Source organism: Scyliorhinus canicula, chromosome 11 (assembly GCF_902713615.1).
Source record: "Scyliorhinus canicula chromosome 11, sScyCan1.1, whole genome shotgun sequence".
NCBI lineage: Eukaryota > Metazoa > Chordata > Chondrichthyes > Carcharhiniformes > Scyliorhinidae > Scyliorhinus > Scyliorhinus canicula.
In genome coordinates, this window is record NC_052156.1 from 33,106,951 (window position 1) to 33,179,039 (window position 72,089).

General features: G+C 43.7%; 1 protein-coding gene across 1 annotated transcript; it reads right to left on the reverse strand.

Moving 5' to 3' along the window:
* Positions 1-23,343: 23,343 nt before the first annotated feature.
* Positions 23,344-49,052, reverse strand: wnt7aa (wingless-type MMTV integration site family, member 7Aa). Its single transcript, XM_038812727.1, has 4 exons — positions 48,828-49,052; positions 47,027-47,253; positions 44,576-44,847; positions 23,344-27,667 (listed from the first exon to the last, which is right to left on the reverse strand). Exons 1-4 carry the CDS (start codon positions 48,896-48,898, stop codon positions 27,188-27,190), a joined length of 1,050 nt encoding a protein of 349 aa, XP_038668655.1. The 5' UTR covers positions 48,899-49,052; the 3' UTR covers positions 23,344-27,187.
* Between the last annotated feature and the right edge of the window lie 23,037 nt (positions 49,053-72,089).

Consider the following 72,089-nt stretch of genomic DNA (forward strand, 5'->3'; position numbering starts at 1 on the left):
TTACACCTATAATGAGCCTCTTGTAAGATTATGGTGAAATTAATAATTTGAGTATATATGTTCATTTAGCATTACTTAGCACAAACTTAGAATCTATCCTATTGGTGAATATATAAACAATTCCTTTATAAATTATATATTGGTAAATGCATACTTGTTCTGCAACTGATATGAAACTCAATGGCCACTTGCTGTCTGACATAATTCCAAACAATTAAATTCTCCGCAGTAGCCACTTGTGCATTTGGACAGCTTTAGATAGCTAATCAGTGGGGGTTATTTATGCAGCTAAGCAGGAACTATTGAATTATTCAGTTATGTAACCTAGGAAACTGCTATAAATATTTTATGAGGCCTGCCTCTGTTCTAATTAATGTGCAAAGACATTAGCAGGAGTTTCAAGTAACTTCTTACAGTTCATGAAGTAACTTTTTCACACTTTTGGAGTTGTGTATCACCATGCTCTTCTCAATTCAAGTTATTTAAGACAGTTGCGGGTTGCACAATGATTAAAGGGATTAACTTTAGGCATCTTGGAAGTGCAGTTAAATGCTAACTAAATGACCCCTCAATATTCCTGCAGCTAATTTTTCTTCGTGTATTTGATTGACATTTGGAAAAAATAGGCATATTGCTTAGTTTCAGTCAAGCTGAAGCCAAGAGGATATAGAAAGAAAATTAAATGTAATAGTTGAGACAGGGTCCAAGGGAAATATTTTACACAAATAAGTGTGGCACTATGGAATACAGTGGGTGGAATTTTTCCCATTTTTTGGCAGTGTGGTGCAGTGAGCAGGAAAAGCCACTGGCCCCAACAGAAGCTTTCTCCACCAAATTGTCAGGGAATTGTTGAAAAAGTTGGGGGGGGGGGGGGTTCCCAGGTATTAATGTTGCCGGGACGGGCCCTGATTAAAATGGCACCCCAATACAAAAAATTAAAAATAGAACCTCTCCCCACCAAACACCCCCCAACAACAAGCCCCCAAAGTGGCAGTGCCAAGGAGCAGTGCCAAGAAACAGTGCCTAGACATGACCTTTTCCTCCCAATTGATTTTTTAAAAATTAATTTACGGGATGTGGGCATCGCTGGCTAGGTCAGCATTTGTTGCCCATCCCTAATTGCCCTCAGAAGCTGGTAGTGAACTGCTTCTTCAACCACTGCCGTCCCTGAGGTGTAGGTTAGAGAGTGCAGTTAGGAACAGAGTTCCAGGATTTTGATCCAGCGATAGTGAAGAAACGACAATATATTTCCAAGTTGGAGTGGTGAGTGACTTGGAGAGGAACCTCCAGGTGGTGGAGTTCCCAGGTATCTGCTGCTTTTATCCTTCCATATGGTAGTGGTCGTGGGTTTGGAAGATGCTGCCGAAGGAACCTTGGCAGGTTACTGCAGTCATCTTCTAAAAGGTACACACAGTTGCCACTGTTCGCCGGTGGTGGATGGATTGAATGCTTGTGGAAGGGGGAGCAGTCAAGCAGACTGCTTTGTGGAGTGTTCTTGAGTGTTCTTGGAGCTGCATTTAGCCAGGAAAGTGGAGAATATTCCATTACACTCCTGATTTGTGACTTGTAGATGATGGACAGGGTTTGGGGGTCAGGACGTGAGTTACCTAACGTAGGATTCCTATGTCTTTGACCTGCTGTGGTAGCCACAATATTAATATGGCTAGTCCAGTTTAGTTGCTGATCAATGGTAGCCCCCCGGATTTTAATTGTAGGGATTCAGCGATGGTAATGCCACTGACTATCCAGGGGCGATGGTTAGATCCTCTCTTGTAGGAGATGGTCATTGCCAGGTACATGTGTGGCATGAATGTAACTTGTCAGCCCAAGCCTTGACATTGTCCAGATCTTGTTGCATTTGGAGATGAACTGTTTCACTATCTGAGGAGTCGGGAACGATGCTGAACATTGTGCAGTCATCTGCGAAAATTCCAACTTCTGACCTTATGATGGAAGGGAGGTCATTGATGGAGCAGCTGAAGATGGTTGGGCCTAGGATACTAACCTAAGGAACTCCTGCAGTGATGTCCTGGATTTGAGATGGTGAACTTCCAATCACCGCAATCATCTTCCTTTGTGCCAGGTATGACTCCAAACAGCGGAGAAATCTCCTCCTGATTCCCATTGACTCCAGTTTTGATGTGGCTCCTTGATGCCATACTCGGTCAAATGCTGCATTGATGTCATGGACAGTCACTCTCACCTCAGCTCTGGCATTCAGCGCTTTTGAACCAAGGCTGTAATGAGGTCAGAAGCTGAGTGACCCTGGCGGGATCCAAACTGGGCATCTGTGAGCAGGTTATTGCTGAGTAAGTGCCGCTGGATAGCACTGTTGATGACTCCTTCCATCACTTTGCTGATGATGGAGAGTAGACTGATGGGGTGGTAATTTGCTGAGTTGGATTTGTTCTGCTTCTTGTGTGAAGGACACACCTGGGCACTTTTCCACATTTCTGGGTAGATGCCAGTGTTGTAGTTGTCCTGGAACAGCTTGGCTAGGGGTGCGGCAAGTTCTGGAGCACAAGTCTTCAGTACTATTGCTGGAATATTGTCAGGGCCCATAGCCTTTGTAGTATCCAATATCTTCAGCCGTTTCTTGATATCATGTGGAGTGAATTGTATTGGCTAAAGATTGACATCTGTGATGTTGGGGATCTCCAGAGGAGACCAAGATAGATCATCCACTCAACACGTCTGACTGAAGATTGTTACGAATGTTTCAGCCTTGTCTTTTGCACAGATGTGCTGGGCTCCTCCAATCATTGAGGATGGGGATATTTGTGGAGCCTCCTCCTCCAGTGAGTTGTTTAATTGTCTACCACCATTCACGGCTGGATGTGGCAGGACTGCAGAGCTCAGATCTGATGCGTTGGTTGTGGAATCACTTAGCTCCATCTATTTCTTGCTCTTTATGCTGTTTGGCACACAAGTATTCCTGTGTTGTAGCTTCACCAGGTTGACACCTCATTTTTATGTATGCCTGGCATTGCTCCTGGCTCTCCTGCACTCTTCATTGAACCAATGTTGATCCCCTGACTTGATGATAATGATAGAGTGGGGGCTATGCCAGGCCATGAGTTGGAGATTGCAGTTGAGTACAATTCTGCTGCTGCTGATAGCCCACAGCACCTCATTGATGCCCAGTCTTGACTTGTTAGATCTGTTCAAATTCTATTCCATTTAGCACAGTGGTAGTGCCACACAACGCGATGGAGGGTATCCTCAATGTGAAGCCGGGACTGTGCGGTGGTCACTTCTACCGATACTGTCATGGTGGGGATGAGGTCAAATTTGTTTTTCACTTTGGTTTGTTCCCTCACCACCTGCTGCAATCCCAGTCTTGCAGCTCTGTCCTTTAGGACCCAGCCAGCTCGGTCTGTGATGGTTCTACTGAGGCACTCTTGGCTATGGACATTGAAATCCGCACCCTCAGTGCTTCCTCCAAGTGGTGTAAAATATGGAGGAGGACTGATTCATTAGCTGATGGTGGACAGTATGTGGTATTCATCAGGAGGTTTTCTTGCCCATGTTTAACCTTAACTAAAGAGGCTTCTTGAGGTCCAGAGACGGTGTTGAGGACTCCCAGGGCAACTCCCTCCCGACTGTATACCACTGTGCTGCCTGCCACCTCTGCTGGGCCTGTCCTGCCGGTGAGACTGGAATCGTGATTGTGGTATTGGGGACATTGGCTGTAGTGTATGATTCTTTGAGTATAACTATGTCAGGCTGTTGCTTGACTAGTCTGTGAGACTAGATGTTAATAAAGAGGACTTTGCAGGATCAACAGGGCGGAGTTGCTGGAGTACTTTCCGGTGCCAAGGTCGATGCTGGGTGGTCTGTCTGGTTTAATTCCTTTTTTTCTATTTACGTATCGGTTGAATAAAACTGAGTATCTTGCCAGGCCATTTCAGAGGGCATTTAAGAGCTAACTACATTGCTGTGGGTCTGCAGTCACATGTAGGCCAAATCGGGTAAAATGATATATTTCCTTCCCCAAAGGACAGCAACGAACCAGATGGGGTTTTCCGACAATCGAAAATGCTCATCATTAGACTTTTAATTCCAGATATTTTGTTGAATTTAAACTCCACCATCTGCCGTGGTGGGATTTGAACCCGGGTGCCTATATCATCACCCTGGGTCTCTGGATTACTAGCCCAGCGACAATACACGATGCCACCGCCTCCCCAGAACCTGAACCCCTTTGGAAGATTCTGCTCGCCTGGTACACGCCATGGGAAACCTGCCCTGATGCAAGAAAACTTCCTGATGAATACCACATACTATCCACCATCAGCTAATGAATCAGTCCTCCTCCATATTTTACATCACTTGGAGGAAGCACTGAGGGTGCGGACTTTGCGTTGGGCAGCCCTCACGCTGATGTGAATAGATAATGTAATAGGGGCAGATTATGAGATGTAGTGACCTTAATGATCTCATGTAAATGCATTCTAATTGGGATGCCAACATTACATCATTGGCAGGAGATGGGGACAATCACACCAGCGCAAATCATGTTTTGGGCCTCATGTGGGATTTGCTACTCCAACCGCCGATCCCACCCGCTGAAAACGGGAGTGGAAAACACCCCCCCACCCCAGTGAGTGGACTGAATGAGCGAAATAGAAACCATGAGAGAGAAATTGAACGATATTGTGCCCGTCATTTATGCGAATAGTTAAAGTTGGGAGGGTCAATTGTCAAGTCTACTTTTGTGCATCCAATGGCAGAAATTACAGTCAGGTCCCAAGATATTCCTCTCTGCGATTGAAGAATGCTGGATTTTAACATAATGATGTGCCAGCAGCTGATTGGGTGATGGTATGATGGAGAGCTGTGGATGGGCCTGGTAATGTACAGGAAACCTGGAAGTTTGTGACGCGTGGCTATCGATAGTTTTTCAACACAGTAACCGTCTTAACCTATTTCTCTATTCTTTTGTGGGATGTAGGCATCGTTGGCAAGGCCAGTACTTGTAGCCCATCCCTAATTGCCCTTTAACTGAGTGACTTGCTGATCCTTTTCAGAGGGCAGTTAAGAGTCAACCACGTTGCATGGGCCCAAAGTCTCATGTCGGCCAGACCAGGTAAGGAGGGCAGGTTTCCCTCCCTAAAGGGCATTAGACAATCAGATGGGTTTTTATGACAACCTGCAATGGTTTCATGGTCACCATTAGCCTTTTGATTCCAGATTTTCATTGGATTCAAATTTCACCATCTGCCGTGCTGGAATTTGTGCTCAGGTCCCAGAGTACTACCCTGGTTTCTGGATTAGTAATCCAATGATTTCCAGACTTCCCAACCAATGAGAATCAGCGGACATGTTGACGACATGCCTGGCATAATTTCACCCACTATTTAGAGGAACACTTCAATCACGCAAGCTGAAGCATTTGAAAGTACAGAGGAGAGAGAAGAAAATGTTACCATAGAAGAGGTCAAAGACTGCACTGTGCTTCAGCCACGCCTCCCTGGATGTGCTGCTGGGGGCTGAAAGGGGTCTTTGGGAGATAATCTTACCAACTGAGGAGATGAACAGAACTGTAGGTGACACAAAGATGTCATGGTTGGAGGTTGCCATGGAGATCAGCAGCAGAGATCATGCCATGCAGAAAGGGGTTTAACGACCTTAGCAGGATAGGGAAGGTGTGTGTGCTGCTACATTCACCTACATCCTGATGTCTGTATAACCTTAACCTTCTCACTCTTGCCTTCTCAAGTCTATTCCAGCACATCAATCATCACACCAACTTGCCTTGCAGGCACACCTATCGCTCTCTGACTATGTACTTACTCATCCCAATCTATTAATCCACCACCGTCATGTCATGCCATGTTTTCATTGTCACTCTCGACGTCACACTCTAGAAACTCTCTCCACTCATCCTTTTAACACATCATTATTGACACTCATGGATCTCTCCTTTCTTTCATTCAGGAACAGAGGGCAGAGAAAAACGGAGAGGCAGAGAACCAGAGTCCAGTCATTTATTAGTTAAATAGCGGGGGCATTGGGAATCATGGGAATCTCAGTGTGTTTGCCTTTCAGAAATGAGGAGATGGAGGCCTGCCAGCTACCTCATGACAGCGTTAAATACGAGCCAGCCACATGATATTCAAAACACAGTCATGTTGACTTGGTGTCATTCATCACTGAAGTATGTGCATAATGTTGACTTCAAACATTTTTACCTTCATAGGACTCATTATCATCTTTCATCCCCCATAATTTTTAATAATCTTTATTGTTACAAGTAGGCTTACATTGACACTGCAATGAAGTTACTGTGAAAAGCCCCTAATCCCCACATTCCGGCGCCTGTACGGGTAAACGGAAGGAGAATTCAGAATGTCCAAATTACCTAACAGCACATCTTTCGGGACTTGTGGGAGGAAACCAGATCACCCGGAGGAAACCCACGCAGACACGGGGAGAACGTGAAGACTCCACGCAGACAGTGACCAAAGCCGGGAATCGAACCTGAGACCCTGGCGCTGTGAAACAACAGTGCTAACCACTGCGCTACCGGATCCAGCAAGAGGTAGCCCCAGTTTCCCATGACAATGATAACTCCTCAGAAGAGCTTGCTTCCTCTGACGGTGCACCGTCACATGTTTTTTCCAGATCCTTCGCATATGCTCGCACTTTCACTGAAGAACTTAGAGAGATTCCTCTTGGTGACTGACACTTCCCAGGTGAGCAACACAGATGGTGGAGTCAGGGATAGCAAAGGAGTGTCCATGTCAGATGGCACAGGACTCTCCCATATCCGCTCAGCAGGATGTAGGTGCTGTCGCTTTGGATGGGGGGATGAGTAGGATGTTTCTGGAACAGCAGTCGTGAATGTGTGACAGATGTTTTCGCTTCTGTAAGGGTGAGAGAGATTGCAGCAATCCATCTCAAACATGTGGAATTATGTCGCAGGATTTTGTGATGATGTCATCATCCATGGAAAGAGTGGCCAACTGCAAGCAGCATCAAGCACAGAAATCACAAACTTTTGTTTAAAATGCATTTTTACAGGATACAGGCATCACTGGCTTGGCCAGCATTTGTTGCCCAACCCTAATTGCTCTTGCGAAGGTGGTGGTGAGCTACCTTCTTGAACCGCTTCAGCAGTCCGCGTGGTGTAAGTACGCCCACTGTGTTATTAGGGAGGGAGTTCCAGGATTTTGACCCAACGGCAGTGAAGTGACGGTGATAAATTTCCAAGTCAGGATGGTGGGCGGAGGGGAACTTCCTGGTGGTGTTCCCATGTATCTGCTGCCCTTGTCCTTTTAGATGCTAGTGGTCATGGGTTTGGAAGGTTCTACTTCAGGAACCTTGCTGAGTTCCTGCAGTGCATCCTGTAAACGGTACACATTGCCGCCACTGTTCGTCAGTGGATGGAGAAAGTAAATGTTTGTGGAAGGGGTTTGTGGAATGTTTGTCAATGCAGGACTTCACCAATGACCTTTTCACTATGAAAGCCACCTAAAGAAGGATGAATGATATCCAAGCCTTGCTTTTTTCATAACCATGATGCTCCAATGTATTACCAGAAAGGGAGTGTGGCCAGGCATTGAGCAGGAGGAGGTGAAAGGGAACAGGGAAGTGGGGACATGGCTCTATCCCTCCTCCCCACCCCAGCCCCCACAAAGTTAGTAGCCCACATTTGACCACGTATGTCAGTGATCAAGTATGCCCTTGCAGACAGAACAATCATAGGCAGGGCCCTTGTGGACTACATGACTCAGGAGTTAGAGCAGGGGACTGAGAAACCTGTCAACTCTATTCAAGTGCTCAAGCCACAGGTAGAAATGAAGAGGAAGAGTAAAGAATCATACTTGCACAAGGGTGGGAACATGGATGTTTTAGGGAATGCTAGAGTCTTAAGTCATGGTTTTATATTTGAGTGACAGAAATAGTATTATTTTTGCACCATTTTACCCATTTTGCCCTGTTCTGGTTGCAGGCTGACAAATAGCCTTTTCAGTTGTGTGATGATGGCTGGGAAGATACGAGGCGGCACTGAGAAATGGAGTCTGTGAAAGGGAGGACTGTGGAACCTTAGCGAACAATAATAGGGGCCTTCCAGGCAGAAATGTGCACCACTAGTGGCACATTTCCTCCTTCTCCTCAATCCCCTCCCCAGAACTGTCTGAAGAGGCTCTGTGTTCTGTGCGTTATTCCTCTTGCAGGTCTAAACCTTACTGCTGTGCGATATTGTGCAGAGCACAGCACACCAAGATCATCCTGAAAATCCAGGGTTCTGCATATTGAAGAGTGTCCCCAGATCTATCCAGGCACCTGAAGCCAATGTCTTCTTCGATAACACATCTGATGGTCTTGTGGCATTCATTGTATTTCTCCTGAGCCGCAATGTTTGGATTTCGAGAAGTATTGCCAACTATGCCTTCACCCCTGTGGGAAGCTTGTCTTTGAGCAGCAGCCAGTAACACTGCTTTGAGGTGTAAAGTGATCAGGTAAGGTGGGCGGCCTGCAGGAAAATTGCGCACACCTGCATGAGGTTCTTTTGTGGGGTTTTTTATCAGTCTTCCTGGTTTTCCCAGAGTCAGGGAGTCATCAGTTAAACCCGTTTTATCACTCAACCCTCTCTGGACAGTGCTATGCCCTACTTCAGGGGTGGGCAAACTACGGCCCGCCAAAGGTCTTTATGCAGCCCACCAAGATCAAGTCATAAAAAAATAAAAAATAAAAATTTCTTTTTAAAAAAAATTTTAATTAAAAAAATTTTTTTTTTTTTTTAAATAAGGTTAATGGGGGGGGGGCTGTTGGGTTACTGGTATAGGGTGGATACGTTGACTTGAGTAGGGTGATCATTTCTCGGCACAACATCGAGGGCCGAAGGGCCTGTTCTGTGCTGTACTGTTCTATGTTCTATATGAGGCGCCCAGAATCATAACCGGGTGAAGCGCCATTTTTGAAAAGTAGAGAAAAAGAGGGCTAAAGGCAGGATGCCGCCGGGGGAAGCGCTGAGGTATATGCCGCACGCTAATTGGTTACAACCGGGACTATTAATTACTATACTATGCGGCCCTTTAAAATTGTGAATTTCTGAATGTGGCCCTTGCACGGAAAAGTTTGCCCACCCCTGCCCTACTTGAACCAAAGAAGATACTATTCCTTCGGTATCCAGCTGGAATACAATTACCAGTGAAGAACTTTCCCAGGATCTCTCTGATGGATTTGTTTATTGTCACATGTACCAAGGTACAGTGAAAAGTATTTTTCTGCGAGCAGTTCAACAGATCATTAAGTACATGAAAAGAAAAGGAAATAAAAGAAAATACATAATAGGGCAACACAAGGTACACAATGTAAATACATAGACACCGGCATCGGGTGAAGCATACAGGGGTGTAGTGTTAATGAGGTCAGTCCATAAGAGGGTCCTTTAGGAGTCTGGTAACAGCGGGGACGAAGCTGTTTTTGAGTCTGTTTGTGCGTGTTCTCTGACTTTTGTATCTCGTGCCCAATGGAAAAAGTTGGAAGAGTGAGTAAGCCGGGTGGGAGGGATCCTTGATTATGCTGCCCGCTTTCAACAGGCAGGGGGAGGTGCAGATGGAGTCAATGAATGGGAGGCAGGTCCGTGTGGTGGACTGGGCTGTGTTCACGACTCTCTGAAGTTTCTTGCGGTCTTGGGCTGAGCAGTTGCCATACCAGGCTGTGATGCTTTCTATGGTGCATTTATAAAAGTTGGTAACAGTTAATGTGGACATGCCTAATTTCCTTAGTTTCCTGAGGAAGTATAAGTGCTGTTGTGCTTTCCTGGTGGTAGCGTCGACGTGGGTGGACCAGGACAGATTTTTGGAGATGTGTACTCCAAGGAATTTGAAACTGCTAACCATCTCCACCTCGGCCCCATTGATGCTGACAGGGGTGTGTACAGTACTTTGCTTTCTGAAGTCAATGACCAGCTCTTTAGTTTTGCTGGCATTGAGGGATAGATTGTTGTCGCTGCACCACTCCACTAGGTTCTCAATCTCCCTCCTGTATTCTAACTCGTCGTTATTCGAGATCCGGCCCACTATGGTCGTATCGTCAGAACACTTGTTGCCTCCTATTAAGCAAATGGTATCCTTAATTGAAGAGATATCAAGGCTAGTTTCTGTAGCCATGTATCATCACAACACCCCCTAACACCAAAAGTAGCGGAAACAAAAAGCAAGCTGAATGAATGAAATTAATTTTAAACACAGCAGTGGACCTTGGAGACGAGCATCAGATGTTCCAGCCAAAGGTGGCTCAAAATAAAAGCCACGAGGTGTCATGGATAACCTTACTCCACACAGTAACCTCGCCTAGCAGCTGAAGAACAGGATAGAATAGGTGTGGCAGCAAACTGAAAATGATCGCAGGAAACATCTGTAATACATATAATTCAAGCTGCAATCCATCGACTAGGATTCTCACCTTCGAGGTGGGTAAATTGAGTCAGGAACTTTCCCACCTTGGCACAGCCGGTTCAGAAAAAAGTGCTCTGAGTGACATGATTTCTGTTGCAGGGTGGGGGATGGGATGTAGTACAGAGTCACTCCCAGGCTCGTCTCTCCCAGACACAGGTCGGAGGCAGCAAGAGGGGCTGTCAAGGCAGGTTAGTTGAAAGGCCTACCTCGGTTGTACGGCACTTCGGACCAATTGTTTTGTTAGATATTAGGCCCTCGAGCACTCCCCCCCCCTCCTCCACCCCAACCAGTCCCCTGTTCCATCCATGCCAACCCGTGCCAAATCATTTCCCATCCATGCTAACCCATGCCAACATGCCTGCCTACCGCCCCCCCCAATGATCTCTTATACATTGCATGATAACTCATGCTTCCCACTTACCCCCATTTCCCCCTCATACTTTGTATGCCAACCCAGGACCATGCCTATTCTCAGTAGCCCTCGTATCCTCCACGCTTAACCTTTGGAAGTTATCTTTCATAGTATTTCCACATCCAGACTATGGTTCACGACACGTCTGAGGGTCCGAGAACCATGAGACATGGAGAATCTGGCCCGACCCCCCAAAATTTGCAGGGAGGCTAGGAGAGGCCTACACCCGCGACTAAGATGGAAATATTGGGAATGCAGTGAGCCTGCAGCCTTATGCCATATCAGCTAAAATTGGGAATGCCAGGAATGGGGGCGGGAATCGAGGAATTGGGTCCCATTGGTCATTTTCAAAGCTCTACGGAATGGCACCATCTTCTTGAAAATCAGGCCTCATAACTGCAAAGGTACTGTGCCCAAATAATCTTTGTCAACATTTCCTGAATAGTTCTTTAATTTAGGTTTTCTTGCCAGCCTAGTGATAGCAGTCTTATCACTGAGTGAGAGATTCATGGATAGAATCACCTTTCCAGACATATGAGCACATAAACTGGGCTCATAATTCGGTGTAGTAATATGAGAGCGCCATGAGGAAGTTGTATTTCAGGAATGGTGATAAATTGAGGTTGACCACCTGGTGGATGTAAAAGATCCTTTCAAACCATTTGATAAAGAGCAGGTAAGTTTTCTCATGTTCTTGTCAACAAGAATCCCTCAGTCAACATTCCTACATCCCACCACGTCAAAACTAATCTATGGCCTGGGATTAACTTTGTGACCTTTTAGGATGTGAAAAGCAATATATAAAAGGAAAATTACTTTTATTTTAACAAAGCACAAGGTGTCCAATTCAAATGTGGTGCATTTATTTCATAAAATTACATCGAATTTACAGCAAAGGAACTGGGCAATCAGTCCAACCAGTTCAGGCCAGCCTTGATTCCCTAATAGATTCTCCTCCCAGCTTTCCTTATCTAATTCTATCAACGTAAAAGCCTTTATTCTCTTTTCCTTCACATGCTTATCTATACACTTCTTCACACGGCCCCCGCCCACCTTAAATGCATTTACAATCTTTGCCGCGTTCACTCCCACTGGAAGTGAGTTCCACATTCTCGTCACTCTCTAGGTAAAGTAGTTTCTTCTAAATTCCCTAAAATTTCCTGTATTGTGTGGTGTGTCAATGTGGTTAGCATCATTTACCACAGTGCCGCCCCTGTGGTTTACTTCAGGTGGGTGATGCAGAAGATTATCAAAGTGATTACTTTCTCAGTAACCACTCCCACACAATAGATTAAAATGAGCACAACTATTTGGCCACAAGTGCATTGATTCAGCTGATGATTTTCTTTATGCTCCTCTTCAGATCTTGAAAGGTGTTTGGCATTGGCAAAATCTGACCTTTACCGACAATCCTACTCCGATCTGATCCATGGCTGCAAACAGGCCTTGTCTGCTCTGAATTCTGAGGTGTTGCAGTGGGGGTCAGAACCATGCTGCTAAGCATAACCGGCTTTCAACAGCCACCACAAGTTGCTCCCCCTCACCCACGCATTGTCTCTCATCTTATACCACCTTCTGCACCTCGAATGTCTGCTTTGACGTGTTGGTGCCTGTCGGAGATTGAGAACCAGGTCCTGACCCCAGCATGAACTGTGCCATTCTCGCCATCCTATTGTTAAATGTGAATGCCCCAATTGGCAGAAGTCCAGCTCAACATGTATTTAGAGGTATCAAGTACTCCCAGATGTGGGGGCTTCCGGTGTGCACCATGGAGTAAGTGGTCACACACAAGGCAGCTCCTGCCCAAGGTTACAGGAAAGAACTACTTTTTTAAGCAATACCGGGTGGAATTTTGATGAAAAGGCGTAGGTGAATGTTGGAGGAGTACTTTCCCCCAGGAATGGTATGTTTCTTGGTTACCAGACCTGCAGAAACAGTGAAATATTTGGCTGAAGCTGTAGCAGAGACAAAAGCCTCTTCAAGGATGCAGGCGGGGGAAAGGCGAGCTTAAAGGCCTCAAGCTGACCTGAGGGCCTTTTTGAAAGCTGAATTCTAGCAGCAGAGGGAACAACTGTGAAAAGATCTCACCAAGGCTATTGAAGAAGCGGTGACGGCTGACTTCCAGTGACGGCGGGCGAGAGGCAGCCGCGCGTTGGAGGGCTCCTGTTCGGGAACGGCATTGTCGAGGATTGACACCCAGTCCTAGGGGCAGCGAAGGCGGTGAAGGCCAGGAGAAAGTACAGGGAAGGGATATGTCGAGGTCCAGTAAGAAAACGGCTGTGAAAACAGCTGAAAGTTCGTCGGAGAGTAGAAAGGTCACCGCGGGGTCACCAAGGAAAATGGAGGCTGGAACATCGGGGGAGGCCGCATTGCTTACGGCTGAAGAAATAACTAAGGTGATGGCTGCGGAATTCGAAAGGCAGTTTACAAAATACATGGAGACAATGAGGAAGGAGATGAGGGAGGTTTTGAGTGTGCTGGTGGAGGAGGCGATTTCCCCGGTGATGACGGCAGTGGAGAGCGCAGTGGCGGAGGTGCGGGAGCAAGGGGAGGCACTGAAGCAAGTGGAGGAGACATTATTGCAGCACGGTGATCAACTTACCTCGATGGGGAAGGAGATGCGGAAGGTTATGGAGATTAATAAGGATGTGCAAGGAAAAATGGAAGACCTGGAAAACAGATCCAGGCAACAGAATTTGAGGATTGTGGGGCTGCCCGAAGGAGTTGAAGGGCCGAGACCGACTGAGTATTTTGCCGCGATGCTGGCGGAACTATTGGAGGAGGGGGAGGATCCCTCCCGATATGACCTGGATCGGGATCATCGGTCGCGGAGGCCTGTACCAAAGGCGAGTGAGCTGCCATGGGTAGTGACTCTGTGCTTCCGTAGGTACAGTGTGAAGGAGAAGGTCCTGTGTTGGGCCAAGCAGAAGCGGGTGGTGCAGTGGGCTGGAGCTGGTATACGTGTATACCAGGACTTTACGGTGGAGCTGGCGAGGAGGCGGGCTGCTTTCAACCGAGTGAAGAGGGCACTGTACATTAGCAAGGTGCAGTGCGGCATTGTATATCCAGCGAAGCTGAGGGTGACTTACAAGCTCAAGGACTTTTATTTTGGAACGGTGGAGGCAGCAGAGGAGTTTGCGAAGGCAGAAGGACTGTGGCAGAACTGAGAAATTGAGAAATGGCCATGTGCCGATGTAACCTCAGGACTGTATTTTCTTTTTTTTTTGTTTGTTTCACTGCGTGCGGGTGAATGGGCTAAAGGAGCCAATGTTGTATATATTTGGACAAGGGAAGTGATGGGACTCTCACTCGAAGTGAGGGCTCTTTGGGGTGTAGGTGGATATGCGGGGTTTGTGCGCTAAAATGGGGATTCTTGGGCTTTCCTAGGGTTGGGCAAGGGGGAAAGGGACCAGGGCGGGGGCCTCCATGCTGGCTGGTCTATGCCTGCCAGTGAACGGGAGTGAGGTGGGAGGAGGGGCTGCGGCCATCGGAGCCTGGCACAACAGGGTCCGAGTGCTCTAGCCGGGGTGGAAAGTTGGAGGGGAAGGAACCGAGGTTGGGGGAAGGAGTTTTACAAGAGGTAGTGGACGGGAGGAGTTGGGGAGGAGTGGGGGGGGGGCGGCGGGGGGGATTTACAACTCTTGGGTATCATGTACGGCACTCTTTCAGAGGTTGGACGGCGTTGAGTGTGTGTGTGGGGGGTGGGGGGGGGGGGGGGGGGGGGGGGGGGGAGTGGACTCTGTGGTGACCATGGGCGGTCCCGGACTTCTTTTTTCTTTTTCTCCTTTGCTTTTTGTTTCCACCGTGGGAGGGTTTGTTTTATTGGATGCATATATTGACAGATGGGCTGTTGTTTGGGGTGGTGGGAGGATGGGATCGTTGTTGTTGTTGGGGGGATTGATTTTGTATTTGTTACCGTTTACTGTTTGTGGGTGGGGTGTAAATTTTGGAGGAAAATGTGAAAATGGAGAATAAAAACATTTATAAAAAAAAGTACTCCCAGAGGTGGATGCTGTCTACTTGCACCAGTGGCAAAGGGCAGGCGATGGCCATGTTGGGAATTACCACCAACTTGCTGAAAAAAACAGGCAGCTCCTAGCTCTTACGTTCTCATGTTTTATGTTCTTATGGATTTCGTCAAAAGAAGGGATCCATCACCATAATGGTGGAAGGAAATTGGAAGAAAAAATACAAATTCTCAAGGTAAGTAGCAGATGTAGAAAATCTTAAAAAACAAAAGAGACCGAAAAGTAATGGGGACTCCTTATGAATTAAACAATGGAGTTCAGAAGAGAAGGCTAAAAGTCAAAAATAAACCGACTAATTAAGAAGCACCATGGATGAATAAAGAACTAAATTGAAATTGTATCTCAATATAAAGGCATATAAGAAGCATTTTGACCCTAAAAGAAAGGAGGATATAAGTGAACATGAACAAACAGATAGAATAGAACTCCAACTTCAGGGAGAACAACTTTGGGGATAAGTTAGAAAAAGATCAAGAAAGCAACGAGAAACTGAAAAATCAAGTTATCATGGGATATAAAGAGAAATAGTCAAGTTTTTGATTGGCAAATAAATGACAATAGGGAAATTAAAGTAGAGATAGAACCATTAAAGGATTAGTAAGATGAATTCACTGGTAACAACAGAGAATTTGCAGTAATATTAAATAACTTATTTGCCTCAGTTTTTACCAACAAGGATAGCAAAATATTTCATTGAAAATGAACCTAAAGGCACTGTTAATTCAGTTGGGGCAGCAAGGGAGAAAATAATTGACAAACCAGTAAAACTCAAAAAGGATAAGAGCCCAGGCCAAGATCATAGGCACCCATGCATTTTCAAAGGAACTAAGGAACAGATATCAGAGGCAAAGGTGAATGTGCATTCTGGTTCCACAGAAGAGGGAATAGGGCCAGAGGACTGACAGACAGGTTAATGTTGTTCCTCTACACAAAAAGGATATAGAACAAAATATAGAAATATAGTGATAAAAAAATATTGGAATCTATATTGAAAGAAGTGATAGACGAACCAGATAGGCACAAAAAAAATATGAAAAAAATTGTCGGTATGAATTGCAAAAGTCTAACTCATGCTTAACTCAGCTGAGGTAACAGAAGGGTAGACAAGGGCAATGTTGTAGATGTCATATATCAGGCTGTGTCTATTTGCTCTTGAAAATATGAAGCTAAGAGGTGACCTAATGGAGGTATTTAAAATTATGAAAGATTTTGATAGAGTACACTTGGAGGGGAAATGTAATGCCTTCCCCTGAGGTATGTTTGTTGGCAGGGGCATTTAATCAGGCAGCAAGATGCCAGGTTACCTTCCTGCTTCCAGCCCAATTAAGTCCCTGGTGAGAAAGCTTGGGATTGGCCTTCCTGCCCCACTGCTAATTGAAGCCCTATTCATGCCCACTGAAGCATCTCAACTCCCCCCCCCCCCCCCTATCAGACAGCAGCAGGCAGGGAGGTTGCCAACCAGGAAGCCCTAAAAGCAAGAGCTGGTGAGTTTTTTTGCGGGCTTCCAGGGCGAGGACCCTCATTCAAAGGCAACTAATGGCTGAGGAAGGGATCTGGCAGTGGGAAGGAGGCCCCCTGAGTGTCAGCCCTCTGGCCCTTGCTGGCCTGCATGCCTGACCGGCATTTAATGCAGTGTGCCTTCCCAAAAAGAGGCAAAGATGGGTCCTCACCAGATCTCCAGCCAGCAGGCAAGACCCCCATCACCTACATTAAATTCTGCCCAGAGAGTATATTTCTATTTGTGGAGAAGAGCAAAGCTAGAGGCCAACATCATATGATAGTCAGTAAGAAAATAAGTAGGGAATTCAGAAGTAACATCCTTACCCAGAAAGTGGTGAGAATGTGGAACTTACTATCACAGGGAGTAGTTGAAGCAATTGATAGAAATGTAGTTATAGGAGGCTGGGTAAGCATTTGAGGGAACAATGAATAGAGAGTTATGCTGATAGATCATAAGAACATAAGAAATATGAGCTGGAGTAGAACATATGACCTCTTGAGTATGGTTGCCATTCAATACGATCATGGCTGATCTTTTGTCTTAACTTCACTTTCCCACCCATTCCCCACATCCAGTGATTCCCGAGAGACAGAAAATCCACCTTGACTATATCTGCTTGGATAGATATCCACAATCCCCAAGTTAGAGAATTCCAAATATTCACAGACTCTGAATTAAGAAATGTCTCCTCATCTCAGTCCTAAATGATCAGCCCCTTATCCTGAGGCTGTGCTCCATAATTTAGATTCCCCAGCCAGGAGAGGTAACCTCTCAGTGTCTATCTTGTCAACCCCCTTCAGAATCTTGTATATCTCAATGAGATCACTTCTCATTTTTCTAAACTTCAGAGAACATCATTTAATCAGCATCTCAGCACAGGAGAACCCTCTCATCCGAAGAATCTGTACAATAGTGAACCTTCAAGTTGGATCTGTAAGGATGGATGAAGTTAGACTGCAGTATAAATGCCAACATGGACTATTTGGGCTGACAGACAGGTTTCTGCGCTTTATATTTTATGTAATTGAATGTTTGAAGAGAGGTCTTTTCATGAATGCAGTATTACATTTGTAAAGGTCTGACCCTTCGTGATATGTTGCGAAGTGGGAGTTACACACAACATTCACCTTCTCTGCCACCTCCTCAGCTAATTTGTGCTTGTGATAGGCTAGAGGGAGAATGTCCATCAATCCTTAAAAATGTCCTCTCCACTGCCTGTACCTTTCTTCTGGAGCTCTTAAGGCCAGGTCAGTAAAGTTCTTAATTCGGAATTTGGCAATACTCTTTCTTCTGCAACATTGATCGATAAATGACCGCTCTATTCTCTGCGGTGTAATTGCAACTGTTTAAATATCTCATAATTTAATTTTGTGGCTCATTTTATGGGATTAATACTTATGCTGCTAAAATAGATGGGTAACCGGCTGGGAATGAAAGCACCCATTTTATCATAGCTCCACTAAACAGTAAAATGGATGTTACATGAGCAGGACCTAATAACTTTTTTAAAAATGAGGGTAATGCTCAATTAACCGCCAATGGACAGTAAATCATAAATTGGCATTCTCTTTTGCACAAATTAGTACAATCTGTTGTTTTAAGATTGTGGTTTACTGGATTTGAATTATTCCTCATAGATGGCCAGCTAAATGAATTATAGTTTATGAATTATAGTGCGAGACTTTGAAAGACATTCATAAATTTGGTCTGTATCAGATTAAAGATTGATGACTAACTTTCTCACTTTGCAAAATTTGGATCAAGACTGCATTCATTTTAATTTAAAATGTCACCCCATAACCACTGCGATTTAGCCTTTGTGAACTGTTCTTAAAGACGTTTACGCATTGTTGTTGATATCTTGAAACAGACGTTACATAGAATATTTCAAAGAGTCACAAATCATTTCTCAACTTGCATTCTAATTTTTAATAGGCCATAATTATTCAATCAAAATTCATGTATGGGGGCTGCACAGTGGCACAGTGGTTAGCAATGCTGCCTCACAGCACCAGAGACCCGGGTTCAATTCCAGACTTGGGTGACTGTCTGTGTGGAGTTTGCACATTCTCCCCGTGACTGAGTGGGTTTCCTCCGCGTGCTCCAATTTTCTCCCACAGTCCAAAGATGTGCAGGTTAGGTTGATTGGCCATGCTAAATTGCCCCTTAGTGTCCAGGGATGTGCAGGTTTGGTGGGGTAATGGAAGTACGGGGATGGGGCAGGAGAGTAGGCCGAGGTTGGGTGCTCTTTCAGAGGGTCGGTGCAGGATTGATGGGCTGAATGGTCTCCTTCTGTACTGTAGGGATTCTATGATTCATAATAAGGTCCATAAATAGTCTATATTTGCATGTAGAGATATGGACTTAAGGAATTTTTATCAAACTAGCCAAAACTTGACAAGATTTTCTCTCTTCTGCTCTGGGATTACTGCATTAGCAAGAACTCCCCACAGTTCTGGGTTCTGCCAGAACAAAATCTCAACCAAGTAGTAAGATAATAGGAGCTCTGTCAGATTCTCAAAGTAGAGGATAAGGAGGTAAAAGGTAGACCTCGTGGTGTCCATTTTACAATAAAGGACAGATTTAGGCACAAATGCCTTGTGCTCCAAGAGCCCTTAAAAGCCACACTACAAAATGCAGGGGTAGACCGTTTTTCAGCGCTCACTCGTGTGCACCTATGAGATTGGTTAAGGCTCCTTACATGTGTAACTGAGGAATCTAAGGTCTATTTTAGGCCCCTTTGCGGAATTCTTCAGCTGCTGCTCCAATTATAAGCAGCAAGGGTAAGTTATAATTTACAAAAACATTGCTTTGGAGACAGGAGGAGCAGGAACTCTCCTCCATATCCCTAATTTCTCCATTATTCCATCCAATTCCCACAGCTTATCTCAGCGTCACAGCCAGTAAGGTAAGTGGCCTGATATTTATCTATGTAAAATGGGTGAGCTGCCTGTGTAACCATCCCAGCCCCAATGTCAGCTCACCTTGAAGTCCAACGTATGCTGATGGGCTGCATCCTAAAGTCAGATATAACCAATTTTTAGTCCCAGGTGTATTGTATAGAAGGAGATGAAGTGTCAATCTCAAGAAGTTGACAGTTTGTGGTCTGAAAGAGATGGAGTTATTTGAATTATCAATATGGGATCATTTCAGGTCCTGACTTCGTCAGGATAAGTAGGAACTGGTCGCTGAACTATGTTTTAACACAAAAGAACCTAACTCCTGAAGGTATTAATGGTGAAAAGCAAATATGTGCAAGAGAGGAATTGAGGCTTGGATGCCTCAGCACATTGTCTTCTGGTGGCATGTCAGTGAAAGAGGTTGAACATCTAATTGAGTTTATGGGTTAGGTTCACTCAATTAAAACCTAACCTTTGCTAGTAGACATCCTATTCAGTTGTAGTTCTGCATTTGCAATGGAAATGCAATTATTTTGTGTAAAACATTGCAAAGGGTCATAATTGCATCTGCGATGTTACACGGTTGATACAATACATTTTTAAAAATCAGCAAAGAATTGCAACTTGCTTCTGTGGTAAGTTGGATTGATTGATCTGAAACAGGACCGTGCAGTAACAGACACTGAGACATGGCAAATCTCCAGCAAAGCAGTTCATGAGTGTTCACCATAAATCATGTACACGGTCTCATTCCAGGTGTACACAGGTGTTATGAGAAATACGTGATAAAATTTATGTTTGTAAATACAACTCCATCAAAAATCTCACAGCTTCAGGTCTTTTTCCAGGCATGCAAAAGCCAGGTTTGGTTCAGATGATTGGTTTAATCAAACTGAAAATCCTGGGGGTAAAAGATCCACCTCTGCACTCACTGTCCAGGATTTTGCTTCTATTGTCCCTTCAGACAAAACTTTCAAAATTCTTTCCTATTTCGAAATCGATGAAGTGCAAATTTATCACTTGCACAAAGTGCTTTGTGGTTTTTATTGTTTCCTCTGAGTCCAAAGATTGTGAGTTCAAGTTGAGCACATGATCTAGGCTGACGCCATGGTGCAGTAGTGAGGGAGTGCTGCATTGTTAGAAGATGTAGGCTTTCAGATGAAACGTTCAACGACGCCCTGTCTTCCCTCGGAGATGGAAGTAAAGATCCCATTGCAATATTGCAAAGAGGAGCAGAGGGGTTCTCCCCAGTGTCCTGGTCAATATGTATTCTTCATTTAATACCTAAAGGTAGATGTCTGGTCATTTACATCAATGCTTTTTGTGGGGCTTCTGTGTGTCCTATATTACAACAGTGGCTACACTGCAAAGATATTTAATTGGCTATAAAGTGCTTTGGGATGCTCTGGTGTCATAAAAGTAACTATATAAATGTAAGTCTTTTACTTTTTACTTTGCTTTTACTGTACACCATTTTAATTGGGCTATTCCTACAATCTTCCCTTTTTATCAGATTGATATTCTGTTTGTTATTTGTTATTGTAATGCTTTAACAGCAGCTTTTTTTCTAGAAGTGTATGGAATTTTAAGGGTGCTAGGACTGTACAGTTCCCCACTTTCTCAGAATAATGTTCAAAGCCAAGTTTGTCCAGTCATATCTTCCAATAGCTAGGTGTGATGCTAACTGTACAGCCAACTGCAGTTATCTGCGCTGGATTATTCAATTATGCTCAGATGATTGAGTGAAGGAAATTTTGTTTAAAAGGACACTGGAAGATTCACCCTGGTAAGGCAGGGAGAAGAGATTCCGCTAAAAATGGGGGAGCTTGAGTTCAGGATAACGTATAAATGGGATTTTAAGCTCAATTAAGAAGTGAAGATTTAATATCTTTTCTGTAGCTTAGTGTATTAGTTGCCGACTAAGTCTTAGTTCATTTTAGTGTGTTTGTACAGTAAAAGTCTTATAACATGAAATCTTGCCATGTGATCCTTTGAGTTGGTCACTGGAAATACATGTCTTTTTTCAGGTTATCAGTCTCAATGGGGATTCTAACATGTGCCATTTTAGTCTATCAGCAACAACATCAGTGTAATAGAATGATGGTACTTTGTACTTGTGTAACCTGATCAAATGATCATAAGAGGAGTACATCTCTCTATCAGGCACCTCTGTTTCTTCTAAAAACTTAAGCAGGTAAATTATATTGGAACTGTTGGAAATATTAAAGTTAATGCTCGACATTATTGCACTAAAGTTGTGCTGCAGATATTATCGTACTAAAGTTGTGCTGCATCTGCTGATGATGTCGTATATACAACTTATTCACCATCACTGCTTATCAACTGCTCAATATAGTTCTCAGTCCAGGCGAGAAAACTACTGATAAAATTATGTAACAACAAAAGAAATGTTGTGGAATCTGTAGAATTGACAATGGCCATCAGCCAAGCATTCAAATCTGATGTGTCTGGCTACAGCTAACTGCTAGTTAACTGGTAACTTGTGTTACCAGTTGATGGCAAAATCTCATAATTGAACGCCTTTTGCATTTTCATAATGGAAAGATAATTATTTGAACTGTCACTCACAAATAGATGGCGAGACAAGCATACTATTAGTGCTTAAAAAAACTGTATTTTCCTTAGGCTGTAGGACAAGTGGAAAAAAGATCAAGTTTCAGTCATTTTTCACAAAATTATACACCAACCTTTATAAAAATGCATGTCCTCTAGTGAACACATTAGCAACAGCTAAAATAATTTTTTTAATTTGAATGAATTTTCATATACCCATTAATTCATTCATTATAAAATGAATTTTGATTTTAATTGGAGCAAAAACCATAAATGTAATTGAAGGTTGAAGGGGTATGAGGTAAACTGCTGAAAAACATGATGCTGCAGCACCTTTAAAAAAATTAATTTACAGGATTTGGGCGTCGCTGGTTAGGCCAACACTTGTTGCCTATCCCTAGTTGCCCTTCAGACAGTGGCAGTGAGGTGCTTTCTTGAACTGCTGCAGGCCCCGCGGTGTAGGTACATCCACTGTGCTGTTAGGGAGGGAGTTCCAGGATTTTGTCCCAGCGACAGTGAAGGAACGCCGATGTATTTCCAAGTCAGGGTGGTGAGTGACTTGGAGGAGAATCTCCAGGTGCTGGGTTTTCCAGGAATCTGGTGCTCTTGTTCCATGCTATTCCCTTTAGTGCCACCTGACAAAATCCCTGGTATAGTTTTCTTTATAGTTTAGGGTGGCACAGTGGTTTGCACTGCTGCCTCACAGTGCCAGGAACCCAGGTTCAATTCCGGTCTCGGGTGATTGCCTGTGTGGATTTTGCGCTTTCTCCCCGTGTCTGCGTGGGATTCCTCCGGGTGCTCCAGTTTCCTCCCACAGTCCAAAGATGTGGATTGGCCATGACAAATTGTCCCTTAGTGTCCAAAGATGTGCAGGTTAGGTGGGATTAAGGGAATAGGGTGGGGAAGTGGGCTTGGCAAGGTGGTATTTCAGATGGTTGGTGCAGACACGATGGGTCGAATGGCCTCCTTCTGCACAGTAGGGATTCTATGTTCTATGTCTACTTCTGGCAAAATAAAATTTAATATGATTTTAATAGTTTTTAAGCACATCTGTCATTTGGCTTGTAAGATTTTTTTTCACTTTGGATAATTCTAAAGCGCTCGCCACTTAACCAGGAGACCATATTTCTGGAATGAAATGGATGCTCAGACTCCTTCAAGAGACTGTACTTGTCAAAATAAGAAGGCCATCTGCAGAGATAGGGGTTTTACTCCTTCTGCATCAATTAAATACTCTTCTCGAAGGACATAAATAGACGTAAAAATTATGTCATCTGTGCATTATACCATCCAAAACCCTTTGATTAAAGAGTCTAATTTGAATGCTGCAATTAAGGGGAGGGATAAATAAACTGTTCGCCTTCTGTCAAATCAATGATTTTAAAATGTTTGCAATTGATGAACCAGAATTTTTTTACATGTTGATTGTTGATTTTGATCTTTGACCATTCTCGGTAAAGTGTTGGAGTAGGTAAATTTAAATAAGCTTCAAAATAAATGTACAGCTAGTCCATAGTCGTGGAAATGCTTTCATTTTATTTTTAGTATTTTCTTACATGTGAAGATGTGTCTGTCAGCCACTGTTGGCTGTACTTCGACCCTAGAATGTGAAAAATGATTTAGGTTCTGGATTCAACCATTTTCAATCATTTGTATAACGTGCAACTCTGAACATTTTGGGAATGTTGTCTGTGAAGTTTCAGTTGAAGTGCTGATGTCTTCCTTGGAAGATGGAGTGGCAAATCTGAGGAAATAATGTTACTATCACGCAGTACTAAAAGCATCCTGCAATGCATTACATCACATTTACGACAGAAACGTGCAAAGCTGGGATGATCTGGTCAAGGGAGGCTGAACTGTCCACTAGTGATCTATACGGTTTGCTTTTCAGTGGTAATTAGGTAACTCTCAGGAAAATAGTTTCACAACTCCTTTGCCCTTGTGCATTTGTTAGAAGCAAACAGGAGCCAGAAACAGGGACGTGACAATCATTTGCTGTGCGCCCCCCCCCCCCCCCCCCACCAATCATTACATTACCTTTGGTTTTTGGACAAAGGATTACCAAATGTTACTTAGGTTTGCATAGTTAACATTTCGGTAATGGGTAGCCAGGATTCTCTCAGCAACTATAAAGCATTTTCTAAAGCAATCTGCCGTTGTTGTAGCAACTTGTGGTAGAGCTCTGAATAAAACAGATGTCACTGTTGCAGACTGATGCAAGAACAATCTATCACTGCGTTGTTACCACTCCTCCTGTCCAAGAAAGTCATCAGAATGGCAGATTTAGCTGCATAATCATCAGCATAAGCTATTAGCAATGTCTTCCCTCATCCTGTTATTAAAAGGTGAGATGTTATGTTAGTCTTCGTGCTCTGTTTGGTTGAGGAGCTGATAAACTAATGAAGCACTGACCACTTACTAATTATTGTTTGGCTTAAGTCTTATTTGACTGAACAAACACATTTGTATCTTATTGAAATATTCTCGGGTCACCAATTAGAGATAGGTGGCATATGGATTTCATCCAATGATCTCTGGGTGGATTTTACTTGGAAATACAGAAGAATTTGGAAAATATGTTGACAGGGTTAGATTGATGTGCGATTTAAAAATATGCAGACAGATGTGATTCTGCATGGCAGTAAAGGGAAAAATTCAGATGTGAGTGGATTAAAGAAGAAAGGAGCATTAAATAAATGTAAAAAGTTGAGAAAACGTACAACCTTTACAGTATTACATTCAATTTATACCCATTATTTAATTTGTGGATCACAAAGGATTGCGACCCATGAAATTGTATAATCTTCTAATCCTGTACAAACAGGGTCAGTAAAACTATTAAATGCTGCAGTATTGGGATTATATGCAACAGTTGGTAGAGCAGTACTTTAGTTTCTTACAAATATTCAGAATAAAATGTTACTGTATATTTTTAATATTGCTTCTGAGCAAGATTGTGAAATGGCAGAATTTGCATTATCTGTGTTAGAAATCCAGATGAGAGCTTCTAGCAAGTAACCTGCCTTATCATGGCCAAGACTAAGGAATAAAGTCTGTATGCTAAAGGACTCCTGTGTGTATTTTCTATACATGTCGAAGCAAGTAGATCATACATCTGAGAACCCGTTTTTTTTTTTTAAACTGTTAATTTTTTCAATGGCACCTGGTTTTGGATTTTCCTTTCCGTGGTAGAAAGACAACTCTCAAAAGTGAATGTTCAGCTTTAGTGAGATAATTGTATGATAATATGTGTATCTAAAGCAAACTCCCTGGGAAATAGTGTCAAAATTAAATACGAAAATGCATTGCATTTTCAGAGGGTAGAAATCAGAGGGTATGTAGTTTAGTATATATTGGTCCATGAAAGTTTGTTACTTTAATGCAGTCTGATTTTATTAACCAGATAAAAACTTCAAATTCTGAAAGGATTTTAATCTGGGTGCCTTGTAGCTAGCACAAACTACAATTTTTTTGTATTCTCTTGATCTTATATAATACTGTAGACTCTTAAATTTGAATAGTTTTGGTACACTTGAAAGTAAAATACGTACGAGATTTACCTGTGCTGCAATTGCTAAACAGTCATTGTGTTCTTGCTAGTGAAACCTTCTTGAATTCTCAGCATTCTTTATGAAAGAAATAGACCACTTTTCATTGTTGTTTAGATAACAGCTCTGTCTGTTATCTGTGTGAATCAGACAGTGTGTATAGTGCTAGTTTGTACAGTCACAGTCTGAAGCATGGCAGTGACGAAATCAATCTGACACTTTCACAATATGGAGCTTTATCTCAAAGCACACACAGCACATTTGCTAGTCATAACCCCACATTTTAATGACTGACGCATGCGGGAAGCAATTTCAATTTTTTTCTGGAAGGGATAAATGAGTATCCAGTTAATACCAATCATGAATTCAAGCCAACTAACAAAATTGATGCTACATACCCTGTTCTTGTTTTGCATGTTCTGCAGTTTGAAATGCAATAATGAGCCAATTTGTACACACACATCCGGATAGAGCTAATCTAAGAAAGTTCATTGTGCATTTTTGACGCATCTACCATTTGAATCTGAATTTATCCAGCTTGCTGCTGTTCTGTCCTTAAACTAATCAGTCTTAATGCTGTTAAATTCCCTCAGATCTATTACAAATAATCACAGCTTTTATGCCTGTTTTAAGAAAAGTACTGGTTATAGAGTTATACAAGCAGAAACAGTATAAATAAAATATTCATATAAAAATAGTCTCTTACAAAATATATTCTCTTAACCTATGGTTCCTTTTTCCACATGATGGGATTTGTCTGGAGTATCAAATTTGATAATCTTTAGTTCAAATGGTTTATAATTAGTTGACATCTCAAAATGAAAAATAATCAAGTGTTTACAGTAGTTTAAATGATCACAACCAGTTTGATTTTCCAGACAACGAGCAGCAAAACAGCAGAAGATTTACAAAAGATGCCTGCTTTTGTCAGTAAAAGCCTGATGTTGCAGGACACAGAACGTTCCTGCAAACAGCTGTTAGAAATATACGAGCAAAACCTAATATGTACAGCCAAACAAATCAAATTCTTGCTGCATCTAAAGAAATTATTCCACAAAGGAAGTAAGGCTCTCTTTCTTTGTAGAATTATCCCACGGAAAGTTCTTTTAAAATAAATTAATATTAGTTTCTTTTTCTCTAAATATATTGTTAAATATTGTCGTTACTATTTACTTAATGTTGCTGGTATAGTCAGTCATTATGCCCAAGTGCCCCAGTCCACCATGGTTTTCTTAATGGCTGTGAAAAAATGTGGTAGGAAAGAAAAAGCTGATAAGTCAGTGTCTATGGGAAACTGAAAACAGTGATACTTGCTGTAGCCAATCCTGTGAGATCCAGACAGGCAAGACAAGCAGAAGCTTTTCACAAATGCAGAAACCTAAATCTGCATAATCCACACTCAAAGCAGAAATTCTCACAGGGGCATTGTCAACCCTGTCCTGTTTATAGTCCATATTTAAAGGGTGTTTTTTTTTCAAGCAAAGTTACTGCTGAACTTCACTATGGCTCTTTCAACCTTGTGCCATTTTCTGTTCAGACCTGGATTTATTTCAATGCACTAATTGAAATAGGCTTTACGTATTTGAATTCTGTGTGGTATATTTATGGAAATGGAAACAGGTGCTTCTCTTTGTAATCCAGCTGGGCTCATCAATCTGGCAACATTATCAGACAGGGATCCTCAAGCTTTTGCATTCTATAGGAAAGCGAGACATTATTTGCAAACTCACAGCCACTAGATTGAGATCATGTGCAAATTTAGGAATATTTTCTTTGGAGGGTATGACTCTCCTCCCTATAAAAGATTCAATATCATTTACATGTATAAACTTCTGTTCTTTCGCTACAAGTGTTGCACTTGACATAACAGCACCAATGGAATTTGCAGTTGCACTGCCAGACTCTGGAATACTGGTGAGTGTTGTATCCCCGTCCACAACACATCAAATCACAACTGTTGTTTTGTGAGGATGTCTTGTTACACATTCTTCCCTGTGTCCCAACACTCCCGGTGATTGGATCCTCCTCGCAGTAGTTAGGAGATTTCTCAATGTACACCAAGTCTGTAACCATCGGTTTACGATATGAAAGTGGCTTTTTAATCTTCAAGAAGACTGGTCGCTTGTTTCGATGCGTCCTTACTGGTTCAACCTGAACTGCTTCATTGTATTTTTCTTTCAGGATGTAGCCCAGTTCTCTGAATTTGGGTAGCATGGTCCAGCATGTTTTAGTGGTACACGATCCAGACACTCCATGACATTTGCATTCCAATTTCATATTTTCTCCAAGGATCTAGAAAAAAATAAATGCAACACATGTAACCAAACCCACGATAAAGCAGCCAGCCTATGTTGCATTTGCACCATTTGAGAATTCGAAATGTATTATAACACTGACTGAATGGGTACTAATGAGATGAAAAAGCAGTGCAGATAAATAAGATTCAGCCAACCAGACTAAGAATCAAGGATTCATTTCTGACCACAATTCAACTTAAATATCAGAATCATAGAATTTACAGTGTAGGAGGAGACCATTCAGCCCATCGAGTCTGCACCAGCCTCCGGAAAGAGCACCCTACTTAAGCCCACACCTCCACCCTATCCCCGTAACCCAGTAACCCCACCCAAACGTTTTGGGCACTAAGGGCAATTCATCATGGCCAATCAACCCAACCTGCACATCTTTGGACAGTGGGAGGAAACCGGAGTGTGCGGAGGAAACTCACGCAGACACGGGAGAACGTGCAGACTCCGCACAGACAGTGACCCAAGCCGGAAATCGAACCTGGGACCCTGGAGCTGTGAAGCAACTGTGCTAACGTGCTGCCCACTTAAGTCATGATCAAAAATTGTGGTTACTGTAGTCTATTAGAAATCTAATAGAAGTTACAAACAGACTGTTAATAGAGCCTTCTGAGAAATGGTAGTGTTAAATATGGGTGACACAGTAGCACAGTTGCTTGACAGTGCCAGGGTCCCAGGTTCAATTCCTGCTTGGGTCACTGTCTGTGCGGAGTCTGCATGTTCTCCCCGTGCCTGTGTGCGTTTCCTCCAAGTGCTCTGGTTTCCTCCCACAAGTCCCGAAAGACATGCTTTTTAGGTGAATTGGACATTCTGAATTCTCCCTCAGTGTACCCGAACAGGTGGCGGATTCTGGGGACTAGGGGATTTTCACAGTAACTTTGTGTAACCTACTTGTGACAATCATTAAAATTATAATTAAAAACATTTTTAAAGTTGTTTTTCCTGATATCATCACTTTGGCTGTCTGCCAGCAATGCTGATCTTTGATTTGATCCTTTCTCCTGTTAAAGATTAACTGAATGACTAAATCAGGTAACCACTGCCCCCCCCCTCCCCCCCCCCCCAAGGTGAAAGCACATTTTGGGGAACTGAATAGTACAGTAAGAACTTGTACTCTTTCTTTTATTTATTCTTTCATGGGTATGGACCAGCATATATTGCCCATTAATAATTGTTCTCAAGAAGGCGGAGGCAAATTGTCTTCTTGAACCGTTGCAGTCCATGAGTTGTAGCTATAGCCACAGTTCGGGAGGAAATTCCAGGATTTTGACCCAATGACAGTGAAGGAACAGTAACATATTTCCAAGTCATGATGGTGTGTAGTTTGGAGGGGAGGTTGGAGGTGATGGTGTTCCCCTGTATCTGTTACGCTGGTCTTTTGAGATGGCAAAGGTCATGGGTTTGGAACGCGCTAGCAAAAGAGCACTGATGAGTTGTTGTGCTCCTGGTTAATGGTACACAACACTGCCACTGTGCATTGTTGATGGAGAGAGTGAATATTTAAGGTGGTGGATGGGGTATCAATCAAATGGACTGCTTGACCTGGATGGTGGCAAGCTTCTCGAGTGTTGTTGGAGCTGTACGCATCCAGGCAAGCAGAATCACACTCCTGATATGTGCCCTGTAGATGGTGGACAAGCTTTGGGGAGTTAGAAGGTGAGTTGTTCACTGTAAAATTTCCAGCCTCTGACCTCTCCCAGTGTTTAAATGACTGGTCCAGTTGAGTTTCTGGTCAATAATAACTGCTAGGATGTTGATGGTGGGGATTCAAAATGTTAATGCTAATAAATGTCAAAGGGCAATGGTTAGATTCTGTCTTGTTGGAGATTGAGATTACCTGGTATTTTTGTGGCATGAATGTTATTTGCCACTTGTCAGACAAGCCTGGGTATTGCCCACACAAACTGCTTCAGTATCTGAGGAGCCACAAATGGTCCTGGACATTGTGCAATCACATGCAATCACAAGCAAACATCGCCGCTTCTGGTCTTAGGATGGAGTGAAGGTCACTGATGAAACAACCAAAGCCTGGGATACTACCCTGAGGAATTCCTGCAGAAACGTCCTGTGACTTCAATAATTGTATTCCAACAACCACAGCCATTTTCCTTTGCGCTAGGTATGACTCCAACCCGTGGAGAATTTTCACCCGATTCCCATTGACTCCAGTTTTGCTAGGCTCCTTGAGCCACTTGATATCAAGGGCAGTCAGTCAATCTCACCTCACCTCTTGAATTCAGTTATTTTGACTATGCATGGAGCAAGGCTGTAATGAGGTCAAAGGGCCCTGGTGGAACCCAAACTGAGATTCAGTGAGTATGTTAGTAAGTGTCGCTTGATGACGCTATCGATGGTCCCTTCCATGACTTTCCTGATGATTGGCAGTAGAATGTTGGGATGGTAATTGGCCCGGTTGGAATTTCCCTGTTTTTTGTGTACAGGACATTACTGGGCAATTTTCAACATTGCTGGGGACATGTCAGCTTTGTAATTGCAGGAATAACTTGGATAGGGACCAATGCCGGAATGTTGTCAGGGTACACGGCCTTTGCAGTGCCCTGTGTGCCTTTGGTCGTTTCTTGATTTCATGTGGAGTGAATCAAATTGGCTAAAGATTGATTTTCAAGATGCTGAGGACCTCCAGGGGCGGCTGAGATGGATATCCACTTTTTGGATCCTGATTTTGAACACAGTCCAGATGAGAAGAAAGTAACTTCCTTCTGCACAACATCAAACTGCACCGTACTATGCAATAATGGACAGTCAAGAAACTAGATGTGGAAAATGGAATGATTACCTTAGGTGGGGTTAAGTTATATTAAAATGCAAGGGGTGGGTTCTTCCGAAACAGCGGCTTAAACACCGGAGCGTTTCACGCCGGCATCAATGGATCCCTTGGCCCAGCGATTCACTTACCTGAAGGGGGCCAGCAGGGCGCCGGAGTGTTCCGCACAACTCCGGCTGCCTATACAGGGCCCTGCACTTCCGGCCGCGGGTTCGCGCAACACGTTGGACCCACACAGCAAGCCGGCCCCGAGAATATAGGCCCCCCCAGATCACATGCGCTCGCTGATCGGTGGCCCCTGATCGGAATACTGGCCGTCCTGGAGGACCCCCCCGGGGATGGATTCCCCTGCCCCCCACCAGGGCGGCCGCGGCAGCCGCCACTCCGAGTGTCCGCCAGATAGAACCACATTAGAACCACGCCGGCGGGAACTCAGCCAGCTGTCGGCGGAGAATTGCCGCGGGGGCCTCTTTCAATGGCCCCTGACTGGCGGCGATTCTCCGTTTCGCGTTCCCGATCTTTCTTCTTTTCCTTTCTTCCTGTTCTTTCGGAAGATTCCATAAATTGGAATATTTAGCTCTCGGGCATGCCCAGTTTAGAGCCAGATCTCTGACTTGGCTACAACTGCATATCCTTTAAGAATATGTGCTTTATACTCATGATCTTTATTACTAATGACACATGCATTTGGACACTGAAATCTAGTGGATAACTGTCCCTATTGAAATGAAAATTGCTTATTGTCACAAGTATGCTTGAAATGAAGTTACTGTGAAAAGCCCCTGGTCGCCACATTCCGGCGCCTGTTCGGGGAGGCTGGTACAGGAATTGAACCGTGCTGCTGGCCTGCCTTGGTCTGCTTTAAAAGCCAGCTCTTTAGCCCTGTGCTAAACCTGCTCTTGTGACCTGATAGTGTATTTCTCACATGTTTTCACCTATCACACTAGGTGGCCGATGTGATGCACATTGCTACACAAGGAATTTAATAAGTTTATATCTTTCATCGCTCCCACATTATTTTTAACAGCTATTTTCTTATTACTTTTTCTATTCCCAGGGTATTTACATTATCTTTATCCATTTGTGTACTCTCATCTCCTCTTTATTTTCTCTTTATCTATTATTTACCAGCCAAAGCTTCTTTAGGTGCATCCACATCAGCAGTATAACTCCCTCATGCCCAAGTTCTGATGCTAGTATCCCATGAGAAGTAACCTCTACTTTACACACTAGTCTTTTACAGATATATTGGCTGTCCCTGATCAGTTTATTCCCCCCCCCCCCCCGGTAATAATCTGGAGATTACCACCTTTGAGGTCTTGCTTTTAATTTTACGCCTTGTTTCATTTTTTTTTTACTTTTAAAAATTTATTCTCAGGATATCATTAATTTATTGTCCCTCCTGAGTTACCACACTTGCTACAGCACTTCAGATACTGTGATGTTCATTTGAGACTGGAGTCACGTGGAAGCCAAACTTGGTCAGAACAGGCGGTTCCATTCCCGAAAAAACATTTACGGCTTCATGATCACATTTACTGAATCCAGTTTTCTATTTTCAGAATTTGTTTCTTCCAATTGAACTCAAATATTCAAACTCCCCAGGCAGGATTTGAAGTCACATTCCCAAAGATTATTAGTCTAGTCCTTTGGATTGCAAATCCACAAATATAAGCCTCTTACTTGCTCAGCATGAACTCCTCTTTGTTGTTTCCTATGCGCTGCTTCCAATAGGGATGACAACAACTGGTCATTCCACCTTCTCAGGTTATTCATGAACCTTCTCAACCTTGCCCCTTCGCCCGAGGTGTGGTGATGCTCAGTTTAAATCATCACCAGTCAGCTCTCCCCCTCAAAGGGGAAGGCAGCCTGTGGCCATCTGGGACTATGGGGACTTTACTTTATTTATTCCTCTTCCATTTCCAAGTTCCCTTCGAACCACTTAGAGATCCCCCTTTACCCTGCAGGAACAACTTTTTGATTCAGAAGCAAGAGAGCTCTGCTTTGAGTCATTAGGCCCTTAGAACAACTATATTATTCGGCTCTGTTAGAGCATATTTTTTGCTTTATCTTGCATTTTCTACAGACCAGAATAGTTACCATCTTAAAATCAATATCTGAGAATCTTACAAATATCAATAAGTCATTGACCAGAAACTTAACTGGACCAGCACGTAAATACTGTGGCTACAAGAGCAGGCCAGAGGCTGGGTGTTCTCAGTGAGTAATTCACCCCCTGACCCTTTCCACCATCTACAAGGCACAAGTCAGAAGTATTATTGAATGCTGTCTACTTGCAAGAGTGAGAATGTAACAACTATTCCCCATTTCCAATTCCCTTGTGGAGAAGCCTATGCCTTCATTTGACAACTTTACACAACAGCTGTAGAGCGCAATGGAATCTGGTGAATATTGAATATACACCTTCCACTGCGATGTTATCAAAGCAGCGCTACCGGATACTACACTTTGGCACAATACCTCGTAATGCCTTGTATAAAGCTGTATTGAGAACCCTTGCATAAAGCTGTATTGAGAACCCTTGTATAAAGCTGTATTGAGAACCCTTGTATAAAGCTGTATTGAGAACCCTTGTATAAAGCAGTACTGAGAATAACTCTAATAAACTAAGGCGCTGCCCTTTCTTCTTTGGGACCTGCGATTGCACCTCAGGTCATGTCTAAAACACATTATAGGGATGGAGTAGAAGAAACGTCATTCAGCGACTAGCCTGTGGTGTACCTGACCAAGGGATTGTAGATTCTGACACTGGAGGGTAAATCTCTTGCAGAAAACTCACCTGCCGCCAGTACATAGTGGAAGACCACAGTGGCAGCACTGGTAATAGCTACTTAAAAACTATCTCTTAAACAAAGGTGTTCAAATCCCCAACGTCACCTTAAAATACTCCCCAGGTGGACCAGCACCTATAAAAAGTAGGGAACTCGGTTTTAATTCCACTTATACTCCAGTTCCCCATAAAGATCAAAGGGCATATTTCTCAGTTGCTACACTTGGACATATTAGATTGCCATAGCAAAACATAGGGGAAGACATGGCTGAAAGGACCACATTTTGACTTTTCCAATCAAATATAAGTTTGAAGTAGGAGGTTTTCAGGGTGAGTGATCTTTCGCGTTCAATATTTCTCTGTCCTGTACCCAAGTGATCCAACATACCTAATCTGAGTGGCAGTGAAATGAATCCCATGCATCATTAATCTCAGATGGTTTACTTGTCAGAGCAACAGAGAAGGGCTGGAGCAATCCTTTACTGTACACTGAGGAATGAGCAAGTAGTTTCAATGCATTGATGCCTTGTTTTACATCTTGCTCCATTTATCATGACTAACGATAAATGCTACTAACATGAGAAATGGCAGCAGGAGTGGACCATACAGCACCTCAAATCTGCTCCACCATTTAATAGAATCACAGTTGATCCTCCATCTCAACTCTAACTCCTGCTGGATCCTGACAGCATCAATTTGAAGAGCAGATGACTATAGGTGACAAGAATATACCATTCCACTGTCTAAATGTTGCTCTTCAAATGCTTATTATCAACTGGAGATTTGTTGTCAATATATTTACATCCATGTCTTCGCAGCTACTAATTACTGAGCACTAATATCATTTCTGAACAAGTGCGCAAATTCCAAAAGTTTATGACACCTTCCACTTTGAAAAACAATACACAGTGAAATGACACAATGCTCAGGAACTTTTCAGTGTGTGTACAAAATTTAAAAACTCATATAAGCATTTTTTCTGTGATTGCGTTTTGCAGGATAGAAGTAGCTAAAGTGAGCATTGTCCCCTTAGAGGGTGAGGCAGGGAATTAATAATAGGGGTCGAGGACGGCACAGTGGGTGGCACAATGGCACAAGTGGTTAGCACTGCTGCTTCATGATGCCAGTGACCCGGGCTCAACTCTGACCTTGGTGACTGTCTGTGTGGAGTTTACACATTCTCTCAGTGTCTGCATGGGTTTCCTCCGGGTGCTCCAGTTTCTTCATACAGTCCAAAGATGTGCAGGTTAGATGGATTGGCCATGATAAATTGCCCCTTAGTGTCCAAACGGTTAGGCAGGGTTACGGGGATAGGGCAGGGGCATGGGCCTACCAAAGCTGCTCTTTCAGAGGTTCGTCACAGACTCAATGGGCCGAATGACATTATTTACAATGCTCTATCATTTATTGAAGTTTTACTTTTATTTACTGTGCCTTGCGCTTTTGCCTTTTATTAACATTTACTGCACTTTTACAATCATTTACTCTGCCTCTATTGCCTTTTATTGCTTTACTATCGTTGATTGCATTTTAACTGAGTCATAATTACGAAGAAAATGGATTTTACATCGTAGAAATGAGGTTCTCAAAATGAGTTAGGGAAGAATCTTGTATTTGAAGCAGACACTATCTTTGGTAAAGCATGAGCTCAGCATCCACTTTAGGTAACTGGCTTCTCCAGCTTAATTCTTGAGAGGGCAAAAGAGTAATGAAGGCTCATAGCCTTCATATTGCATCAGTTTGCTCTCACCTATCTGCACCCGATGGACCGGTATATGTTTCAGCCTTATACCTCGTACCTGTCACCCACTTGACATCTTGCCACCATCAATTATTTCACATACCTACGCCTTTATCCCTTCTTTGCCATTTCCAACTATACACTACCATCTCTCACATTCTCTGCCACAAGATCCTATAGCTTTTCCTGCTTCATGGCCACCACTTTCACCTCCATCCTACTTCATGCCTCCACTACTGTGACTCCATCTCAAGCACTTTCTCCCTGTCCTGATTCCTCTTCTCATCTATCGATGCAGTGTCCATGCTAAAATGGTAAAATGGCAGCGAATAACTTGAAACCAGTTGCTGGGTCACAGCCGAGTGCGCACCTCCACCACTTTTCTCGATTGCATCTCACGTGGCCTCTTCCATTAATTTATTTTCTCAATATTCAGAGGACCAACAGTATACCGTTTTCCCAGTATATCAATACTCCACCATCATCATCCCAATGCTCCCGCATCCCAAATCCCTTCTCCCATTGGTGCCACACCTGGCACTTCTAACATGTTACTTCCAGACCCCAGAGCCCTCCACCAGCATTCCACTATCCAAGGACCACCCCACTCCACCTCCCATATATTTTCCCAATTAGCAGAGTAATTTTATAAAGTAAAATTGTTTTTTATGTAGCGATATAACTTTGATTTATCCAAGATGACTGAGCAATGAATGGGCGTCTTCAAACAATCAGTGGGCATTATTTTTATCCCACACCTCTCCCGTCTTCATATCCCTTACCTTCTGCTCTGGATTCCTTTAGACCATCCTACTAAAGCTGCTGAAACTATATTACCTGCCCCAACCTTGAGTACTTCCACATTTCCCCTACCTATGTACAATCTGGAGCATCTTTTCTGCCATATCCCTCTGGATCCCTGGTGCTTTTTCAAAGTCAAGCATCAAATTCATTACATAGCTAAATAAATAATAATCAATCAACTTCAAACCTGATTAAAAATAGGACACAATTACATCACATAATTACAGCACAAAGCACTGCTAATATTCCTGTAATGTATGGTGATGATTAGCATGTTAATTTATTCAATCACTGGAAAGCATTGTCCTTGATAATACATCGTATGTTACGCAGCAAAAAGCAGAAATGCCCTCTGCCTCACTGCAATATCATGAGTGATCGGTTAGCATATTTGTGTTTGTCAAACTTAAAATGCCATATTTCAAAGTGCCACATGTGTGTAAATTAAAGAAGAAAACAATCAGTAATTTCATGTTGATTTCAGAAATTAATGGGAATGGGTCGAATGTGATGGTCCCATCATAGCGTGGCCAGGGTGCAAAATGCAGCAGCCGTTCAAAGGTCCACAAACTTCGGTGGGACTGTAAGATCCTTCCAGCGGGAATGGCCGTGAATTTCCGCCCAATAAGTACACCCACAATCTGCAAAACTTCCCCAGGGGTAGGGCTGGGAGGTCACTCATCCCTCACCTCTCCACTGTATTGTGTGAAGACTAAAAATTAATTTAAAAGAAAATCCTTTCTGTATCTCAATATATAAATAATTATCCATCCCTTTATGTATGTACAGATACAGTGCCAAAAAGATGAATCTATTTTCTGTCTCTTCCAGATGCTGTCCATCCACATTCGGACTCAATAATTCAGGGGCCTCAATATTTTTTTAATTACTATGGAATGACAAGAAGTCCAAGGATACAACTAAAGCAACTGTAGTCTCTCAGCGAGAACAACACTCTGATCCAGACATCGATCATCCCCAGCATTATTCCCCTTGCCAAAAAACCTTCCTATGCAGTCACTGGGGATGTTTCACCTGTTTTTTTTCACCTCCTCCCTACCTATCATTCAGGGCTCCAAACACTTCTTCCAGGTGAAACCTGCGTTTAATTGTACCTCTTTCCATTTAGTGTACCGCATTCACTGCTTACGGTGTGGCCTCGTCGTAGAATTGGAAGACCAAAAACAGATCAGGCGACCCTTTTGTGGAACAGCGCCAGTTAGGCAGCAAGTGCAATTCTTCACCAGCCATTTTAATTCTCAACGCCAATCTCACTCTGGCCTTGGCCACTACACTGCACAAACATAGGTCAACAGAGGCTTGAGGGGCAGCACCACACCTTTTTATTAGACACTTTACAACCTTCCCAACTCAACATGGACTTCAACTATTTTAAATTATAAACACTGCTCACGTTTTTCCTCAGATGGAAGCTGCTGGCAATGATTCTCTTTTTGCAATTTACACCTTCTCTGGACTAAGCTTTTGATCTTTACTTGTTCAATTACCCTCTCCTTTTGCCTTACACCATTGTCCCTTTTGTCATTTGATTCCTCCTATCTCCATCCTATCACAGACCTTCTCTTTTGTTCTTTCTCCCCCCCCCCCCCCCCCCCCCCCCCAAACACCTCCCTCCCCCCGCCACACAGCCTTCCTCTACCTCTGTACTGGCTTGAATCCTGTTACATCCCTAGCTTTTTCCAGTTCTGATGGTAGGTTGTCGAGATGAAACTTTAACCTGGTTTCTCTTTTCACCAATGGTGCCTGACCAGCATTTTGGGTTTTCTTTTTCGAATTTCAGATTACCAGCATTTGCTGCCTTTTGCTTTTACACATATATGGCACCTTTAGTCAAGAAAGAAAAAACAAAGGCACTCCATAGAAGGCAAAAATTGAACACAAAGGCAAAGAAGGATGAATTAGTAGGAATAACTAAAGCTCAGTCAAAGAGAAATCTTAAAGGAGGAGGGCTGAGGGCTGGGGGAGAGAATTCCAGTCCGGTATCTTGATAACCAAGGCATAGTTAGCAATGGTGCGACAAAGAGAGGTGGCATACATAACAAGCAGGAAACAAGGCTGGAGAAATAAGGAGCATTATACTACTGGACAAGTCTACTAGGCAATGAGGTTTAAGGCTATGGAAGGATTTAAACACGATTAGCATTTTTGATTTGAGGCGCTAGGAGACTGGAAACCAATGTACAGTATAGATGGATGTTTTCAGCTAATGTGTGGAAATGGTCAAGGGTAAGCATGTAAACAAGGAAAAGAAAAGGACTAAGGATAGATGCTAGGAGGACTCCGAAGGTTATTGTGCACGGATTAGAAGTGAAGTCATTGCTTTGGCAACCATTACATCGATAAGGGGAACCAAGAAAGATTGAACTGACCAAGCAGAACAACAGATGAGCAATATTGGAGGAGGATGTTGCAGTGTACATTGTCACTGGTTAGAAATGGGCAGAGGGCAATTAATTATGGTCACGGTTGCTGAGAATATCATTCATAACTTTAATACAGACCAGTTAATTTTTGTGGAGGAGTGGAAACCTGATGGGAGTTAAATGAAAGGAGTTGCAGGAACAGTGGAAATGGATCCGTGAGGCAGAAACATATTTAAGGATAATAACCAGGAAAGGGAGATTGGTGACGGGCCAATATTTTGTAAGGACACATGCTCCACAATAAGAGAAGATTTGATAAAAGTGTTCAAAATCTTGCAGGGAGTAGACTGAGTAGGTAGAGAGAAACTTCTCCCTTTGGAAGAAGGTTCAAAAACCAGAGGACACGGACTTAAGGTGATTAGCAAATGAAGAACGGAAAGATAGGAATTCTGTGCAGTGGGTGTTTAGGAGATGGAACACACTGCCTGAGAGTTCGCTGCAGACAAATTTGATTGCAGCTTCAAAAGGAAATTAGATGAATTCATGAAAAGACACAAGTTGTAGGGTAACAGGAAGAGGGAGTGGGATTAACTGAGTTGCTCTTGCAGCGAGCAGCCATGGACGTGACAAACTGAATGGCCTCCTTCTGTGTTGATCTAGCAACATGTCTAGCAGAGAGTTAGATAGTCCCCAAGGAGAAGACACTATTTATAATATCAGCAAGTGTGGGAGCTGGGAAGAGGAGTTGGTTTGTCAGTGGTTTCTTTGGAATTACGAACCCTGAGCTTCCTAAACATTAGCCACTATCATTCGGAAGAAATCTGGGAAAATGTTGACTCAGACTTAAAATACGAACACATCATTTGCGTAAACAATCCATTTTTCATAGGCATTCAGGAAAGATTATCCAGGTTCAAAATGATCGCATAGCCCTTCTTGGGCTCACACTGAAAAGAGGCTTACACTTCACTGAACCTTCCTCTTGTCTATATTTGCACTCTTTCTCCTGTTTAGTTGTTGGCTACCTCTCAACTAGCTACAACATGTAGCACAAAACGGACATCACTGAAATAAGCCTGGTATCTCAAAAAGCTTCAGGTCATCAGGGTTCTGCAGCTGTTTCACAAATTCCACATCACTCAATGTAACATATTCCACTACTTTCTAATCTACTGCTACCTCTAACACACAAAGGTGTGCCCCAAGCTCCTTACAACTATGTCTCCAAAGTCTAAAAATCTCTGACAGACAGATCTCCTCCTTCTGTTTAATATCCATCTTCACATCAACCAAGAACACAAAAAACAGAATGGCCAGAGGCTGCCACATAATGAGAGGAATGGATAGGTTATTAAAGCTGTTCCTCGATAATCAAATGCAGCAGAATCCACAGGTAGTAAACTAAAATCATGCATGTAACACAATACAATCCCAATGATTTCTGTAATTGTGGGAATTGCTATAGATACACACTTGTTATTGACATTTTGAATGCTTACAACGCACAAGGACCGGAGCCAGTGCCCAGTCTCACGTCTTGCATTGCATTGTGTTGTGTGATGTCCAGAAAATGTGACATATGAGCAGTGTTTTTTGTTCTTTGTTGGTTACATTATTAATAGCTGTGATAGATTACGCTCATATTCTTCTCTCCCCAGCAAACCAACTTAAAATACTTGTGCGATACATTGCAATCTAGGCAATTAACATATGGTTGGAACTGAGAACGCACAAAAAACATCTGGGGACTCATCCATAACTTATCTTAAGGTCTTGAGCTCCATCATATATGCAGATTTTGCAGGTGATCAGGAACGTTTGGAGCATTATATAGATTTAGTGCTATTAATTTCTTTGACACAAGGCAGTGTCTGATAGCATTGAATGATACTGGGACCTGGTATATATAATGTAACAGAGGAATGGATTGCATGAGGAAGAATACAATACCTCCCTACGGCAACAACACAACATTTTGGTTTCTCATGTCAGCTGTCGTTGTGATCTCAATGAGGAAAATTAGGATACGTGTTTGCCAAATTAGCCGTGGAATATTTTGCTGTAAATAGAGTTGGGCCGGAATTTTGTGCTCTCTGGTGGTGAGCTTAGAGACGGGAAGGGCATTTATTGGGTGGGATGGTGGCATCTTGAAACCCTGCTATCTTTCCACCTCTGTCAGAATTAAGTTCTGGGCAGGAAAGCCCATGGTTAACCTTCCTGTCCCGCCGCCAATTGAGGCCTTAAGTGGTCAATTAATGACCACTGAAGAGTCTCATCCCACTGCTGCTGGTATTAACCCAGATGCAGAAAGGTCTGTTGCCATCAGGCGTGCGCTACAGGTAATATTGTCAGCTTGTCACCTATTCAGTGGGTGGGGGGTTCCGTCGACAATAGACACATTGCCTGATCAAGGGATTGGACATCGGGAAGGCGGGTTCCTGTTGAGAGTCATCCTCCTGCCCTTGCTGTCAACCTCCCTGCACCCTTCTCCCCGCCATATTACCCAGCTGTGACCTGGCTCTGTCTGTAATCCGGGGACTCCGGGGCCTATCCTTCCGGCAGCAACCATGGCCACCCTAATTGCTGACCACAAGAATTGATGACCTTTGATTGGTTGGCAGCTCTCGGCAGTCAAGACCTCCACTATTGAGGTCTTGATTCCAGGGACAGGTCCACCAGAGCCTGATTGGTATGTGCTTCGGCAGGCCTTCTGAAAAGAGATAATGTGGATCTCTACCCAGCTCTCCAGACAGCATTGAGACCCTGGATGCCTCAAAAGATTCCACCCGTGGATTATACTTAAGTTAATTGAAATTGTTTTTCTCTAGTAACGTGCAACATTACGATGGATTCTGCGTATTGTCATTGCATTTGATTATTTTCACATTATTAAATGTCCAGCTATTTGCAAAGATAAATTATAAATGAGGGGCATCATTCAGTTCATTCATGGTCCTGGAGGGAGTGAAGTGTGAATTTACTAAAATGATACCTAAGGGGTAGCAACAAGCAGAGGTTTAAGTAACTAGGATTGTATTCCCTTAAACTGAGGAGGTTAAGAGGTAGTTTGATCAAAGCTTTCAAGCTATTAAGGGAATAAAGGAAACAGATAGGGTAGATAAGGGGAAACTACATCCGCTAGTTGGTGGGATCTAGGACTAGACATCATACTGGGAAAATTAGAACAAGCCCTTCCGGGAGTGAAATTAGGAGCACTACTTATTGCAAAGTGGGTGAAGTTTGGAATTCTCTTCCGCAAATGGCAACTGATACTAGAACAACTATTAATTTTAAAACTGTGATCTATATTGAGGGTTGGATCAGCTGTGATCTCATATAATGGTGGAACAGACCCAATTGGCTAAATGGAACCCTCCTGTCCCAAGTTCATCTTTCCATTGAAACATATTCCGTCACCATTACAGCATCAAATCGGCTCTTGATTGATTCCAGAAAACTTGTTTCCATGCCAGGTATAGATCACCCTTTGCTTGAAGAGGCACTTCCTGACATTATCTGGGAACCCGCCTTTGATGCCCCAAAGCCTACAGTTTTAGTTTCATTTGAAACAATGTCCCAAGTTAACTCTTTAAAGTTGTCTTTCATTTACTTTCTTTCAAGGCTGAAGAGTTTGCTTTTTTCTAATCTTCCGACAAGAGAGGTCAGCCTCACTGGCCCTGCCATGCACTGCCTACAAGCATATGGCTCAGTGCTCCAAACTGAATGCAGTACTCAAGCTGCAATCTTAGTAGAGCATCCTACAGTTCAACTATACTCTGCCAGTAGTTTTTTGAGATATTGGCTTTGTTGATTGCCGCAAGTTGAGTCTATTATCACTTTCAATCTTTCAGCTTCTTGGTAAGCTTGTCTGACATTAATCATTCAAATATGAATGCCGCCTATTTTTTCCTTTTTGCTAGAAAAACCTTATACTTATGCCTATTTAATTACATCCGTTATAGTTCTGCTGAATTGCTAATTTCATCTAAATTATTCTGCTTCATCAGCCTCAACTGACCCTGCTCCCTCTAGTATTGATGAGCTAGCATTGCATTTCTGTATCTAGGTTGTTTGTGTAGAATAGAAACAGAAATGTCCAAGCAATAATCCTCAAAGCACTCCACTCAGTACATCTCCACAATCCATATTGTTCCACTAACACGCTTTCTCTCTTCCAATTCCCTGGCTTTACCTTATGCTTGCATGACAGATTTTCATGTTGAGCTACATTGAAGGCTTTCTGCTTCTTGAGCTACATCTACATGCTTTCCGATGTACACTTGGGCAATCCCTTCCTCAAAAATGTCAAGAAGGCGTGGGAAATAATAATATCATGCTGTGGTGTTATGCAATTTTGAATATGATAACGTGGCATTGGTAAAGTAGTTATGGAAGAAAATCATGTGGTTAGAACCAGGTGATAATTTGGAGCCCTGAGGCATCCGCACATCTATCATCAAACTTTCAAGGGGGAGTGATCATTTTTTTAAATATAAGAAAGGAAAGTTTTGTCTCATTTTTCGAACTATGGATAATGGGGAAATTATCAGATTCTTCCTTATAATATTATTCCTTCAGTGCTAGGAACCTTAAGATATGTCTGAGTAATGGTTTATGACATGATTAATGAGAAACAAATATGATGTTAGAATTGAGAAAATGGAATGATAGATGCACAGTTTGTTTTGAAGTATCTTTTATATAACATATTATATAAATGATTGGAGTCTTGCATTAGATGCCATTATGATGAAGTTGTAACTTTTCTCACTCCTAAAAATAAAAGGATTGCTAAATTCCTTTATTATTATGGCACCTTTTTTATATCTATGAAAGCTACCATTTTTCTTTCTCTGGTTTTATAACCTAATTACTGACTTTCTTGTAGCCTATCCAAAATATGCTTTCCTTCAAAAAATGAAGTAATTATTTATAATCTATGAGTCACCATATCAGTTAAAGTTGAAGGGCATTTTTCAAAGCTTGAATGCAAAAGTCTACCAGCCCAAGTGAAAATAATATATGCACCATTAGTTTCAGTGTCTTTGTTGGTGATTTATATGTGTTCCAGATTGATTGTGCACAAGAGGGAAAAGAGCTTTAAAAGCAACTGGTGCCAGTGAAAAGCAGGCAATGCAACCATATTGCTTTGCACTGCTGTGAATTCTCAGCTCAGTAGTCAGCCTAATGTCATCTTGAAAAATGATGATAATATTGTAAACTACAACTGAAGAAACAACAACCATTGCACTTCCAATCAAACCACCAAAATCTTCTATCTGGACAAATTCACAGTTTCAACAATCAAAACATAGCTTGGGTTTTAGCGCCTTAGATGATTGTGAAAAATCCATATTACCTCAGCACCCTTTTTAGTTACATATTTGGTTATGCAGATTTAGACTATTAACAATACCTTTGTGTGTGAGGATATGATGTTATCCTTTTAAACCCATTTTCACCCTGTACTTTCTGCACAGTGGCACAAAAATATGACACTGAATGCTTCATAAAATCCAACGATTATCTGTAATAAATTTAGCAATGAATCACATCTGGTGGCACAGTGGTTAGCACTGCTGCATCACAGCACCAGGGACCTGGGTTCATTTCCAACCTCGGGTGACTGTCTTTGTGAAGTTTGCCCATTTTCCCTGTATCTGGGTAGATTTCCTGTGGGTGCTCTGATTTCCTCCCACAGTCCAAAGATGGGCAGGTTAGATGATATGGCCAGGCTAAATTGCCCCTTAGTGTCCAGAGACATGCAGGTTAGGTTAAGGGTTATTGGGATAGGGTGGGGAAGTGGGCTTGGGTAGAGTGCTCTTTCGGAGGGTCGGTGCAGACTCCATGGGCCAAATGGCCTCCTTCTGCATTGTAGGGATTCTATGAACATTTTCTTTTCCCGACATGTTTGGCTGTATGGAATTTTGCAATGGAGCTCCTCAAAACCCAAAGAACAAATATGATCTAGAATTCCAGTTTAAAGTTAAAACAAACTTTTAAAATGGTTCTGCATGAATAATATTGGTGAAAAGTATTTATCTCAGATAATGGAATGGTGCATATGTTATGTCATTCTGTTTGCTTGGGAGACACCTAGATATACCTAATTAGGTTCGGTGGACTTGCTATGCTAAATTGCCCCTTAGTGTCCAAAGGATAGGCGGGGTAATGGGGATGGGAGAGTGGGCATGGTTAGGGTGCTCTTTCAGAGGTTCGGTGCAGACTCGATGGGCCGAATGGCCCTCTTCTGCACTGTAGGTATTCTATGATTCTAATTGTTCTTTCATTTGTGTTCCATTTCTTCGAATATAATTGAAGGATCAGAAAATGCAACATATGTTTTTTGCTACTTCTTTCCATTCAAGACAAGTGGCTATCATTCTTACCTTACGCCCTGCTTCATTGTTGTGCAGGTTCATCAGGGTCCTGGCATTTTGTTTGATTTCTCTTGCATCTACAAACACTTTGGAGAATCCAATTCCATATCTGATGTCCGCAGAACAGCCTCCCCATTTCCAGCCTTCCTCCTGGTTGTAATGGCCCTGTTTGTCTTTGTCACAGCCACAGTCACTCAGGTTTCCCTGGGTGCATGCAGCAGTAATGGCATGAGCTACTCCGGCAGCAATAATAGCATAAGTGAAGGCTGCTTCTCTGCTTCCTGTAATCAAGATATTGGAACACACGTATCAGTTTGCTTAATAGCACCTCATGTTCTACATTTTTACAAAAAATATACATTTAGAGTATTTTATAGAAGTCTTAATTTAAAGGGCCTTCATTTAAATCTCAACAAATACATCAAGTTTGCAATTCATAAAGTTTCAGGTCAAATCCAAAGTGATGAAAATAATATTGTGCCTGACTTATAAACATATTTTACATTTGTCAAAGCCTTGGCAAAGGGTCACCTGAACTCGAAATGCTAGCTCTCCCTGCAGATGCTGCCAGACCTGCTGAGATTTTCCAGCATTTTCTCTTTCAGATTAAAAATACTTAAGTGGTTACAAGAAACTCGGGTCAATGTCAAAAGGTAGAAAACAAATCCGATTGTGTTCACTAAACATCATGCCAAACTATAAGTACAAACTATCAGATAGAAGGCTACCTCGGGCAAATGATTATTCTCAACAGAGTTACAGTGGGAGATAGTTAATTAACTAGTTAATTAGTTAATGCGACTTTTTAAAAAAGGTTTCTTTTTTTAAAGATCACATTCCGAAGTCGTTCATCACACATCCGATAACATGGTGCTCATGTTTTGCTTCGGCCTTAATTAAAAAGCACCGAATTGTCATCCGAGTTAACAAAAGCATCTTGCGTTCTTGCCTTTGTGAAATTGTTGGCAGTTGTATGTATGGCTCTGTATGTATGTTAACAGCCGGCTGGTTCACATCCTTTATTTCTGGATAAAGTTGAAAGGTGGCAACTTCCGGCAATAAGGAAGTCGGGGACGAGAATGAGTCACACCAGTTGGGGTGAGAGCTGGACTGTTGAAAATGGAAAGGATTCTCGTCAGAGCGATCATCGCCGCAGTAGATATTCCGCCTTGGCGGGTGTGTGGGTCGTTGAAATGTGCGCCTGCATCATGTCATTGGCTGCACCTCAATGCTGTGCATTCTAAATGGAAGTCGCCTCCAGACCATCACTCTTGGGGACCTGCAGTTCTGTAATTTGCAGCTATACCCTTTGAATGTGTATCGCTGAGATTACACATGGAAAAACAGGAGCCAACGCAATAGATAGCAGGAGGTAATTACCCCCCGACAGAAACAGGATATGATTCCTCAACTCCCATCCTTTATTCCAGGGATTTTTACAAAATCAGGATAAACACATCGACTGACTCAGAGAGGCACGTGATTTAGAAGCCAGGTAATTGGCTCTGAGTCATGGGCTAAGGGTTTGTTTATGACGAAAGTTACACCTTCTTTGAAGTCAGACTTGATCAAATGTTTACCGCATTATGCGTCTAAGAGTCAATAATCACCGGGCGTTTCAAAGGATGGTCAGGTATTCTGCTGCTTTGGCGGACGCTCAAGTTTGACAATGATTTGAATAAACTGCCCGTGTTGCAAAGACTGGTAACATGTGTCTGCTGTTGCTAAATTGGTGTTGCTGATTCACATGGGTGGGAGAGTAGCGCTGCTTAAAGGGATTGGCAAAGACCGGGGGTCGTCACAGGAGCTAACCCCAATAGCAAAACAAAATCTACCCACCTGTGGAAAGTGAAAGGGCTTTCTGATTTTTTCGTTTCAGAGGGCCCAAAATATGAGATTTGAGTTACTTTTAAAAACACAACTTGAAGGCACACTTAGGTTTATTCTTAAATAAAGCCATGATGTGGAGATGCCGGCGTTGGAGGGGGGTGAGCACAGTAAGAAGTCTTACAACACCAGGTTAAAGTCCAACATGTTTGTTTCAAACACTAGCTTTGGAGCACTGCTCCTTAGGTGAACGAAGAGATATGTAAGTAAAGCGAGTAATTAAAAATGGTCTATCAATTCTTCTGGTGAACCAGATATTGACTATGACATAAAGGACCCATAAACAGCCGCTTGTTCAAAATTGTAACCACCAGAAATTGACATTTGACTCAAAATTCGACATGTCTATTTGGACAAGTTGACAGAATTGGTTCCAGAGGGGGACTGGTTGTGATTGGGTGATTCTAAGCATACCATGTGAAATTGACCAGACTGGAACATGAAAACTATAGTTTGTTTTGCTTATTGCCTGTATATTTCAGACACAGTTCCCTGCTATCCAGTGGTCTGATTTCGATATCTTGCACCGTGGCAGGTTGCAATAGACAGCAGAGTTTGCGTTCTCACACATACCAACTCTCAGCTCCTTGCCAAAGACGGTTCTTTCGCCGAGTGCGGAGCAGTTCCAGCGGCCGTATCGGAACTGGAATTGACACTCGTTGATTCCCATCTGAGCCCCTTCTCCGATGACGATGATGGCATCGGGGCGACTCTGACAGATCGCCCGCTGACGAGGTGCCAGTCCCGGTATCTTGCTGCAGATAATGTTCACTCCCAGCGCCACCACCGAGGAGAATCCGCTGTAGTAAATAGAGGCAGACATTGAGGAAGAGAGCAAGCACCACAACTAATTATTAACCCCAAACATGTCATTCGCTGCATAAATACAATCGAGTCATTTTAAAATCATAGATGAGTGTTTCCTGATAAGGTTCGACAGTATCTTGTTTTATGATCTCGTCATTTCCATGGGTTTAGTCATATCCAGTGGGCCATTCAGCTAACTTTGTCCAATTCTTTTGATAGAAGGTTTACTTCTATCAACAACTGAGCAGAGATAGCATGGTTTTTCAAAGCTCCTCTCCTGTCTGTAGAGTTTTATTTGGAACGCTAGGGTTTGGACAGATCAGGTAAAACTAAAGACTGGTGAGCGAGGGTGATGATGAAGTGAAGGAGCTCGCAGCCTCCATTTATCTTTGGGATGTGGTACACAGTCCGCCCGGGGAAGCCCGCGACACGACAGAGAATATGGGAGACAAGTGGCAAATGCTGTGGTATTAAATAGCAAAGAGCAAATGATGTACCTCACTTGATACGAAACAATCTCACATCAATCAAAACGTGCAATCTGCTTTTGAACACTGTTGGCGTTCATTTGATCAATTCGCCTGCATTCTGATCTGAACCGGTTGAAATAAACCTGCCCACCTCTCAATGTGGCCCCGTCTATACAACGAAACTTCTTAACTTATTCAATGGAGCGATAACCTGGGGCTGGTATTGGGTCAATCGCGACAATATTTCTGCTGGAGCAGTTCTGACACTTCTGTTTCAGGAATTCTCTTACAAACTCCCCTCCTCGAACAGTTTACCCGATCTGCACATGCCCATTTTAAGAGTTGTGCTGGAAGAGATGAAGTGATCCAGGGGCAGACAGAGGTTAAATCTGCACGGCAGTGCCATCCCATTCTGTATTTAGTGCTCGATCTATAAATCGGGCTGGAGAGCGCGATTGTGCAAATCTGATCTATCGTATTTGTTCGCTCCGAGTCTCCATATCAACCTATGCTTCCCCAGGAGAGAGTGCCCGGTGCCAACAATAAAAAAAGAGAACCGCGTTTCCTGCTCCTATCTGCATTAAACTCCTTCATTACTCCCAGGACAGCTAGACACAGCTAAAGCCAGCCCCGCCAAGTACACCGTATTTCACATTGACCCATACTGAGAATAACCTGTATGATTTAGAAATGCTGTTGGGGTGGAAGTTGAAGTTACAGGTTCCGTGCAGTATGGGTGCACCGTACACTCTGAGTCCAGGTTAGGGAATATAAAAAAACATCGTTTTATTCTGCAGCCCCGCACCACACTACAGAACCGTTCCCACTTCGCTTTCCTCAAGGCAAGCGCTTAGTGTATGATTTAATTCGCACATTGCTTTTCTTAATAGTTCACTCCTGATAGAAAACATCCCTCCTCAACAGCGTGTGTTAGGCAGACGCAACTCGGTGAGTTTTCAGCATTTAACCACTCCAGCAAACTGTGTTATTAAAGTCACACAAACATACAAAAACACAATCATATCGTCAAAGCTTGCAATGAAAAAAAAACACTGACACGTCCAGACACGGCGATCTTTCCCCGAAAACCGACTTACCCTATTTTCAGATACACGATTCCCACGCAGAGGAAGATGTGAAAAAGCCAGCGCCTGGTTTTCCTGTTCATGGTCTGAAGTTGTGCGTGTGTGTGTGTGTGTGTCGCTGGATGCAATTCTTTTCCTGCAGCTTAATCAGAATCCCAGGCAGAGACAGTCCAGGGTATTTTGGAGGCAAAACTGACCCTTGTGATCTCAGCTCATGCACCCAAAGTAAAAACGACAACCCCCCTCTCTCTCTCCCCACCACCACCACCAACCCAGCGTGTATTGTAAATCCCAGCGGAGAATCGATATCCTGCGCTCCTGGTTTTTTTTACAGATTAACCATCATCTGTATGCGTGTCACACGTCTGGAGATTGCAATGAGAGGCTGGGATGGAAATCACACCGGGTCTCCGGCATCCGCCACAATGAGACGCCGGATCTTCCCCCCCAGGTTCTATATATCTATCTAATCTATTTGGGCGTGTTCGCTGGGGAAACGTACCAGACCCACACAGAATACCTTTTGAGTGCACACACTCACCTTTTTTTTCTCTCTCCGGGGAAAGTGGGAGGGGGAGGAGAGAGAGGGTGTGTTGTGTGTGTGGGTGGGTGTGGGGGTTGGGGGTGGGATTGCTAACCAAGAACGTGCAGCATTCTGTGTGGATGATCTAACCACTTGCCATTTTCAATGGGTGCAGACCCCATTCAGTTTGCTCCGGACGAGCTGGTGCCGGGGGGGGGGGGGGGTGGATCTGATTTGGGACATTTAATGAAGACTTTGTTTTGATTCATTTGGATACTGCAAGCTGTACTGGACCATGAGGACGATATTTTCACTGCCGAATCACTCTCTATCACGGGTAGAATTGCAACTCCTTATCAAGCACTGCCCGTGTGGTATTCTGCTTCAGTTTTGTGGATAGTTGATCAGGGGCTTTTCATCTTAACTTCTCCCCCCCCCCCCCCCTCCTCCTCCCTCCCCCATTGAGCACATTAGATTGTGAGGTGTCTGCCACAAGGTGACAGAGATCCTACCAATGAGAGATTGTATAAAGCAAAGGGATTCTCCTGCTGTGTCTCACAGAAAGGGAACTGAGGCACTTTTGTGACTGACCCCCCCCCCCCCCCCCCAACACACACACACACCCTGACGTGCCACCCTCTATCTACTCCTTCAGTCCTTACAAGTTGTTAGATTTCAGTTTTTAAAAAGGTTTTCTGGCTACCCCCACCCCACCCCACCCCCACCTCCCTCACCCTCGTCCCCCTCCGCCCCCAGCCTGGGCTCACATTTTCTGAGTTCAGAATGAGTAAGTTGTCCCTCCGGATCTGTGTCACCAGACAACGCTCACTCTTTCAAGGTTCCTCACGACAGGGAGCAGGGCAGGGCGCTGGGCTGGGACCACACTCCGGCAAAGTGACCCTGAAGCTTTGCCAATGGGAGCACATTCCGCTCGAAATGGGTGTCGGACGTGTGCGTTCAAAGATTTCACATTGGGCAGTCATTCATCTGAATCCGAGGTGTTTCATCGTTCCGATCAAGCTCGCCGACAGACAGATATAAAGACCTGTGTTCTATAATTGGGAAATTCGGACTGCAAAGATTTCAAGAGGGAAACGCGCGATTACGAGAAATATTTGCCAAAAAAAAATGTAATCGCTTATTGCAGTTAAGCATGATGACCTCAAATCAATTGAAGCGAAATAACACATTTCACGTGTTTTAAGTGTGCACCATAAAACATGCATTTTCAATTCCCTCCTTTACACGATGCCACCCTTCACTATTCACCAGACTTATGCCTGGGTTGGCAGAATTGTCATATCAGGAGAGATTAGATGGACTGGGCCTGTCTTCACTGGAGTTTAGAAGAATGAGAGGGGCTCTCACTGAAATGTATAATATTCTGACAGGGCTGGGCTGATTGGATGCAGGGATGAAGTTTACTCTGGCTGGGAGGGGGGGGGGTGGAGGGTCTAGAACAAGGGGTCACAATCTGAGGTGATGGGGTAGGCCATTTAGAACTGAGATAAGGAGAAACCCCTTCACTCAGAGGGCAATGAGCCTGTGGAATCTTCTACCACATGAGGCCAAGTCACTAGATAGATTTAAGAAAAAAGTAGATAGATTTCCAGACACTAACGGCATCAAGGGGTATGGAGGGAAAGCAAGAATACGGTGTTGAGATAGAGGATCAGCAGGGCAACACCGTGGCACAGTGGTTAGCATTGCTGCCCACGGCTCTGAGGACCCGGGTTCGAATCCCGGCCCGGGTCACTGGTCTGTGTGGAGTTTGCACATTCTCCCCGTGTCTGTGTGGGTTTCACCCCCACAACCCAAAAAGATGTGCAGGGTAGGTGGATTGGCCACGCAAAATTGCCGCTTAATTGGAAAAAATAATTGGGTACTCTAAATTTTTTAAAAAAGAGATAGAGGATCAGCCATGATTACGTTGAATAGTGGAACTGGCTCGATGGGCCAAATGGCCTATTAGTCAGTTTAAATAGTTTATATTTCTGGCAATGGTTGGCAATGTCTCAATAGGATAGCTGCAGATCATTTTTGAGAGGCATGAGCACAGTCCAGAAGAAGTGACCTTTGTTTTCGGAGGGCATTTTTATTCTTTGAATGGAATTCAAAGGTCAATTTTTTTAAAAAATCACAGACAAAATGTTGTATCCCAAAGGATATAATATTGTGATAAAATGGGTTCAGTCAATTGCTTGAACTAATTTTCGATGGCTATAAAAATACTCCTTTCATACTCATATGTGGATTGGCCACACTATATTGCCCCTTAATTGAAAAAAAAAGAATTAGGTACTTTAAAATACTCCTATAAATTGAATGGAACATGAGTGGAATATGTTAAAAATCTCCACTAAGCAACCATAAATCATAAATTGCAAAGTCACTTTAGGTTGAGTGAGTTCACTCGTTCTGCTTCTGTTTTCCATTGCCGTGGTCCCTACATGTACATTTGCCTCTATTAATTAAGTTTGAGGAACATAGCTGGAAGGAGAAGTTTTGCCCATTTATATACATCTCCCTTTGAACTGGGAACTTCCAACTAGTTAATTCTGCCTGTGCCACCAATTATGGTGCCCAGTTTAGTCATTGCTATTGGTTGGCCGTTGCTTGTCGTGTTGCCAGTTCTTAGCGATTGTCACAATGTCATTGATAATTTCCCCCCTGAGCCTTCAGGGGCAGGTGGGAGTTAGTCCCCTTGACTTGATGACAACAAATAATTCAGGATCACTTTCATGCAAATCTGGTGTATCACAAATAACCGCCTGGTTAAGCTTGTTATTTATTAGCCATATACAATACTAATCATATGTCGCAAATAACTTTCCAATATCTTCTGCTATTATTTAAAGAAGCATTAATTCAAGCAGCCGGTTCAGTTGAGAAAACTAGTACAACCAGTTGAGTGCAGAATTTGATACCTGTATACAGTGTAACACAGTTAGATAGCTATATGGGATTAGTGGATGAGGTTAGTAGACTAAGCTTTTATAGCCTAAAATCAAGCAGTATTGCCTAATACAATGTGTCGTTAATGCAGAATAAGTAAAATATAGAAAAAGGACAAAGTAGGATTTGTAAGGAGCCACTTCAAAAAAATATATCATAGATACAAAACACTGGAATGTCACTTTATGGTTCCAGTTATAACTAGTTTGAGACATGTTTCTGTCATGTATCTAAGCTCCTGCCTTCATGGGCCCCACAGGTGCACACAACATTGATTTAAGGAACCATATTGCCTTGCTTATAGCTTAAGTTGCTAATACCACAGATCTTCATCTACTGATGTAGGATTTCTCCACCAATTAGACAGCTGCAGCACGAAAAAGAAAATAATTGTTTCCCAATCTCCAGGACTATAAAATTCAATCAAGTCAGCAAATAAATAAATGCACAAAAAGGAACGAGTTACCGCTGAGTGTCAGCATCCAATTAACAGAGCTTAAGGGTTCCATCTGTCCACCTTGCCTATAGATTAGACATCTCTGTTGTCGAACGTGAAGCACATTTGAAGAAACAAAATTAAACTGCTGGCTGAGAGTCATGCTCTTTCTGCCATGAGAGACCCCTCCATGTTCATGGCACAGGTCTTGGCTCCCTGTCTAGGAGAGTGTTAGGAGAGAACATGTTGGAGATTTTGGTTCTTCTCGGCATGAAGAAGATTCAATTCCGTATTCATAACTGATCGAGATAATTTTGGCACTGAGAAACTAGACTTCACACCACATTGAAATTATTCTCAAATCTGTGCCAATTACAAAGTAATTTTAGTGCATGCTGGAGTCAGTTTAGGACCTGACTCCCAGATTATTCTGCCAAATTTGCATCACATGTGCTTTAAGCTACTTTACACCAACCAAAATTGGCGGTAGAATGACAATTTGGTACTTCAGTCAAGAGTGTGCATGGTAAAGAGAGACAGTTCAGTACCGTTTGGAGATGGTAAAGGATAACTTTGTCTTATTATGTTATGTGGATATTTAGACAAAACTGTAAGTTAATATTAATATAATATATAACATTCGCAAAGCATAGGATTATCACAGTTGGAGAGGTGTACCGTTAGCATAATATGAAAGCGCACAGTACAGTGGAGACAATGTAAATTTCACAGCAAAAACCGTGGCAGTTTAGCATAGGATTAGTGTACAGTGCCCTCCTAAGGATTAATTTGAAAAGCCACATAAATAACAGGATGCATTTTAAGGAAGTTTATTTAAATGTTTATACAAAAATCAGAAGTTAGTTCTCTCCAAATATTACCATAATTCCATTTATACCAAAACATCAGATTTAGCATTGGATATGTTAATTCAGGATGGCATAAGATATATACTAATAGGTGGGATATAAAGGCAGTAATCAATACAGCAAATTAATTAAGTTAATCATTTATAAAGGACCTAGATGAAGCAGCTTTTTCAGTAATTTATTGGTAGACTTTAGGTTTGTATATAATGGTTGATGATGCAAGAAAGTGTTAGTTGTTTGATAAATAAAGATACAGGAGGGAAACTGCATGTAAAATGAGCCGGGAAAGTGGTTTTAAGTTGGCGTATGCCATTTAACGGAGTGCAGATAATAAAACTAGTTCTTATCTAGCTATCATTTCTCGTCAGCTCCAATTGTTGCACATGTCTGTCCAACACAATAAAAACAGGAACCTCTGGCCACTTTCTCCACCCAAGCTCATTTTAACCCAGCCACTGGTTCAGCACATCTGAACCTTCTTTAAGTCTGACAAGCGGAAGGTTATCAATAACTTTTGGAAAGTCAAGAAAATTGTATCCTGTGCATTGTCCCAGTCCTCTTGTTGAGCTAGTTCCTCCAGGATTTCATCTGATAACGCTCACGTCAAATACCCTGGGACATCTTACTACATTTAAAGATGCTATATATATGTAAGTTGTTGAATAATTCTTGTGGATTTACAATATGTTTCATTTAAATATGCACCTCCAATCTTCTGTATCCTATTGTTTGGGTTACATTACAAATGTTTGAGCATTTTCTGGCTCCAAGTGTTTCAATAACCAGTTTTTAATTTCCTGGCTAAATGTCATCCATTTTTCACTGAATATCAAAGATAGATATGGTTCAGTCTTCAAGTTGGTTAAAAATGATTGGCCTTGGTTGGCACGGTGGCACAGTGGTTAGCACTGCTGCCTCACAGTGCCGAGGACCCGGGTTGGATCCCGGGCACAGGTCCCTGTACATGTGGAGTTTGCACATTCTCCCCGTGTTTGTATGGGTCACACTCCCACAACCCAAAGATGTGCAGGGTAGGTGGATTGTCCACACTAAATTGCCCCTTAATTGGAAAAAAGAAAGAATTGGGTACTTTAAAAAAAAATGTAAAATTATTTGCCTTTAAAAGAAATTCTGTGCAGGCTTTCTTTAATTAACCCACACTTATCGAAGTGACTGTTCATTTTGCCTCAGAATATCATTTTTAAAAGCTTTCCCGTCATCAAGGTTAAACTGACTGGCTAGTAGTTGCTGGGTTCATTTTTACATAGGTTTTGAACAAAGATGTAATATTTGCAATTCTCCACTCCTCTGGCACCAACCGTTTAAGGAAGATTGGAACATTATGACGAATGCCTCTGCAATTGCCATCCTTGCTTCCCTCAATATCGTAGGATATTTCCCATCTGGACCTGGTGACCTGTCAACTTTAAGTACAGCCAGCCTTTCCATTATGTCTTTATCGATTCTTAGCCATTCCAGTGCCTCAACTATCTCCACTTTCACTATGACATTGGCAACCAGCCTTTTATTTGGTAAAGACAGGCGCAAACTGCTCACTTAGTACCTCAGAGGACAGATAAGACAGTCCAAAAAAAATCACCTGACAACAAAGTAACCAAGAGAAGCGAATTTGATTAAAATTCATAACACATACTATTTTACACCATATATAGGCATTCTTTTCAAATTGATTTTGAAAAGTCACATTTCTCTTCATCAGAAAGGATAGAAGTTGTATGCCATTGGAGAGAAAAAAATGGTATTACATCAATAGTATTGGAACAATTGGACATGTGATCTTAGTGTAAATGTCAGTATGGCTTCTGCAGAATTGTATTTGGAAAATTGAATCATATGAGAAGTTAGAGTCAATTAACCTATGCAACAGAAATGGAAGGACACTAACTGCTGTATAATATCTTTCACGTACAGGGTATATCAAAACAAATGCATTTCTCATGATGTATTAATTTGGGGATTCAATGCTATGAAGATTCTATGCATCCTGCACTGTTTTTTAATATTCTGCCTTCAGCACCTAAAAAATAAAAAAATATTTGTTGTACGCTGATTATTCTAACTCCTGTTCAAAACAGGAGCACATCCCAAGTGAAATAATTGAATAGTAATCAGTGGAGGACAGCAGGCCTGGAGTGGTTAATGCTTCACCTAAGTCTTAATTGATCTGTACTGACCTCACCAAAATTACTAGATGACTAGCACATATATTAAATATTTGCATTGCTTTGGAATCTTGCAATTTCCAATGGGGGCACCAGTTGACATTGGTTATTCCAGTTTTCCTATTCTCCATGGGTTAGGCGTCAATAGAAGTGTATCCTAGTTAAAATCCATCAGAGAGTTTAACCCTTTAAGAGTGCTGAGCTTCCAAAGAGGATTCAGGGAAAGCAACAAGGATCACACCTAAACTTAGATCTCTCCAGGATCAGCTCAGAAAAGTGCACCTATTCATTTTATTGAGGTATAGGCTTAGAGGACTATATAATTAAAGTTATTAAAATCATAAAAGGGTTGGGTATAGTAAATGTAAATATGTAAACAATAGATCTATGTTGTTCTCATCTCCATTTACCTGCCATTGAACAATTTTTGGGGAGAGAATACCAGATTTCCGTCACCTGTTTGAGAAAATGTGCAACCTGATTTCACTGTTAGAAGGCCTCGCTCTAATTTTCAAATTGTGCCCCTAATCTAGATTTTGTCCCTTAATCTAGATTTTTGTGCGATAGAGAGCATCCTATCCGGCTGCATCACAGCTTGGTATGGCAGCTGCTCGGCCCAAGATCACAAGAAACTGCAGAGTATGGTAAACTCAGCCCAATGTATCACACAGCTTGCCACCCTCATATTGATTCTGTATACACCTCCCGCTGCCTCAGGAAGGCAGACAGCATTATCAGATACCCCTCCCACCCAGGTTTTGTCTTCTTCCAGACCCTTCCATCAGGCAGAAGGTACAGAAGTCTGAAGACCCGCACATCCAGACATAAGAACAGCTTCTTCCCCACAGCTACAAGACTCCTCAACGACTCCCCCTCGGACTGATCTGTTCCTTGTAAGAACACTATTCATGACGTTGCTCATGTATTTGCTTTTTATTGGCCCCTTGTTCCGCACTGTAACCACTCACTGTTTGTCGATGTTCCATTTGTCAAAGGACTCTGTTAATTATTCTTTTTGTCTACTATGTACGTACTGTGTACGTTCCCTCAGCCGCAGAAAAATACTTTTCACTGTACTTCATTACATGTGACAATAAATCAAATCAAATCAAATCAGTCACCATAGAGAGTAGTTTATTTGTATTCACCCTATCTAATTTTTATAAATTTAAAGACTTAATTTGGCAACTGTCAATTACCTTATAAACTTAAGAGAATACAACCAGTTTTTTTTGACATAGACATAGAATTTGCAGTGCAGAAGGAGGCCATTTGGCCCATCGCATCTGCACTGGCCCATTTAAGCCCACATCTCCACCCCATACCTGTAACCCAGCAAAACCACCCAACCCCTTTGGGCACTCAGAGCAATTTAGCATGGCCAATCCACCTAACCGGCACGTCTTTGGACTGCGGGAGGAAACCGGAGCACCTGGAGGAAATCCACGCAGTCACGGGGAGAATGTGCAGACTCCGCAAAGACAGTGACCCAGCCGGGAATCGAACCTGGGACCCTGGTGCTGTGAAGTGACAGTGCTACCCACTCAGCTACCGTGCCGCCCCTTTTTTTCCGCAACCTGTCCTCCTAACTTAACCCTTTAAGCCCGGATATCATTCTGGTGAATCTGTGCTATACTCTCTCCAAAGGCCAATATATTAATTCTGCCCAAACTTGAATACATTACTCCAGAACTCTGCACAACTAAAGCATAACTTCCCTTCGTATTCCAGTGTCCTTGCGATGAAGAATACCATTCCATAATCTTATCCAATTAAAAAGTGAATCATTTCTCCTGCTTTGATAATAGTTAGGAGCAGCCACAAAGCAGAGAATAAAGAGATGGCCTGCTAGCTGGAATCCCATTCCCCATTAATGATGCCTGGAGATTCCCTTGGGATCTCTCGAGTGAGGCCTGCACACCCGCTTGGAAATGGGACTGCTGAAGATTTGATCGAAGCACAAGTAGTAAGTATAAAGGAATGTTTACAATGAGACTCTTTCACTAGAACAGTGAAGGGAGATCTCATAAAGGTTTTAAAGCTGATTATAAATTTTGAGAAGGAAACGATTGTTCCTATTGGTTGGCTGATTGTAAAGATGAAAGTAATGACTCAGGATTTTGGGTAGAAGATTTCCAGGAGGGTAGGGCAGGTTTGAGAGGGTACTGGGCAGAAAAATGAACCCGTCATTCTGACTTTCCAAGAGGCCGGTTGGAAATGTGATAGCCTGTGGCTGAGACATCAAGCTTTAATTGAAGTATTTAAAAAGGCAATTAGGATCACGATTGTGCATGGATTCCTTTTTTTTGATAGCAACCCAGGGGTCCGAGCTCTGTTGGCGGCTCAGCAGGTTGGAGAATATAACTGCACACAGCGGATAGAACGTCATCACTGAAACTAACAAGTTGGGAAGACATTAATTGGTTACACTGAAGAATTCATTTCCTGATCAACTACCAATCCCTGCCCCAGCCAGTATGCATGTTCTCTTTAAGGGGCACAGGTTAGCTTTAAGTGGCCATAGCCACTCATGGTATTGGGCACTTAATGATGTATCCAGCTAATCATCATGGTAAGTGTTGGCTGGACATTGTAATCATTGAAATGAGCAGAGGACAAAGTTATCATGACCACCCGGTCCACTGGGAGAGTGGTCTAATTTCACAAAACTACATGTTGGTCAAAGCACACCTTCTCTCAGAGTGCTTCGACGGTTTGATAAATGCTTGGAAAGCATTTGACATGTCCAATACTTCGCTCATTTTAATGTCCAGCCACCGTTATCCATTCTATTGGCCAGTTGAACACGTTAGCAGGTGGCCAATATCATGAGTGGCCAGAGCTACTTATAGTTGGCCAGCACTTCTTATAGAGGAGAACTTTAGCTGGAGCACTCGAGCAGAAAGTGACTCTGACCTGGGAAAGATTAAAGGATAGCACAACACAGGAAATAGCGGGCTGCTACATTTTCCGCAAAAGAGGCTTTGGTGGAGGAGAGCTGTTCTATAGAAGAATTGAGGGTTAGTAAAGGGAAAAACATAAAGTACAAGACAGCAGAAGAGTGATTGATAAAAGAGACTATGAATAGATTATGCTGTGATCTTTGTAGTGACTGTTAATGTTTTGAAAGATAGTTGAACTTTCAGGGACTAACTGGAAAGATCATTTTTAAGACTTTTACTGTAACAAGCAAAATAAAAACAAAATGACTCAAGATAGCGGGCGGCATGGTGGTCCAGTGGTTAGCAATGTTGCCTACGGCGCTGGGGACCTGGGTTCGATCCTGGCCCTGGGTCATTGTCTGTGTGGAGTTTGCACATTCTCCCTGTGTCTGTGTGGGTTTCACCCCCACAACCCAAAGATGTGCAGGTTAGGTGGTTTGGCCACGCTAAATTGCCCCTTAATTGGGAAAAAAATATTGGGTACACTAAATTTTAATTTAAAAAAAAAGACTAAACATTATTTTTGTTGTCAACATAAACTCTAAATGACAGAAATGTCCCACTTTTAACTTTAAAAATTACCAAAAAATCCCTTTCCATAATTATGCTTTATTCTAACTCTTAAGTGGTCACTTATTCTCCTGCAACCAGTCCAGAGCTGTTCTCAGCTCCCAATGGCTTCCTTCATGTACCCTGTTCCAGACAGCCAATATATAATTATAGAACTGACTTTCACAATGAGGGTTACCCTGAAGATACCTCCCTCTAGCCAAAGCTGTGTGAATCTTCCAGCCTTGTTTCAATCCTCATGAATTTGGTCCCTTCAATCCTAACTTGGGCTCCCAGCTGCATTCGGCCTGGTGATCATTAGAGACTGGCTGCCTCTATATCTATGCTCTCTCTCTCTCTCTCTCTGATTCCTCTGGTCTGAATCTTTGCTCCTGAGGTTCTGTGAGATTCAATGATATCTTAAGAAATCCTATGCTGGCTTCCTATGGACTCTTGCGCTCTCTAAGTCGATCTCCATGGCAACATGAATCACATGGGCCTGGTATCTAGGTAGAAATGCTAATTAGTTGACCTCTAGACCCTAACTCCTTTCTATCTTGTAATTAAATAGACAGGTTAAAATGTAACTGCTTATAAAATGTGACATTCCTAACACCTTTCTGTGTGATCTGGAGACAAAACAGTCCACCCAAAGTCACCATTATCTATAGGTGTGAATGTCTTGCACCTTCTTGCCAGTGTATGAATCTGTGGCTCACTGTCTCCACAGCAACCAGTGTTGTAGTGCTGCCAGAGCACACTGGAGCACCACTTCGCACCTCTGATTTAATGGCTTTAATATTCATTGCTTGATTGTTAACTCTGCTTTGCTCACTGCCATCCGCTATATTCCCCACTTGATTTTTCTTTCCACTGATCTCAAAGACCCTTCATAAAGGAAAGACCACCACCCCGTGAGCAGAAAACTGTCTGCGTGTGAATCACGTTCTAAATACAGCTACTTTTATAATACGTTAAATGGAACAACCTCATGATAAATTGCTCAATGTTTAGCAGAGTAGTTTCATGGGAGTGGTGTGTAAGTTTCTTTCAATTATGAGTTTGCACAAAGTCAGGAAAAGACAGAGATTTAAAAGGGAAATAATCTAAATATATCTTCTTGTCTCATGCTTGCTCCCAAATAATGGCAAACACACAGAATCATAAAGTGCCCTGAGGTGGATAATTAACGATAATCACAGCCAGAGTAACCCTCAGTTACTCTGAAAGTCCATCTCCAGGAAAGACAACTTATTGTTCTTTGGCCGAAGAACAACGAATTCCTGGAGTTTGAGTTCAGACCAGGGAGTGAGAGTTGACCGGAATGTCCGGAGCTTGCGATGTGGCTGTGAATCTGGAGCCAGGGAAGGGTAGGAGGTGGCAGAGGAAAGGTCCGGCCCAGGGCCCTGAACCTCACATTGCTGATGCTGAATGTCTCAGAGTCCGTGTGTAGCAGCAACAACAGCAATGGCCCTCTTGTCCAGCTCCCTGACTGCAAAACAAATATACAGACTTTACTGCTCCCTACATGCAGTTTTCTCATAAACAGGCATTTCAGGGTATTTGAAGCTCAGGTTTCCTGGTATCTAAAGCAGCAACATTATCCCAAAAACCTTTCTGTCTTTGCCTATTAAATAGTAATTTTGTGACCTGAGGATGTGAAACAGTGGCCGGGATTCTCTGTCCCACCAGACCCATTATACGGCATGGCACGGCAACCCCTCCGGCAGTGGGATCCTCCATCCCGGCAGCCTGTCAATGGGATTTCCCATTGTGGCCACCCCACACCATCGGTAAACCCACAGGTGTGAGTGCGCTGCCGACGGCAGAGAATCTCGCCCGGTATGTTGTTTATATTCCCTGCTGGCAGCTTTGCATGGAATCTACAGCAAAAAAAAACAATCCTCCTCCCGCCCTTTGTTGATCACACAATTATGCTAACCGTCAGCTTCTTTCTTCCTTATGTGTTGACCAAGTTTCTTAAATGTATCTGCACTACAATTATAGAATGCATACAGCACAGAAGGAGGCTATTCAACACATTGTTTTGTGTCGTGTCAGTTCTCTGCAATAACAGCCCGGCCAGTCCCACGCCTCCACCTTTTCCCTGTAGTCCTGTAAAATAGTTTCTCTCCAGACAATTATCCATTTCCCTTTTGACAGCTGCAATTGAATTGGTCTCCACCACACACTCAGGCAGTACTTCCCAGATCCAAACCACTTGTTGCATGAAGAGGTTTTTACAGATGCCGCTTCTGGTTCTTTTGTTAATCACCTTGGGGTTCTTGACCTTATACTGATTGGAACAGTTATTCCCCATCAACTCTATCGAGGCCACTCATAATTCTGAACATGTCTCATGAATCTCCTCTGAACATTCTCCTCTCCAAGGAGACAGCCCCAATCTATCCACACAACTGAAATCCCTCATCCTCAGAACCATTCCAGCAAATCTTTTCCGCACCCTTTCCTAAAACCTCCACATCTTTCCCATTGAGGCTGAACCAATGTTTTATGAAGATTGATAACACACTTGCTTTTGTATTCTGTGCCCTTTTGTATAAATGGCAGGATTCAGTGTAATTTATTAACTACTTTCTCAACCTGCGCTGCCACCTTCAATGATTTATGCACATATACACTCAGATCCCGCAGCTCCTGCATTTCCTTTAGCAATGTACCCTTTATTCCAGAATGTATCACTTCACACTTCTCTGCATTCAATTTCATGTGTTACCTGTCTGTCAACTCCACAGTTTGTCTATATCTTCCTGGAGTCCATCACTATCCTCTTCACAGTTCAAATACTTCCAAGTCTTGCATCATTTTTAAATTGTGCCCTGTACACCCAGGACTAGGTTAGTAAAATCAAGAAAATCAGTATTTTCTCCATATACCATCCCCCAGACAGGAGTAAAATTAAACTGTTACATACTGAAATTCTAGCTATGCTAAAGACTAATGATTCAAAATACCATAGGGTTTGAAATAAGGTGCCTACCGACGCTAATCCTTTTCACTTAAAAAGCATGGGCGGCATTCTCCGTCCAGTGACGCCGAATTGCAAAAGGCGATTGGACAGAGAATCACCCGTGGGCCGGAAATCGTGGCCGGCGCCAGGCGCCCGACAGAATGCCATGCTCCGGTGCCACGACAGCAGCGTGATTGCATTCTACTCCGCACGTACAGTAAACGCCGTTGTTATATCATTCACGGGCCCGACCCGGTATTTTCCGGGATTCGCGCAATGCTTTGTCTCCGCCGGCAGGAATAACCTACGGCAAAGTTTACTTGCGGTTTTAAAAATCAGGAAACAGATGCCGAGGCTGCTGAGGGAGAGAGAGGAGGTGGGACATGTTCCCAGTGGTGCACCCATGGACTGACGTCCTGGCTGGATGGGAGCGGGTTGGGGAGGGGGCGGAATCTGCCAGGACTGGGGAAGGGAGTAGCAGGGGACAACCAGGGGATAGGCTGTGGGGTCAGGGTGATCCCTGCCGGGACCGGGGTGTCCAGGCATAGACTGCCATTGCTGCTGCCTGCAAGGCAACCAGCTTGCTGAGCACCCAACTGACCGCCCATCATGGCCCGTGGTTATGCAGAGTGCCACCGACCATATGGGTGCCCCTACCCCAGCACCTCCACACTCCACCCCCCTCCATACCACCAGCAACCCCCACAACCAAGAGTCACTAACCGTTGGGGCATAACACGGCCCACCGAAGGGCAACGCCCTCAGTAGCCCATATAAGAGGGCACCGGATGGGGGCCGCAGAGTGGGCTGGCATGGCAGGGCCAGCTACAGGTACCCCTGCCAACAGTGATAGGTGCTGGGGCTAAAGGTCCCCGTGGTGCGAGACGGCGAAGGGCCTGGGGTGCCGGGGGAACAGCCACAGATGGGTGTGGGGATGGGGGAAGAGTGGAGGGCAAGGAGGAGGACATGTGGGGGCAATGGCTTCAGTGCAGGCTGGGGCCGCAGGGTAGCCAATTAGACCTGGTTGGGCGCAGAGGATTGCACCATGCTAACATGCCTGCCTTTCATCCCCTGCAAACAATGGACGTTGGAATTCAACCAGGAATGGTGGCCTTCATCCTGGTCATCGCATCCCTGTGGGGATCCATTGAGGCTGTGGCGAGCTAATCTGGGAGGACCTTGCAGGAAGGATCATGTCCCAGAAGTAGCCACGGGGATGGAGAACCGGCCATCTATCAGGCTGAGGAGGAGGAGGTGGGAAGGAGGCACCGTCTCAAGCCTTGTGTGTAGCATAAACGCGTGGACCAGGCATGCCGTTGAAGTCTCCGGCTGAGCAGGGACATATCTGATAGATCATGGCACACCTGGATCCGTGGTGGTGTGGGGGAGGACACCTACTCCAGGTGGTCGTCAAGGTGACAGTCGCTCTGAAAGTTTACGCCACAGGGTCCTTCCTGTCAGCGATCTTGGAGACCTCGGTGTGTAGGTGCATCCGCGATGTCACAGAGGCCCTTCATGCCCGGTCAGCACAATATATCAAATGCATTGTGGGCCGAGTCCACCAGGATGCCTGCGCAGTGGGGTTCACCGCCATCGCCGGGTTCCCCCAGGTCCAGGGGGTGATCAATGGGATGAATGGCACCCAACAAGCATCGGCCCATGACAGGCTGGTCTGCACAGACTAAAATAGGTTCCACTCGATGAACGTGCAGCTGATGTGTGACCAAGTGCTGCACATCAGCACCCAAACCCGGACAGTATGCATGAAGCCATCATCCTGGCATGCTCGACGGTTCCTGACACGTTTGAGGGGCTGCCCCGGGTGAGGGATGACTTTTGCACTACAGGGGTTACTCGCTGCAGTTGTGTATATAATGACGTATATCCGGAGGCCACAGACCAACGCGGAGACCCACTACAACGACGGCCATGCAGCAACAAGGGCCGTGATTGAGCGATGCATCGCCATCTTGAAGATGCGGTTCAGGTACCTGGACCACAATGGAGGGCCCTTCAGTATCGCCCTTGGAGAGTATCCCACATCATGGTGGTCTGGTGCGTCCTCCAGAACATCGCGCAGCAGAGAGGCAACGTGTTGGAGGAGGGGGATGAACACCAGGCCTCATCTGAAGGGGAGGATGCGGGGTAGGGCTGAGATGGACAAGGCATGGGGCCCGGGCAGGCACAGGAGGCTGCACGTGTGCACCAAGGCCGACGCATATGGGACGCTCTAATTGCCTCCAGGTCCAGGGTGTGGGCCCTGGGTTGGTAGTAACAGTGGATCTGGTCCATGGGATGGACGATGATGATGACCCGCTCTACGATGAGCTCTGGTGCTCCACATCATTCAACAACATCTGGCTCCTGCCCATGGTAGCACTTCCCACTGTCCACCTGGGTGATCCCTGTATGCAAACTGGCCAATTCATCACATGATCCCACCAAACCCGTGGGGTGGCGGAGGTGGGGATGGAGTGGAGACGGGGTGAGGGAGGCTGGAGTTGAGAGGGAGAGATGGGCTACCTAGTCGATGTATGGTGTCCGACCTCAGGGCCCCGGCATGTGCCCACATCCAACGTCTGCCCATCTCCCCCCAGCCCCCCCCCCCCTCTGCAGCCAGCCCAGCTCATCCCTCACACCTTTCTGAAAGAACACCGAGGCAGTTTTGAACTTTTGTGCACAGGTCTTTATTTTGAACATGACAGGTGAACATCTTAATAACAGTTTGAACTCTAGCGCCTAATGCTATCCTGTGTCTTGCACCTGTGCCAACTTACCTGGTGTCTACCCCTCTGGCCTTATGCGCCCTAACGCTATGTCTAGGTGGATCCCCAGGTGGTACACCAGGAGTGGAGATGGCCTGCTGCGATTCCCGACCTGTGACCTGAGTCCCCTTTAGCACACGTCCTCTGAAGCAACCCAGCCTGTTTTGGCCCAGCAATCGCTTGGGTGTCTCAGGCAACATGGTGCCACCCTGTTCTGCCTGCTGCCCATCGGATGTGCCAAGGGCAAGGGGGGGGGGGGGGTCTGAGGCGCTGAGGTGATCCAGCACCTCCCCTGTGGGAGTAACCCCATCACCTCTTCCTCCCTCAGTGGCCTCTGGGCTGCTCCTTGGGACAGAGGTGCGACTGGAGTGAACCAGGGAGTCCATGCTCGTGGCCATGGAGCACAGAGCCTGGACCAATTCCACCTGGGACTGTGCCACATCCCTCAGTGACTGCGACACCTACCTCTGGGACTGGCTCAGGTCAGCCAGCACCCAGGCAATGCCATCGACGCCATCGACGCCTTTGTGAATAGCTCAAGCTCTGGAGCACCGCTGCAATGTCCAGGTGGCCCTGGTACATACCTGCCTGTGACAAGGCAGCTCTGTCCTGTGCCTCGACCATCACCCACACAGAGTGCCCCGGACTTGGACATCCTGACCCATGGCCGATACCTTCACCCCAAAGCCTACATCACGGACACCGCCCATGCAGTGCTGGCCTGGGTGGCATGCATGGTTGGGACCTCCTCATGCTCCTGCAGTCGATTGGACTCCTAATAATTAATAATCACTTATTGTCACAAGTAGGCTTCAATGAAGTTTCTGTGAAAAGCCCCTAGTTGCCACATTCCGGCCCCTGTTCATGGAGGCCGGTACGGGAATTGAACTCACGCTGCTGGTCTTATTCCGCATTACAAGCCAGCTGTTTAGCCCACTTGCTAAACCAGCCCCAATAATAATCTTTTATTGTCACAAGTATGACGTTACTGTGAAAAGCCCTAGTCGCCACATTCCGGTGCCTGTTTGGGTAAGCTGGTACAGGAATTGAACCCGCGCTCCTGGCCTTGTTCTGTTTTACAAACAGCAGTCTAGCCCACTGAGCTAAACCAGCCCTCCAACTGCACCTGCAGGTTCTGGATGGTTGCTGACTCATGTAGCCCCTTACTTTTTGTCTGCATCGCCATTATCGATGGTACTGCTCTTTCTAGAAGCACAAGACCCATCTGGATGGCAGCTAGTCCCTGGGGTCGGGCCACCCTCCGACCATTCGCTCCCTCAGGGATTCCTATATCCACCTGCAAGTGAGGGGGTGGTGTGAGGATACGGTATGGGAATTGAACCCATACTACTGGCATTGTTCTGCATTACAAGCCAGCTGTTTAGCCCACTGTGCTAAACCGGCCCCTGGTTTACAAGGCCAGCAGCGCGGGCTCAATTCCCGTACCGGCCTCCCTGAACAGGCCCCGGAATGTGACGACTAGGGGCTTTTCACAGTAACTTCATTGAAGCCTACTTGTGACAATAAGTGATTATTAATAAATGACTAAAGTCAAATATTGTTGTTTCGGGTAGCAAGTGGAAAAATGGTTTGCTTCTTGGCTTGAAGGAAAAGAACAGAGAGTGGGAGAAAAGGGTAATTATTCAGAGTTGCAAAAGGTGGGAAGTGATGTTCCACACAATTCCACAGCATTGAGTGGCACGGCTGCAGAGTGATTAGCACTGCTACCTCACAGTGGTGGGGACTTAATTATGGCGTTGGGTGACTGTGTGGAGTTTGCACATTCTCCCCGTGTCTTCATGGATTTCCGCCGGGAAATCCTATTTCCTCCCACAGCCCAAAGATGTGCAGGTTTGGTGGATTGACCATGCTAAAAAAAAAATTGTCCCCGAGCCTCTGAAGATGTGTGTGTTGGGCAGGGCAACAGGGATAGGGCGAGCGAGTGGGCCTAGGCAGGCTGGTCTTTCAGAGGGTCAGTTCAGACCTGATGGGCCAAATGGTCTTCTAAGGTTCCAAGATTCACTGCTGAGACCACTGCTGTTCAACATTTGCATTGATAATTTAGCCTTTGGAATCAAAAAATTAATTTCAAATTTGCAGATGACACCAAATTTGGGAATTTAGGCAATTCTGAGAGGGATGCAAGACATGGATAAACTTGCAGAATGGGCTAATAATTGGAACCTGAAGTTCAACAGGGATGCATGTGAGGTAGTACATTTGGAAGGAAGAACAGAACCTTAGAATTTGTACAGTGCAGAAGGTGGCCATTTGGCCAATTGAGACTGCATCAACCCTCCGAAAGGCCTACCTAGGCCCATTTCCCCAGCTGTGATGATATGCATAAGCAATCATGTAAATATAAAAAGATACGACATCCAATGAGCAGGTGGCAGTAAAGAAAAACCATGCAACACTGTTACCTCGGGGAGTCTGGAGATAGTAGACATAGTGGATAGTCGCAGTTGTAGTGGCTCTTAGATAATTTATAATAGTAATGTTATAGTTAGTAGATTTTGATAGATTTCTTATTGCTTTCTGACCCAAGTTATTGTTTGATGATAAACATTCAATTAGTCATGAACTAGATGTTCTCTGGTGCACTAAATCCATCCGACCAAGCACCAGAATGTAACATGGTACCAGGATTGATTCTGAAGATCTAAAACGACCAAGGTACCAGAGAAAAGAAGAAGAAAATTTATACTGTTGAGGACTCTGTCTGTACTCATTGGAGTTTAGATGGATGAGGGGAGATTTTATTGACAGGATACTGCGAGGACTGGATAGAGTGGATATAGAGAGGATCTTTCCATATGCAGGAAACACTAGAACCAGAGGACACAGTCTCAGACTAAAGGGACAATCCTTTAAAACAGAGATGAGGAGGAATTTCTTCAGCCAGAAGGTGGTGAATCTGTGGAACTCTTTGGCGCAGAAGGCTGTGGAGGCCAAATCACTGAGTGTCTTTAAGACAGAGATAGATAGGTTCTTGATTAATAAGGGGATCAGCAGGAGAATGGGGATGAGAAAAATATCAGCCTTGATTGAATGGCAGAGCAGACTTGGTGGGCCAATGGCCTACTTCTGTTCCTATGCCTTATGGTCTTACTACCCACAAAGAGTGCTGACAGAATATAGCTCAACACGCTACTCGCCATCAAAGTCAATGATGATAGATTTGAAGACACCACACCAGCTTTGGGTCACTGGTAATGTAGATGCAAATTGGTGTGCTTTTAAGCAGCACTTCACACTCTACGGAGAAGCTCTAGGTCTTCAGGCACATCCTGGTGAATGGAGAATACTGTTGCTGCTCACCAGCGCAGATCCACGGGCAATAGAAATCTTTAATACCTTCATATTTGATAGCAAAGCTGAGAAAAATAATTTTGACAAAGTCATAGAAAATTCGACCGATACTGTACACTCAAAAAGAATGAACGGTACATTTTTCGAACACGCTCACAACAGGCAGGCAAATTGTTTGACAGCTCCCTGACAGACTTGAGGTTAAAGGCTCAGACATGTAACTTTGCAACTTTGCAAGCATCCATGATCAGAGATCAGATTGTGTTCGGGATAAGCAATGACAAAGTTTGTGAAAGACTGTTGAGAGAGAATTCCGGCTCGACGGTGTCATTAAAATTTGCCATGCCAGCGAGCGAGCTGCGCAGCAGATTAGTATCCGAAACTTAAAGAATTTTGGTGCGAAAATCGGAGATGCAGCAGATGCATCAATGGTGTGACACAGCCCAAGGCAAAACATGGTCCCAACAGCGGCAGCCATTTTAAACAAATATCCAATACCGCCATTTTGCAAAAACGATGTGGCAACAAGCATTTGCAAAGGCAATGTCCAGCATTCGGAAAAGTGTGTGCCAAATGTAAAGCCAAGAATCACTTTGCAAAACAATGTTTTTTGAATTAAAAAATCAGAAGTACAAAAATCAATAAATGTGATTGAAGAAATAAATCTGGAAGACATATTTGTCATTGATGTTATATTTAGTGATGGTAAGCATTATAACAGGATGCAAGCTGAAAACTCTTTGAAGCAAATCTGCAGTATTGCAAATACAATTGTTCATGGAGATAATTGGACAGTTTCTCTAATGATTAATAAAACATTAGTCAATATTAAACTTGACACGGGAGCCAGAGCTAATCGTGTAAGCTCATCGGATATGTAAGAAATGAAAGTTAAACCGCACATTTTGAATAAAACGGTACTTTTGAAGGATTATAACGGTACAAGAATCAACACTCTGGAAGTACACAAACTAGATGTCAGTCTGAAGAATAAGATGCATAAAGTGAAGTTTTCCATTGTAGATGCTGAGTATGAATCACTACTGGGAGTGTCAGCCTGTGAAGCACTTGGATTGGTAAAAAGAGAATACAGTGCTGACTGTGCTGTAATCACGCAAAGTACATCAGTGGAATCAATCAATAAAGCGTTTCCAGAAAGATTTGAAGGAATTGGAGTCTTGCAATTCATTTATCCGTACAACAGTCATACATGACCAAGGCGAGTACCAGCACCATTAAAGGATCGACTGAAAGATGAACAGGAGGGGATGACGAATCTGGTGGGGATAAAATGAACAGCAAGACAATGATGAAAATTAGCTTCCAATTGCATATGCTTCTAGGTCAATGACTGACACAGAGCGTAGATATGCTCAGATCAAGAAATAATGTTTAGGTCTGATCAATGGTTTAGACAAATTTCACGATTATGGATCTGGCTGACCAATTTTCTTGATTGAAGCAGATCATAGATCACTAGTAGCAATTATAAAAAAAAATTAAATGAGATGTCACTGAGAATACAAAGGATAATGATGAAATTACAGAGGTACAATTCTAATCTCATTTATACTCCAGGAAAACATATCGTAGTAGCTGATGCACTCTCACGAACTACGGATAGAGTGGAAGAACAACACATGGATGTGCAAGTACAGTAAATCTTGTGACAGAAACACTACCAGTGTCCAATGCAAAATCAAAGAAGAAACCAGCAAGGATTAAATGCTACAAAGGATCATAACATTTCTCAGTGAGGGATGGCCAAAAGGGTCCTGTTCCAAACATTACAATATTTGTGTGGAGCTAATGGCAGCCAATAAGTTTTTGCTCAGGCAAAACAGGATTGTCGTACCAAAATCTCTAAGATCCATGATTCTACAGAAGATTCATGAGGGGCACTTAGGCATTGCAAAATGCAAACCAAGAGCTGGAGACATGGGGCGGGATTCTCTGAAATGGAAGCAGAGTGTCCGTCGCGTTTCACAACGGCGCGAAATGGGCGCGGGGCACTACCGATTCTGGCCCCCACAGGGGGTCAGCACGGCACTGGAGTGGTTCACGCCGCACCAGCCTCCCTTCCTGGCGCCAACTGGGTGCCGCGCCAACCCACGCGACTTCCTCATTGTGCCGGCCCCAACGCAGCATGGCGCGGGGTTCAGGGGCCAGCCGCGTAACAAAATAGGGCCGGGGCTGGAGACGCCGGCCCGCCAATCGGTGGGCCCCCGATCGCGTGCCAGACCCCATCAGAGACCCCCCCTCCCCTGTGAAGGAGCTCCCCCCCCTCTCCTGTGAAGGAGCCCCCCCCCCCCCCCCCAACATGCTGCCTCCTGACACTGTGCTTAGAGTGCCCGTCGGCTGCAAGTAGGTGTGGACAGCTCTGACGGGACTCTGCCGTTTCCGCGCGGCCGCTCAGCCATCAAGGCCGGAGAATCGGCAGCCCGGCCGCAGGCAGCGGCCCGTGACCAGCGCTGCGCCAAACACGCAGGCGCAAACGATTCTCCTTGGAGAATCGCGTGCCAGCATCGGGGCGGCGTGGCGCAGCTGCGGCGATTCTCCGGCCCGGCGTGGGGCTCGGAGAATCCCGCCCATGGTATACTGGCCAGGCATCAATCATGACATTCAGATATGATAGAAAACTGTGCAACTTGTCAGAAATTTCAGTACAAACAATGAAAAGAACCAATGCAAATGGGCAAAATAATAACAATTTCATGGCAGAAAGTAGGAATGGATCTTTTCTATCTGGTAGGAAAAGAAATCCTGTTAGTGATTGACTATTTCTCTAACTTTCCGGAAGTGGTACAACTAGCCAACTCGACAGCAAGGTGTGTCATCAAACATACCAAGGACATATTTTCTCGTCATGGAATACCACAATCATGAGCGACAATGGCCCATGTTTTAGCAGTCACGAATGGACAGAGTTCGCACGGAGCTATGATTTCTGGCACATTACTTCTATGTTTTCATATGTTTTGTGAATTGAATTAAAAAATGTATGTAAATATTGTTCCTTTCCAAAGCAAAGGGAATGTGATGAAATGCATAAGCAATCATGTAAATATTAACAGATACGACCTCCAACCAGCAGGTGGCAGTAAAGAACATCGCGTGACACTTACCTCGGGGAGTCTGGAGATAGTCGCCATAGTGGATAGTTGCATTTGTAGTAGCTCTTAACTAATTTATAATAGATTTTGATAATTTTCTAATTGTTATATGACCCGTGTTATTGATTAACAATAAACATTCAACTAGTCATGAACTAGATGTTCTCTAATGCACTAATTCCGTCCAGCCGAGCACCAGAACGTAACACCGCCCTATCCCTGTAACCACACCGAACCAAGTGGCCAATCCCAAATAGAGAGTTCACTTATTACTTGGAAGGAGCAAGTTTAGGTGGGGTAGAGGAACAAAGGAATCTCGGAAGTACAAATGCACCAATCACTAAATGTTGTGCCGCAATCTACAAGGCCATAAAAAAAAACATGCACTAGGTTTTATTTCTAGAGGGCTAAAATTAAAAACTGGGGAAATTATGCTCAACCTGTATTGAATCTTCGTTAGACACAACTTAGAGTACTGCATGCTGTACTGCATGCGTTTATTTTTTCTTGTAAAAATAAGGTTGAGGAGTCACCTAACAGGGGGCTGGATTCTCCCAAAATGGGACTCTGTCCTCACGCCGGCGTAAAATCGTTGGAGTTTTACTCCAGAGATCCCTGGGGGGAAAAATCAGCTAATTCAGTGCCCTGCAGGGAGC

Excerpts from the sequence above, each read along its gene's own strand:
- wnt7aa (XM_038812727.1), bottom strand. The coding sequence starts at position 48,898 with ATGAACAGGAAAACCAGGCGCTGGCTTTTTCACATCTTCCTCTGCGTG. Across the intron at positions 44,848-47,026 it reads TGGCAAGGAGCTGAGAGTTG|GAAGCAGAGAAGCAGCCTTC; the intron begins GTATGTGTGAGA and ends TCTTGATTACAG. Across the intron at positions 27,668-44,575 it reads ACAATGAAGCAGGGCGTAAG|ATCCTTGGAGAAAATATGAA; the intron begins GTAAGAATGATA and ends ATTTTTTTCTAG.